General features: G+C 38.5%; 1 protein-coding gene across 1 annotated transcript; it reads left to right on the top strand.

Annotated features, from left to right (window-relative positions):
- Positions 1 to 26394: 26394 nt before the first annotated feature.
- CLDN16 (claudin 16) lies at positions 26395 to 52087 on the top strand. Its single transcript, XM_019958163.2, has 5 exons — positions 26395 to 29336; positions 42840 to 42942; positions 46274 to 46438; positions 48718 to 48909; positions 49569 to 52087. The coding sequence occupies exons 1-5, from the start codon at positions 29166 to 29168 to the stop codon at positions 49700 to 49702; spliced, it is 765 nt and encodes a 254-aa protein (XP_019813722.2). The 5' UTR covers positions 26395 to 29165; the 3' UTR covers positions 49703 to 52087.
- Positions 52088 to 72089: the final 20002 nt, after the last annotated feature.

The raw sequence follows: 72089 nt of genomic DNA, 5'->3' as shown, positions 1-72089 counted from the left end.
TTCTTCGTCCTTGATTTGTTTGATTGTATAAATAAAGCAGCACTGTTTTGACTACCCAACTATCTTGCTCCTAAGAACACTATGGTCTGTTAATCATCTTTGTAGGTGTGCACATCTCTCATTTCCTCTGGCTGCCACTTTGACCTTTGCAACAATAATCACTTTGCCTCAGATGGTCAATTGCCACCACTGGCCTGTGTTCTTTGGGGAATCCTCACTATCCTGTAACTTCCTCTCCTGTCATCAGTTTTGATCTACTAATGACATCCGTGACTGATCTTTTCAACCATGCTGATGCCTTACTCATTCCTTATTATATTGGTAAATGGAGCATCTTTTGGGCTTTTCCATAGAAAATAGTTGGGTGGTGGGCCTCCAGCCTGAGGTAGGATAACTATTCTGGCATGCTCATGTCTTTGAACCATTTGATATCTCCTGCCACCATCCTTCGTGAGAGTTCTCATATTTTCACTTCACCTAATAATGAGCCATTTCTTTCCTCAAGCTTCCTAGAGCCATCCTATAAGCTTATTAGTATTGTTTTCTAGAAAATCTGACAAAGAATTAAATCTTGTATCAAAGAACAGTGATCCCATATCAATCAAGCATTGAGTTCTGCCCACACTCTTTCATTTTGCACCCTTAGGGCTTTGTCCTCTACCTACTGTTTCATCTCCAGCTCCCATCACTACCTTGGATAAATCTAACAATTTTTTTCAGCATTGTGTCTCATTCCTCCCTTTTGAGACCCAGTTCTTCCCAGTCAAATTATGTTGGCACTACTGGTCTAGAGGAGAAACCTTGATAATACTCAAAGGTAGAGAAGGTATGTGTTGCTTTGCAAGTCAAAAATCTCTACATAGTTCTTAAACAGGGGGTAAACTAGGCTTAAACTTGGAGGAATGGCTACTCTTACAGGTCCAGAGGACTCAGGTTGGGGAATTTAGTTTTTCAAGTACACCAACTTAGTTATTTCCATTTAAAGTCTAAGGCTCATACTCCATCCCAATGAGGGCCCTGATCTTGGCATAGAACACTCACTAGTCAGCAGTTCAGTCTTTGGAGCTCTTGAGTACTGGATTGCTCTTACTGTATCAGTCTTCCAGCTATAAGAGATAAGATTCTCTGTATATATTGCAGCTGCTTTATACTTGAAGTTGATCATTTAAATAAATAATGACCCTTGGCTTTTAGTTGTCTTTCTCCAAATGTATGGTAAATTGTACCATCAGGGTATTCCATTCCAGTGTTATGCCATCCAAGTTAATCACCAGTGAAAGTTTTAACCATTTCACTAATGTAGTATACCAAAGACTGTAGTTACTCTATTAGTAGGCAATCTGGCTTCTAAAGTCCCATTGTCAAAATCTGTCTTAGTCTCATTCTGAATACTAACAGTCTTAAGTTCCCCATGAACAATGGTTCCAAGATGGAGACTAGAAATCAGTTTACTAAGAAATACTCACTGGAACATATCTGTAAGCGGTGAGGAGAGAAGACTGGACAGAGGGAGAAGTTGAACTGCGATGTAGTTGCAGCAAGGATTTGGCTAATCCCGTACGGAACTCTTGATTTTGGATGCCTGGATTGTCCCAAACTAGGGAAAGGGCCCATTAATTTGTTTTCCTACATCCCAAGATGTGAGCTGCTTCCCTGGAAGGAGTATGTGTTTGGTTAGGAGCTCCCTATAACTGAGAGAAATACTGAAAGAGGGGATTAGTTAGCTATGATTCACCAGTGTCCAGCACTCCCAGAATCTTAAGGGAGTGAATGCTTTATTTTTCAAGAAGGTTTGGGCAACATACCACAGCTTCCATTATATTTGATATGACATGAGCTGGGGCCTCTAAAAATAAGAATGTTTGAGGATTGCAAAAACCTTAAAATTGCTCTAGGGCAGGATGTGGGAGTGTTCAAGGAACAAGATAAATGAAAACATACAAAATGTTCAACACAAGGTTTGAAATCCTGAGTTATTTTTTAATCTTATTTAAGTGAAGACTATCTTTCATATCCTGCTTCCTTTTGAGTAGGAAGATGAATTTTTCATTCTGAAAGAAAAGTTCTTTTTCTTCTTTGTTTTATGATGGGGTAATACATTCTGTCCTGATAACTACAAATGTTTGTATTTGACAATGGATATAAAAGTGCACAGTGAAACTTAGAGTGTGATAGAAAGCAAGATAATATATATCATTATTACTTCCATGCAACAATCTTTCCATCCTGTGACCTTTTGGAAAATTGATGATGCCTAGGATTTTAAATTATAGGCATAAATTATCTTCCTTCAAGAATTTACTCACACATCAGCTGAAACCTATTAAATAGTGAAACTTGGCATGTGAACTAGAGACTCAAAACTACTATTCTGGTGTGAATTTCTCCACTGAGAACATTCAAGTCACACTTGTTGACTAATCAAGGAGTATATAATATAATAGGATTAAAGGGGAAATCAAAGTGAAAATGTTCTCCAAATGTCCAATTAAATTTTGCCAAAGAGAATTTCGTAGAAAACATGGCCTACAGAATGTTTTGTTTAAAAAGAATTTTATTATCCCCAAAGAAACACGCTAATTTTGTTGCTTGAACCCTTCTGTTCACAGACTCCACTTTATTTTGGAACTTACAATCCATTAGAATTAGAGTTTCATAGGAACACAGTGAGATTTAATTATCTTAGATTCCTGCATGGTGTTATAGAAGCTGATGCTGCTCCTGGCTGCAGAGTGCTAATTATGATTGTGGTAGCCAGACTCCAATAAGCCCACAATGTTCTCCCTGCTCCTGGTATTTATATCCTGTGTAGTTCCCTCTTACTTTTTACAGGTCTGTGTGACTGGTAAAATTTGCAGAATTGATGGTATTTTTGAAATTAGATTATAAAAATGATTGCAGCTTCTTTCTTGAAAGCATACTCTTTTTCTCTCCCTGATCACTCATCTGTAGGCAGTCAGCTGCCATGTCTTGAAGACACTAGGAAGCCAATGGATAGGCTCATATCATGAAGACCCGAAGTGATCAGAACTAGGGCCTGCCAAAAATAGTGGAGTGGAAGCAGATCTCTAAACTTTGTAACTATTTCATGATGTATGAAAGTCAGATCATTATGCTATACACTTAAAATTTATAGAGAGCTGTATGTCATTTGTATATCAATAAAACTGGAAATATATATATGTGTGTGTGTGTGTGTGTGGGCCAGTGAAAAGATATACTGGACCTGGAAATTTAGTGGCAATCACCACAGAGAAAAGAAAAGGGATTGTCAGGGTGAATGGACCTGTACAATAGACCTGACTTCAGACTTGGCCCCTCAAAGGAAGTTATGATCTAGACATGCTGTCTGAATTAGAGAGTGGAATATTAAAGCAAGATTTTCTACTCAGGACACAACTTAAATGGGGATGAACAACAGTGTTTCATTGAAAGGAATTCTTCTGTCAAGAAGCAATCCTCAAGACAGTCTAATCCAGAGGAAGGGAAAGGTGAGCTAATCAGGTTGTCAAACCCTCTGATCAGATGTTTGAGATCCAGAGACTCAGGATGTTTTACAAGACTACTCTTTGTGCTGTAATAAGTTATAAGCTAAGATGCTTGTTAAGGTTTAGAGACATGGTCTTGTCTTTGCCTGTGTATACACTGAGATTTTTTCTTTCTTTCTTTTTTTTTTTGTTATCAATTTGACAGAAATCCCAAACCAAATCAGTTTAAACAACAAAAGGGTTTGGTTGGCTTGCATAAATGAAAAGATATAGAGCTAAATGCAAGCTTTTTTTTTCTTTTAATTATGGTTCTGTGTACTTCTCCATGATTCTTTCTGTTCTACCTTCTTAAGAATGACAGCTTTGTCCTCCAGGTGGATTTCTCATCCTGACAGAATTGCTCCAACATTTACACCTGCATATTTTACCATCTAGGACATAGGAGACTCTCCATGTACTGGAATCCCCACTAGGAGTTCTGAAAATCACCTTGAATGCACCAACTTAAGTCAGTGCCCACTTCTAATTCTATCACTATGTCAGAAGAATGAACTTCACAGATTAGATTATTTTAAAATATTGCATTAGGTATCTAATGTTTTGTAATAAATTATCTTCAAGTTAAGCAGCTTAAAACTCAACATTAAAAAAACTAAGATCATGGCATCAGGTCCCATTACTTCATGGCAAATAGATGGGGAAACAATGGAAACAGTGAGAGACTTTATTTTCTTGGGCTCAAAAATCACTGCAGATGGTGACTGCAGCCATGAAATTAAAAGACACTTGCTTCTTGGAAGAAAAGCTATGACCAATAAAGACAGCATATTAAAAAGCAGCAACATTACTCTGCCTACAAAAGTCCATCTAGTCAAAGCTATAGTTTTTCCAGTAATCATGTGTGGATGTGAGAGTTGGACCACAAAGAAAGCTGAATGTCAAAGAACTTGATGCTTTCAAACTGTGGTGTTGGAGAAGACTCTTGAGAGTCCCCTGGACTGAAAGGAAATCAAACAAATTAATCCTAAAAGAAATCAGTCCTGAATATTCATTGGCAGGACTGATGCTGAAGCTGAAGCTCCAAAACTGGCCACCTGATGCAAAGAGCTGACTCATTAGAAAAGACCCTGATGCTGGGAAAGATTGAAGGCAGGAAGAGAAGGGGGCAACAGAGGATGAAATGATTGGATGGCATCACTGACTCTATGGACCTGAGTTTGAGCAAGCTCCAGGAGTTGGTGATGGACAGGGAGGCCTCGCATGCTGGAGTCCATGGGGGTCGCAAAGTCAGATATGAGTGAGCAACTGAACTTAAGCAGCTTGCAACAGTAAACTTTTGTGTCCATGGATCAGGAACACTGAGTCAGCTTAGTTGGATGGTTCTGATTCAGGAATGGTCAGGGGTGCAGTCTCATCTGGAGGCACAATTGTATTTATATGTATGTGTGTGTATGTGTGTGTGTGTGTGTGTGTGTGTGTGTGTGTTTTGAATATTTGCTGTTCGATAGCCAGGTCACGTCCAACTCATTGCGAGCCCAAGGACTGCAGCATACCAGACTCCTCTGTCCTTCACTATCTCCCAGTATCAGTTCAGTACAGTCACTCAGTTATGTCCAACTCTTTTGACCCTATGGACTGCAGCACACCAGACTTCCCTGTCCATCACCAACTCCTGGAGCTTACTCAAACTCATGTCCATCGAGCTGGTGATTCCATCCAATCATGTCATCCTCTGTCGTCCCCTAATTCTCTTGCCTTCAGTCTTTCCCAGGATCTGGATCTTTTCCAATGAGTCAACTCTTCGCATCAGGTCGCCAAAGTATAGGAGTTTCAACTTCAGCATCAGTCCTTCCAATGAAAATTCAGGACTGATTTCCTTTAGGATGGACTGGTTGGATCTCCTTGCAGTCCAAGGGACTCTCAAGAGACTTCTACAACACCACAGTTCAAAAGTATCAATTCGTTGGTGCTCAACTTTCTCTCTAGTCTAACTCCCATATCCATACATGACTACTGCATAAACCATAGCTTTGACTAGATGGCAAAGTTTAGATTTGAAAAACCATAGCTTTGACTTTGTTGGCAAAGTAATGTCTCCACTTTTAATATGCTGTCTAGGTTGGTCATAGCTTTTCTTCCTAGGAGCAAGCATCTTTTAATTTCATGGCTGTGGTCACCATCTGCAATGATTTTGAAGCCCAAGAAAATAAAGTCTTTCATTGTTTCCATTGTTTCTTCATCTATTTTCCATGAAGTTGTGGGACCGGATGTCATGATCTTAGTTTTTTTAATTTTGAGTTTTAAACTAACTTTTTCACTCTCCTCTTTTACTTTCATCAAGAGGCTCTTTAGTTCTTTGCTTTCTGCCATAAGAGTGGTATCATCTGCGTATCTGAAGTTATTGATATTTCTCCCAGTGATCTTGATTCCAGCTTGTGCTTCATCCAGCTCAGTATTTTGCATGATGTACTCTGCATATAAGTTAAATAAGCAGGGTGACAATACACAGCCTTGATGTACTCCTTTCCTGATTTGCAACCAGTCTGTTGTTCCATGTCCAGTTCTAACTGTTGCTCCTTGACCTGCATACAGATTTCTCAGGAGGTAGGTAAAATGGTCTGATATTCCCATCTCTTTAAGTATTTTCCACAGTTTGTTGTGGTCCACAGAGTCAAAGGCTTTGATGTAGTCAATGAAGCAGAAGTAGATGTTTTCCTGGAACTCCTTTGCTTTCTCTATGATCCAGAAAATGTTGGGAGTTTGATCTCAGGTTTCTCTGTCTTTTCAAAACCCAGCTCAGCCATAAAAAGAATGAAATTTTACCATTGGTATCAAGAGTCATGGACCTAGATAGTTTTATACTAAAAGGGTACTCTTGGCTGTTTCAATTTTGGAGTAAATTATCCTAGCCTTTTTTTTTTTTAACAAGACTGTGTATTTACTTTATAAAAATGAGCCTTTACTATTTATGAATTGGCTTTTTGTCATTTAAAATATATCTTGAATATATTTCCATGTCAAAAGAATATAAATATGTTAATTTGTTTACTGAGTTCAATGTAATAAAAATCATTCTGTTATTTATTCCTTCTATCTTTAGGAAAAACAGTGACTCACCCTCCTTATGATAAACAAAATCTTATGAAAGAATGGATGGAAAAATGACTAAACCAGCTTTGGCTTTGTCAAGACTTGCTAGAGGGAAGTACTAATACTATTTTTCCTTGCTCAAATAAAAGTAGGTGTGGGTAAGTGAAACCTGTGAAGCTTCTGTGAACTGAGTCAGAATTAGCACAAAGTTTCAAGACAACTTTTATACTCTGAGAAAACCTGAAGCACAGAGATGGCGTGCTGAATCTTTCACCCTAAATGGTGACATTCTCTGTACGAAGGTCATGGTAACACAGTGGACAGAGGAGCAAACAGGCCTTCAGAAACCTGGTTTCTGAATCTGGGGCTGTCACTTGCGCTTCTATAACATTGGAAGAGTCTCTCTTCATTTCCCATGTCTGTTAGAGGTGTTCTAGCTCTGCTGGTTTATGAATCTTTGAGGTTAGTTTAAAGATGTGGATTTTTTTCTTTTAAAAACATGTGGAAAGTCAAATTTTGCTTCTTTGAGTATTTTTATTTAATTTGAAAGTTCCTCCTTTCACTTGCAAAAAGACAGAAGAAATATGAAATTTCCTCAATTTACGCTTTATTTTTAGCAGACTACTTTTCGATTTTTGGTTTTTATTATATCTTATTATAAGATATTAAGATATTATAAGATATATTTTATTATATCTTATTATAAGATATTAGGTATAATTCCCTATGCTATAAAGTAGGACCTTCTTTTTTTCTGTTTTACATGTCATAGTTTGTATCTGCTAATCCAAAATTCCCAATTTACCCCTCCTCATCTTTTCCCTTTGGTAACCTTGTTTTCTACATCTATGAATCTTATTCTGTTTTATAAATATGTTCAGACTGAGAAAGACGAATAACAAATGATACCATTTATATGTGGAATCTAAAAAAAGTATACAAATGAACTTAATTATCCCTTAGAAAAGTTTAAGACTGCTGTATATGGCCGTTCAAGCTGTGAGCTGCATATCTGTAAGGATGTAATTCACATAGACTATGATCTGAATGATGAAGTAGACTTGTGTAATGTGCAACCTGCCTAAATTTCTAGTGTGTCTATGGATGTTTTCATGATCATTAAACTTCTAATATAGGCAACCAGGTAGATATGAATAAGTCATATGTATGTGAGGGTTACATTTATTCACAATGTTGTTTGTTGTTGTTGATCAGTCACTAAATTGTGTCCGGCTCTTTGCAACCCCATGGACTGTAGCACTCCAGGCTCCCCTGTCCTTTACTGTCTCCTGCGGTTTGCTCAAACTAACGTGCATTGAGTTGGTGATGCTATCTAACCATCTCATCTTCTGCCACCCTTCTCTTTTTGCCTTCAATCTTTCCAACATCTAGGTCATTTCCAGTGAGTCAGTTCTTTGCATCAGTTGGCTAAAGTATTGGAGCTTCAGCTTCAGCATCAGTCCTTCCAATGAATATCCAGGTATGATTTTTAGGATTGGTTGGCTTGACCTCCTTGCAGTCCAGGGGATTCTCAAGAGTCTTCTCCAGTACCACTATTCAAAAGCATCGATTCTTTGGTGCTTAGCTTCTTTATGGTTCAACTCTCACATGTGTACTTGACAACTGGAAAAATTATAGCTTTGACTATACAGACCTTTGTTGGCAAAGCGATGTCTCTGCTCTTTAATATGCTGTCTAGGTTATTCATAATAATTTTTAAAATATATACTCTGACACCAGTAGTGACTTTCCTGCTGTTCTACTCCTCCAAACTCTACACTTTACCCGTTCAATATCATTCTAGGATTTAAGAACAAGTATGGCTTCCCTGGTAGCCCAGCTGGTAAAGAATCCATCTGCAATGCAGAAGACCCCTGTTCAATTCCTGGGTCGGAAAGATCCCCTGGAGAAGGGATAGGCTACCCACTCCAGTATTCTTTGGCTTCCTTGGTGACTTGCCTGGTAAAGAATCTGCCTGCAATGCTGCAGGCCTGGGTTCGATCCCTGGGTTGGGAAAATCCCCTGGAGGAGGGCATGGCAACCCACTCCAGTATTCTTGCCTGGAGAATCCCAGGGACAGAGGAGCTTGGTGGGCTACAGTCCATAGGGTCGCAAAGAGTCATACATGACTGAGTGACTAGGCACAGTGCAGGACATGTTCCTATTAGAAAGAAACTTTTTAAGTCTTAGGACAATATTTCAGCCTAAGAGAACAGACTCAGGCTCTCTGATGTTCTCAATTTGCCCAATAATGCCTGCTCTTCTAATTACATTCTTGCTTTGTTCCTTGGGACCTGAATTACTTGCTACTTTCTTTCTTCCAGTGGAAGGTAATTCTATGAAGGTGGGCATTTTTGTCTGCTTTGTTCACTCAGATTATCGCAGGCTAGAACAAGAGTTTGAAGTCAGTACGTACAAAATAAATTATTGATTTTAATTACTGGATGCATGCATGTGTGCTTAGTCCTGTCTGATTCTTTGTGACCTCGTGGACCGTAGCCCACCAGGCTCCTCTGTTCATGGGATTTTTCAAGAATACTGGAATGGGTTGCCATTTCCTACTACAAGGGATCTTCCTGACCCAGAGACCAAACCCATACATCCTGCATCTCCTGCATGGCAGGCAGATTGTTTACTGCTGAGCCATCAGGGAAGCCCCTAATTAATGGGTAGAACCCTGGATTATCCTGTCCAGGTCAACTGGCAGCAGGGATTTTGCCCACTCCTAAATCTGAGTTCTAAGTCAGGCACCCAGACATCTGCCCTCACATCCTCTGCGATTCTTTTTGGTTCTGTATGTTTCTAGACCCCAGACTCTGACAGTGGAGCCTACATGCATGCTGCCCCAGGGAGTCAAACATCTGTCTGACTAAACTGCTCCCTGTCCATTGCCAACATGATTTTTTTTTCTGTCTTATGCCTTTCGAGCTGTTTACCTTGTTATCTCTGCGGGCTTAGTCTGGCCCTGAGCACCTACTGTAACGTGAAGCATGTCTCATCTCTGGGTCCTAGGCCTCCTCAATTCCTCCCAGCCTTCCTCATTTCCTACTTAGCTCACACCTTGGCAGGACTGACTATACATGAAGTCTGATATTGTTAGATTTTAATTTTGACAGCTTTTGAAGTTGTTTCCATGCCCTCCCCCCAACCTAAAGAATTGAGTAAAGTCAGTCAGTCATGTCCAATTCTTTGAGGCTCCATGGACTATAACCTACCAGGCTCCTCTGTCCATGGGATTTTCCAGGCAAGAGTACTGGAGTGGGTTTCCATTTCCTTCTCCAGGGGATCTTCCCAACCCAGGGATCGAACCCAGGTCTCCCGCATTGCAGTCAGATGCTTTATGGTCGGAGCCACCAGGGAAGCATTGCAAAAAGAAACAGGATTTACTTTCAGCCAAAGATCTGAAAGCAAGATCTTTTCAGAATGGACATCCAGCTCTTTCATGTTCCTGAACCTTGGGCCAGTTGGTAACATTCTCTGAACCTCAGTTTCCTCAAAAGCAAGTGGAATTAAAGAGCTCGCATTTGTGAAAGGACATAATATGACCTTTGACACCTAACAATTACATGCAAATTATTCTCTATTCCTTTTTTTTTCTTTTTTTAAACTTTTTTTTTTAAGATTTTTTGTTGTTGTTGTTGTGGACCATTTTTAAAGTTTCTATTGAATTTATTACTATACTTCCTCTGTTGTTTATGTTTTGGTTTTTTGGCCAGGAAGCATGTGGGATCTTAGCTTCCCAACCAGGAATCGTACCCTCACCCTCTTCATTGGAAGGTTAAGTCTTAACTCTGGACCACCAGGGAAGTCTCTCTATTCCTTTTCTTAATGAGAAACATGATGAAGGCTTGGGATTTGGCAAAGGCCAGCCTTAGGTATTAAGGTCTTCCAAATGTAGCTGACTTGTTTCTGGTCTGTGGCTATGGTCTGCTTGCCAGAGCCTGCTTCTCAGGATTCTATTCCCTAACTATTGGCATTAGCCTTTGACTGCTCACCTCTGGTATTTCTGTCTGCCTCTCATTCCTTATTGTATATGCTGAATATCTGTCCATTTCTCAAAATGCAGCCCTTTTGTTTTGTCTGCCTCCATTCCCTGACATCACCAGCCTGACTCTGTCTCTGTTCCTTTGTCTGGTTTAGGAAATTAAATTTAAAATAAGACTTTTTTATAGCTGAGAACTCCCTTTCTTTTCTCCCCTTGCTTTGAAAATGAGGCTGAAGGTAATGAAATAATTTAAAATAATGAATATACATCTGAATTGGGACTGAAACTTGAGTCCCCCAGAGCCTTGTCCATTGAGTGATTCGCTTTGCTCCCTGTTCCTCATTCATAACTTAGCTCCATCTCAAGGGTGTCACTGAGACTATTAGCTAGCAAATTCTTACTTCATACCTATGACAGCAGAAACACTATTAATGATTCCATAAACCATACAGGCAAAGAACATATTGTATTTTTAGGAGTGACTCATCTATGAAAAAGAAATATGTTCCGTGATTCCTGGTCTGCTTGGCAAACTTAAGTAGAGAAACTTTGACTTTTAGCTATGTTTTTAATGGAAGTCTTAAGAGACTCTTCTGTTTTGAAACTTCATATAAGTATCAAATATAGCTATAACTAATGGTATTTAATGTACATTGCCCCAAGTAATGCTATTATGTTCAAAGTAGATTCTGAGCTCCTAGAAAACATTCTCTTAGTCATCTGTTTCATATTTAATAACTCACACAACGCTCAGGCAACATTTTTTTCTTTATGAATAAATTTCTCAGAACAGGTCAATGACGTAGAAAATCTGTGACTAGTTCTTCAGAACCAGTCAGTGACAAAGAAAATATATGACAGTTCAGAATACACCCATACTTTTATAAATATTAGGCAATCAGAGTATTGTTTTCATACTTTGGTTAGGGATCCAAGAAATCCATATACATAGTTACCCTGCAATTAAAAAATCTTATCTTACTTATTAAGGAACTCCTGACTCCCCTCTTCTTCCACTTTTGTTAAGGAGAAACTTCCCAAGGGTCATCTTGGATATTTCTTCTCTCTTATGGGTGATGGCACTAAGAGAAGGGATTTTAGGCAGGAGAGTTTGAGCTTGTTAGTTTGTATCTTTTGTAATCATAGAACTCAGACACAGAAAAGTTGTATAGAGTTAAAAATGCAGGTAAAAACCTCCAGATACCAAGAATTTATATTGATCTACCATGTGATAGGTGGGACCATCCATCCCTGGAAGCAACAATGAGTTTCTCCATTTTCTTTCTAACACTGAAAATAACGTGTGTGTGTGTGTGTGTGTGTGTGTGAGTGTGTGTGTGTGTGTAGTAGTTTCCCCTGGGGCAGAATCAGATCCTTAGTGCCTATAGGGCCAAACTTGTAAGTTCTCGGCAAGTTCCATGAATTGCTTTAGAGCTGAAAAAGTTCACAGCTCTGAAGGAGGCCATTGAAAGGCCTTTGAAAGGCCTTTCTTCTTCTCCTGGTCTTTCTAATATCATGAAGCACTCTATTCCCTATCTCTCTGCAGGACTGGACTCGCTGTTGGCCATCTATTTGAAAAACAATCCTCTCGTGAGCATAATACGTGCAGCCCATGGAGGTCAGCATGTAAGATTCTTGAGTTCTCACCCATATCTAGACACCAACTTACCTACCTACATCCAGGTACATCACTTGTTAGACTTCATTTTTCAGTTGACTCTATTTTTTAAAAATTCAGCAATACCAGAAAAGACTTAGAAAAGAGTTTTTTGTTGTTGTCTTTTTTAAAAGACTGAAGGCTACAATACCTAAAAGAAGATTTTAAAAAGTTTATACACACTCAATGCTGCATTTTAATACTAGATTTGCTATAATTTAAGCATTTTTAAATAAGAATATAACCAAAGATTAATTAGAGTTAACATTGTATATGGTATATTCAGATTAAAAGTAGCAGAATAGGGAACAGTTAAATAAGTTTAAGTGGCATTACAGATTTATATCTGAGCCATGTTTCTTTATTAAAAGGGGTGTATGTTTACAAAACTTTCAAATATCTCTTGTGTGTTATTGTGAATTACTCTAGTTCTGTTTTTCTCCTTTCTGTGCCTCCCCCTATCATTCTTATATATTCAGAATGAGTGTTAAAACCTCAGTTCAGTGAAACACACTTTAAGGTAAATGGTAAGTAGTCCTACCTTTTCCTTTCACATATAATTCTCTAAGGTCAAATAAATGGTGTTTGCTTGAAAACTTAACTGACAGCATTTTTGCAAATGTTAACTGACCAAGGGGATTTAGGCTGTTTTATTCTGTTTTGAAGACTTAGCATTTAATTTTGTTTCAACCCCCGCATTCTTTGGAATGTCAGGGTTATGAGTACAGCCTCATTAGATATCTGAGTTAGGTCATACTGGAGAAAACCCTTGGCCATGCAGGAGCTCAGGGAAGGGAGACCCACATGAAGCAAGGAAGAGAAAATGCTTCAGATATGAATGTGACTCATAAAGGAAGAATCCAGTTTGTTTTGTGTTGTGGCCTGGTTACATTTGAGAGATTTGGACTTTTCTGTTTAAAGAGGATGACAGAAAAGAACAGAGTGTAATGGTACTACTTAAAATTATGGACATTAATTGAGCCAGATGATCTTTCACGCATTTATTAATTAATTATTTATCTATTTATTCAACATTTAGTTGATTCCCTTCAAGCATCTACTCTCTACTTAACAAGGTATTTGTGAGTTAATCCAAAAATAAGTGCCTCATATGTTTTCTATTTTTAGTCGATTCACCTTTTTCAACTTAAATGTTACCTTTTTCTGGTTATGTTTGTTCTCTAAACCTTGTCCATTATTCACTCTTGCTTGAGATTAGCTCTTCCTTTTACAAAATCCCTGATTGGTTACCTAGTTACAAATTTATATCTCTGTTGTCTCAGTATTTTGTTTCAGATTTTCACATCTGCAGCAGTAAATCCAGTAACCACTTCCTTCACTTTATCGAGTCTCACAGCTATTCTCACTCACTGTTTTTACTGACAGGTCCTGCTTGACATAGTTTGGAACTGAGGAGACATTAAGTTTGGCTGATTGAGGCACAGTTTGCAAACTAATCCATATCCCTGCCTTCAGAATAAATTTTACTGAAATCATCTATTACAGATTTACTTATTACTAAGAATTTGTCTCCCTGTTCTATTGCACTGATTACATTCTACTCCAAAGGTCTGAAACCTCATCTCTCTTCCTGTTGGAGATGTGTGTGTGTGTGTGTATATGTGTGTGTGTGTATCTTACATATTGATATGAGTGTGGTCCTCATAAAGTTTGGGAATCAAAGGTCTGCATGTGAGATCAACTTAAGATTATTGGATATATTTCTGCATGTTTTATGTTATGTAGTCATAAGGCTTTTATTTATTTTAGGAATGTGAAAGATTAGAAAATTAAATAAAATTTTGGTTTAATTCAAAAAGTATAGGTAGGGTAAACTGATCCCAAAATTGAAAAATACGTAGTCTCTAACATTGAGGGCTCAGAACTCAGTGGGAGAGATACACAAATACATAAATATAAGTCAGGCTAAAAAGTGTTACAGGGCTTCCCTCATAGCTCAGTCAGTAAAGAATCTGCCTGCAATGCAGGAGACCCAGGTTCGATTCCTGGGTCGGGAAGATTCCCTGGAGAAGGAAATGGCAATCCACTCCAGTATTCTTGCCTGGAAACTTCCATGGACAGAGGAGCCTGGTGGGCTACAGTCCATGGGGTCACAAGAGTTGGACACAACTTATCAACTAAACCACATAAAGTGTTACAAGAGAAAAAGAAAAATATCTGCCATAGTATTGTACAGCAGGAAAAGATTAACCAAGAGGATCTCAAAAGATTATCAGAAAATAAAGGCATAGATATGCTCATGTGTAGGCAGAGAAAACAATTTAAGCAAAGAAATAGAAAATTTGCCAACTTCTTTTATTCATTTATTCTTCCAGTGCTTATTACTGGTCTAATGCTAGCTGGCATCAGAGAAGTGGAAGGAATGTCTTTGCTGATAAGGAGCTCTTGACCTGGTATGGAGGAGAGATTAAAAGGCAAGTTATTTCTGACAGTGATTTCCCAGAATCTCCATGAGATATTTTAAGAAATTATGATTCCTGTAAATCACAATCTCTCTGCGTGTCTGATTTTTGGTAACAACTATGCAGGTGATTCAGACAAGCAAAGTTTTGGAGTCAACCAGCTACGAAATAATGAAACCTGAGTCTAGAAGGAGGCAGAGGGAATTAGTTAAGTTGTGAGGAGAGGGGAAGCACAAGGATCTTCCAGGTAGAGGGAAGAGCATTTTCCAGATCCTAGAGAGATAGTTATTGGTTCAAAAGAACATGCCTGCATGTAAGAAGTCATAACAGGTGAACCTAGAGCAGCAGAGAAGTGTCAAATTGAGAGAGCTCTTGCATGCCATTCTAAACACTTTGTATTTTATCCACAGAGTGATGAGAATCTTTAAAAGGGTAGTAGAGAGCAATGTGGTAGAGGAGGCACAAGGAATTACTGCTAATGTACGTGATTCTGAAAGCTTTCTTTTTTTTTTTTCACTAATGTCTGAATTTTGTAGTTGAAACATTTCACTAAAATGGAGGAATCACATGATTGATCTTCTGTCATAAGAATTTCCATTCTTGGGCTCCACTTTGGGCTTTGTCACTTTTAGTTAGTTTCATCTCTGTGTGTCAGTTTAGCTAAGCAGACTTCAGTTGGTCCATGGTTAAGTAAATAAAATCACACCTACTACCAATGTTTTGCTATTCTGTTTAAAGCCTCCTTAGATATGCAAGTAAATTATGGTTATTAGTTTATATCTACATATGTAATTAATAATCACGATATGGTAAGTGAAAGTGAAGTCGCTCAGTCATGTCCGACTCTTTGCGACCCTATGGACTGTAACCTGCCAGGCTCCTCCGTCCATGGGATTTTCCAAGAATACTGGAGTGGGTTGCCATTTTCTTCTCCAGGGGATCTTCCCAACCCAGGAGTCAAACTCATTGTGGGCAGACTTTTTACCCTCTGAGCCACAAGGGAATCCCAATATGCTAAAATATGTGTATTCTAATTAGTGATCTCTGATCACAAAACCATCCAGAAAAATTAAATTCTTAAGCACTTTCTATAAGCAAGATGTCTGTGCAATACTGCAGGTGATAAGAGGATGAGGTTCTTATCCTAATTATGTGTTTCTTTATCCATAAGTGTATAATAGAACTACCTCTTGCACTTGTTGGGAAAATGTAAAAACGTAACACTCAAAAATCAACCAGCTTAGTCCATAGCATATAATAAGCCCCCAATAAGTGTTTTACAAGCTAAGGGTTAATTAATATTGATTCAAAGAGACATTACATACAAATGGGAGCCTCACAATACACTCAAATGATAAGAACATTTGAGAAGATCCTGGAAGATGGAAGAAGATCTCAGTCAATAAGTTTGGGAAACAAGAGAGAGAAGAGACAAGAGTGGGAGGAGAAGATTTTTCTGAAGGAGGGTAGAACTTCACAGCATTTATACATGTGCATAAAACAGAACATAAAGTACAACAGAACTGCCCATCCTTCATGAGTGATGTCACTGCCTCCCTGAGGGCAGATTGGTTGAAACTATGTCACTGATAAATTCAAATGAGTAAAATGACTTGCTTCATGGTTTCAGTAGAGAGCTTTCATTGTACCAGTATGATGATACAAATACCATGACTGCCAGGTCCTGATTCTTGCCTATTCAGCGGTGGTTATGATGGATCTTACATCTGACTGCTGCTTGAGGATTAAGGAGTCAGGATATTGGACAGGTAACAGAAGAGTGGGACTGTCCCTGAACACTTGCCAGGTTTGAGTAGGCCTGTTCTCCTCGGGAGGACTTCCGTTTCCCTGACTCATCTCCATTGACTCTTATAGTTTCCACTGGATGCTTGCCTGTGCTCCACTTCGATGCTCTTGGATCCTAACTCTGATTCTTCCACTTCCTAGCTCTATCAAGTTGGATAAGTCACTAATCAATTAGGCCTATGTTCCTCATCTGCAAATGGTGATATGATGCCTCTCCAGTTGTGTGTTTAATACAAAATGAAATAATATAAATGAAAATATCTATAAGCTGCAATTAAATATGACTAAAATTAGGAATGTTGATACAGTTTTTTCATTAATTCTTTAAGCACTGGTATATGAACCTTTTTGCTCATTTGAGGCATAGGTAAAGAAATATACTTGAAATTTTGTCTTAAAACTAACATGATGTCTGACACATGGAACTAATTCATTTTTTCATTCAACATGTATTTATTGAAACCTAGCATTTAATAAAGCTAGTCAACACAGTTCCTATTTCCACGGGGCATAAATTCTTAAATAAACAGATAAATGTCCCCAGCAAGTGTGCTTCTACAGTGATGCCATCATTGTACTGGATATCATGGAACATTTAAAACACAGGCAAAAACAAACAACAAAAAAGCAAGGATTCCTGCTTGCTTATTGGTGTTTGCCTCAAACTCATTTCTCAATAATGTGATGCACATTCACCCTCCCTCTTTTTCTGTCAAGATGTTTAATTTGTCTGCTCCCTTCTTTTATGTTTAATGAATTATCATCATTTTAGAACCATATCAGCCATCTTCTCTTTCATGAAGCATTTTGTAATTGCCTAGAGATATCAATCACTCCATCATTGATACTCCTAAAACATTTTTCAAAAACAGATATTTCAACAAAAGATTGGTCTTCCTTTCTATATTTATGTATGTATCTATCTCTTCTCCCAAACAATTGCAAACTTCATGAATGGTGCTTTATTAATGTTTGGATATAAAGTACTTAATGTGTGCCTAACACTTTCTACTTGGTAAATTTTTTTGTGTGTTTGTTAAACATCATCTGGAGACATCAAACTAATGTATAGAAACCTTGAAATAATGGCATGCTAAACTATGTGGTTACTGATTACATGTCAAACAGAGGAGAGAGAGCTAAAAATATCATATCAGGCTTTGTAAAGTCAATATTCATCCCTTGATTGATTATTCAGTTCAGTTCAGTTCAGACACTCAGTTGTGTCCGACTCTTTGCGACCCCATGAACGACAGCATGCCAGGCCTCCCTGTCCATCACCAACTCCCAGAGTTTACTCAAACTTATGTCCATCGAGTCAGTGATGCCGTCCAGCCATCTCATCCTCTGTCATCCCCTTCTCCTCCTGCCCCCAATCCCTCCCAGCCTCAGGGTCTTTTCCAATGAGTCAACTCTTCGCATTAAGTGGCCAAAGTGTTGGAGTTTCAGCTTTAGCATCAGTCCTTCCAATGAACACCCAGGACTGATTTCCTTTAGGATTGACTGGTTTGATCTCCTTGAAGTCCAAGGGATTTGCAAGAGTCTTCTCCAACACCACAGTTCAAAAGCATCAGTTCTTCAATGCTCAGCTTTCTTCACAGTCCAACTCTCACATTCATACATGACCACTGGAAAAACCATAGCCTTGACTAGACAGACCTTTGTTGGCAAAGTAGTGTCTCTGCTTTTCAATATGCTATCTAGTTTGGTCATAACTTTCCTTCCAAGGAGTAAGCGCCTTTTAATTTCATGGCTGCAATTACCATCTGCAGTGATTTTGGAGCCCAAAAAATAGTTTGACACTGTTTCCATTGTTTCCCCATCTATTTCCCATGAAGTGATGGGACCAGATGCCATGATCTTCGTTTTCTGAATGTTGAGCTTTAAGCCAACTTTTCCACTCTCCTCTTTCACTTTCATCAAGAGGCGCTTTAGTTCTTCACTTTCTGCCATAAGGGTGGTGTCATCTGCATATCTGAGGTTATTGATATTTCTCCTGGCAATCTTGATTCCAGCTTGTGCTTCTTCTAGCCCAGCGTTTCTCATGATGTACTCTGCATATAAGTTAAATAATCAGGGTGACAATATACAGCCTTGATGTATTCCTTTTCCTATTTGGAACCAGTCTGTTGTTCCATGTCCAGTTCTAACTGTTGTTTCCTGACCTGCATACAAGTTTCTCAAGAGAAAGGTCAGGTGGTCTGGTATTCCCATCTCTTTCAGAATTTTCCACAGTTTACTGTGATCCACACAGTCAAAGGCTTTGGCATAGTCAATAAAGCAGAAATAGATGTTTTTCTGGAACTCTCTTGCTTTTTCCATGATCCAGCGGATGTTGGCAATTTGATCTCTGGTTCCTTTGCCTTTTCTAAAACCAGCTTGAACATCTGGAAGTTCACAGTTCACATATTGCTGAAGCCTGGCTTGGAAAATTTTAAGCATTACTTTACTAGCTTGTGAGATGAGTGCAATTGTGGGGTAGTTTGAACATTCTTTGGCATTGCCTTTCTTTGGGATTGGAATGAAAACTGACCTTTTCCAGTCCTGTGGCCACTGCTGAGCTTTCCAAATTTCCTGGCATGTTGAGTGAAGCACTTTCACAGCATCATCTTCCAGGGTTTGAAATAGCTCAACTGGAATTCCATCACCTCCACTAGCTTTGTTCATAGTGATGCTTTCTAAGGCTCACTTGACTTCACATTAGGAGATATATATTAGGGTTCTCCAGAGAAACACACACACACACACACACACACACACACACATATACTGGATTTTGAAGGTGAGCAAGTCAAATTCCAAGATCTGCTTGATGAATAGGGAAGCTGGAGACCCTGGAGAATCCTAGGTCCAATGTCCAAAGCTCTGAAATCCAGGAAATCCACTGGTATATTTTTCTTTTTAATGTTGGAAGTCTCTAGACCCAAGTTTAGCTTCAGTTCAAGTCTAACAGATGAGGAAAGCCAACATTCCAATTCTAAGGCAGTCTGGCAGGTAGAATTCTTTTTGGGGGGATGGCCAGCCTTTTTCGTTCTACTCCAGCCTTCAGTGGGTTGAACAAGGCCCACTCATGTTAGGCCCATGTCTAACATAAATCTGCTTGATTAATGCACTGATTTAAATGTTTATCTCACCCCAAACACCCTCACATTTGGATATTTTGACCAAATATCTGGTCACTCTATGGCCCAATCATTTTGATACAGAAAGTTAACTATCAAAAGATGCATAGAGAAAATAATAGAAAGATAATTTCATCCAGCATTATTGATAAGAGGTTTTATGAAAACGATATCTTGAAGGATTATGTAAATTTGGGATAAGTAGATTTTGGATTTTAGTAGGGGTCATTCCTGATGACAAAGCAGCATGACCAAAGGTATAATTCAGGAAAGGAGAGGATATTTGTGGTTCTGGCAATAGTCACCTACATGGAACATCACTTAGGATACAGGGAGGGAGTGGCAGAGTGACCCAGCCTTACCTCCTCTCCCCTGAACAATCAAGACCTTTGAGTCTCTGTTTTCTTCTCACTCTCTCTTGCTTCTCCTGATCAAATTTGACCATGAAAATACTGTTGGAAAAATTATGAAGATTAAAAAAAGTAAGACTGTAGATTTGTTTTTTAATTAGTAGAATTTTAGCTCGCCTGCCAAGGAATCAGAGAAACCAAGGCCTGGAGGTACCTTCCCTCTGTGGACAGAAGGAAATAAGTCTGCAGATTAACTGATACAAGGTAGGGTCCCTGGGGCCAGGGCTAAGTAGAATACAATGGAGGTTATTCAGATTGGCAAGGGGGGTGGGCATGAGCTGTGCCCTAGGGAGCACCAAAAGCTAGGGAATACAGTCAGTTTCTAAGTCTGAGAGGTCATGGGTGGGATTCAATGACAGATAAACTCCCAAAGACTTTGAATCCAAGAAGACAGGGCAGCGGTATAGGACAATGTGGGGCAAAGTGCTAGGGACGGAATGAAGAGGGAGGACCCAAAATAGTTTTCTAAAATGTAATTAATTGACTATAACTTGTTTTTATTAGTTTCTTCACACCTGGTAGCAGATCACTCTGGTTTAAAGCATAAAGATTAGGGCATATAGGAATTAATTTTGTAGATAGTAGTAAAAAGAGATGCTACCTGACCTGCCTACTACTTGACCACTCTTGCCCCCTTGTCTAAAACCTTCAGTGGCTGTCAACAAATTGTATGTTGATCCATACTCTTTAACCTAGGATTGAGGATCTTCTGTGATGCTGCCACTCCAGCTCTCTTTTCCTCTACTTTCCTCAACATACACGAAACTCTGGGCATAGCAGAGCACTCAGTGCTTCTTCATCTTATACTTTGTCCTTCTGCCTCTAGACCCTTGATAATGTTATTCTTATCACTGATATCATCTCTCACCAGTATATTGAATGAAACCCCAAATTTGCCCTCTACTGTCTTAGATAAGGGCTTTGTGCAATTTTCATTCCAAATGAGCTAAGAATACATCAATTAAGACAACTCTGTGGGAGAGGGAGAGGGTGGGAGGATTTGGGAGAATGGCAATGAAACATGTAAAATATCATGTAGGAAACGAGTTGCCAGTCCAGGTTCGATGCACGATGCTGGATGCTTGGGGCTGGTGCACTGGGATGGCCCAGAGGGATGGTATGGGGAGGGAGGAGGGAGGAGGGTTCGGGATGGGGAACACATGTATACCTGTGGCGGATTCATTTTGATATTTGGCAAAACTAATACAATTATGTAAAGTTTAAAAATAAAATAAAATTAGAAAAAAAATAAAAAAGAAAAGAAAAAAAAAAAAGACAACTGGATTATAAAGCTGAGTACAAGAACAATGATAAGGATACAACTCAACAGTATATAAGGGCAACTCCTACAGTTTCCTGACGATTTCAGTGTTTTCCTACTCAATGTAGACTAAGTATACAGTGAACATTCACTGTAAATATATTCATCATTAATATAGCCTTTGTAATTTAAAAAAATAGGTGAAACTAACTCATAAGTGAATGCTTGAATATGTGGAAAGAAAATAAGAAGGAAGTACAAAATGACGAGAAAAAAACTGTAATAGCTGAATGTACTTGAGTCAATTAAAAGATGTTCAAATTGTAAGATAACTGATTTTAATATATTTATTTAAAACCACTTTAATAATGAAAATAAGGATATATGTGGAAGGATACAAACCATTCAAGAGAAAAGTTTCATGTTAGGATGGCTTCCTGAGTTACCAGTTAACTCACAGGTAAATAGTAAATTGTTAACTACCATTTGACACTGGGTTTATTACGTTGTGGTCCACCCAAAGCACAATTGATATCTTAATCGTACTGTACCATAATGAAAATTTTGGTTTTCAAGGGGAAATAAGTTACAGAATGAATAATGATACATGCATGGCTGCTGAATTTGAGGTGTCGTTATTGATGAATGATTCACTGAGTCATCTCTGAGGTTTGGCTTAAGAAGGTCTCGTATTCTATGTAAGATAAGAGATAAATCAGGAATACAAATTTTCTAGGACCCCATGCTCTCCAGATCAGATCAGATCAGATCAGTCGCTCAGTCGTGTCCAACTCTTTGCGACCCCATGAATCGCAGCACGCCAGGCCTCCCTGTCTATCACCAACTTCCGGAGTTTACCCAAACTCATGTGCATCGAGTCAGTGATGCCATCCAGCCATCTCATCCTCTGTCATCCCCTTCTCCTCCTGCCCCCAATCCCTCCCAGCATCAGAGTCTTTTCCAATGAGTCAACTCTTAGCGTGAGGTGGCCAAAGTACTGGAGTTTCAGCTTTAGCATCATTCCTTCTAAAGAAATCCCAGGGCTGATCTCCTTCAGAATGGACTGGTTGGATCTCCTTGCAGTCCAAGGGACTTTCCAAGCATTCTTCAAATCAGAGTTCAATTATCCCACCATGAACTGACACAGGAACCTTTGCCAATGGTAATCCTTTCTTTTTGAACATCTTCAGTATTAAGGAGCTCATCAGACCAGACCACTTTCTTTTCAGTCAGTTCTGATTGTTGGCAATTCTTCCTGAATTGAACATAGCTCTTCCTTTCTGTGCATTTACAATATTTTGTTCTCTGAACAATATTATGTTCTCTGAAGCCTCCTGGAAAGATTATCATTCATTTCCCATTTGACAACTCTTCTACTATTTAAAACCCACCATCATGTTTACTCTCCCCTTTATTAAGATTTTAAATATCCTCTTCTTCCCAACTTCCTTCAGTTATACTTAATATAAGATGGTTGTCAATCTCCTCACTTACTTCACTAACTGGAACCTTCTCCGCTAGGTGGGCTTAGGTCCATCTTAAATGATGAGACTCATGAGCAGACTCATGAGCAAACACAGGAATCCAGATGGGGTCTAGCTAAGATGAACACCGGAGTTTCAGTTTAACACAAAGAAAGCCTGTGTACTAGGTTTTTCAATTGGAATTGTTTTAGTCCCAGTTTCGACTAGACAGTAAATACCACATTCCAAAATGAGATGAGGGACCCCATGCAGGAGTTGCAAAAGAGTTGTCTTTGAACTAGTTTTGCAGCTCTTAGTGGGCTAGCTATCTCCACCCTTCTTACCCTTCTCAATCTCGCCACACACATACAAAAAAAGACAGTTATCTCCAAGAAGAGAAATGGATATTAGGAGAGATTTTCAGAAAATTCTTGATATGTATTGAGTCCCACTTCCCTGCCTCCAAGGAGGAGAATTCTCACACCTTAGTTTAAGCCCAGAGAAAGGAATTTCAACTTGTCTACACTAAGAACCTGGTATTTGTTCCCTGAACCTGGAGAGACATAGTGGACTGCTGTCCATCTTTGGGTCCAAGAAATTTAAAGGGTGGAGACTGTGGTAGGCACATTGCTATGAGGCCTGCACGAAGGAGGATTGGCTGCAAAAGGTTTAACCGTTGTGGAGAGTACAGATGTTTATATAACTGGAATGATGCTGTGTCTTTGTTCCTTGAAATGACTGCTAGAATTTATATTACCCCATAATGACAGCAATATCATGGGGCTTACCCTAGATTTCATCCAACAGGCAGGCGAAGAATTGGCCCAAAATGAATGTATTTGAAAGGATTGTAGGAGAGAAAAATGAGATTGCTTCATGATTACACCTTTTGTTTCTTCTGTGTTCAGTTGACTAAGTTGCTTTACCTATCTATATATCTATGTATGTATCAATCTATGTGTATGTACATAGATACATATGTACATACGCATAGGCATACACAGATACATACCTGTACACACATGTATATACATATATATGGCACATCTGAAGAAGAGCAAGATTGTAATGTAAAAAAATAGTAGCTATAGTTTATTGATTATTATGTTTCAGGCCCTGTCTGAAGACCTTTACAAATACTATTTGTTTTTCATAGTCATCTTAGACAGAATTTGTCATTTTCATTTTATTGAGCCATTTATTAATTAAGTAACAAATAGTGTGCCCATGAGCTCACGTATGTTAAGTGGCTTAGCCTGAACTTGGGTCTCAGGACCAAGCTTTTTTACCACGGATTTATTTTGCTGTTAGATGTAGGCAGTATGGTGTCTGACAGCAGCAACTGATTTTATTATGTACATTTTTCCAGTGAGCATTGGGCAATTAAAAAGTAGTGAAAAGATTATTCATAAGATGTGGTATAAATCAGCTTATTTTTCCTAAGAACATATAATGAACACAGAAGGAACAGTGTGTGACACTAACAGAAACAAGAGCACAAAAACAACTTGCTGTTTTTCCAGCTGAAAATGCAGAGCTGCTTCCACCTACAGGCCAGAGGAACAATTGCAGTATTTCCATCTGAGCTGAGATGCGGAGTCAGGTTGCTAGGCTGAGGGCACCGATCACTTCATCACCAGGTGGCTCTAAATCTTCAACCAGGAGTCATTCACATGCTGGGCCAGTGGGAACATGGTGCTTGTGAATCAACCCCAATGTCTTAGGGATCCTGAGGAATGAACAGCTATGTAGCTGCAAGTGTAATGGAGCCAGCCTTGTTGGCCCAGTATTTACCCTGGGGAATGCTGGTTGATTCTGAAGGACCAAGTGCACTATTCCTATCTCTTCTGTCAAATGTGAGAGCTGTGAGAAGTAAACAAAATCATCATCTAGTTGCTGAGAGCTTGCTATAGGGCAGGCAGACTTTTAAGCACTTGAGGGTAGATTGGTCAACAAAACAAAACTGTCTGTCTTCATGGAGCTTAGATGAGATCATAGGTTTGAAAATATTTTGTAAACACTACTGGTCCCTTGCAGAGTGTCCGTGTTTATAGCATACTGGGAAACCCTGCATGTTTCTAACCAATGTGCCTCTGTATTACACTTGGACGCGGTACTGTCACTCAGTTGGCTGAACGGAACTCTTCACTTCCTCTTGCATGCCAGGTTTTGGGCCACTCACTGCACCTTCTCAAGGATAGGAACGAGAGCTTCCGTACTCTATTTTCTCTGTCTCCAGGATCTAGCATAGTACTGCTCAGAGTAGGCTGTATGTGTGCTGAATGGAATGGACCTAAACTAGGATTGAGTTGATAAAGCTAAGTATTAGAATCTAGAGCATGGGGAGAATGAAGAATAGATTTAATTACACAGACTCATGAATGGTTTTTTGCTTTTGTTTTTGTCTTATTGAAGTATAAGTAATTTACAATGTTGTGTTAGTTTCAAGGTAAAGAAACTCCCGGCATTGCAGGAGACCTGGGTTTGATCCCTGGGTTGGGAAGTGAGTAGTAACCCACTCCAGTATTCTTGCCCTTGTCCCTGTCCTTGAGAAGCTGCAGTGAGTGGCCCGGTGAGTGGCCCAAACCTGGAACACAAGAGGAAGTTAAGTGTTCCATTCAGCCAACTCTGAGTACAACCTGGAGAATTCCATAGACAGAGAAGCCTGGCAAGCTACAGTCCACAGGGTTGCAAAGAGTCGGACATGACTGAGTGACTAACACTTTCACACTTCACACACACACACACACACACACACACACACACACAGGGCTTCCCAGGTAGTACTAGTAGTAGAGAACTTGCCTGCCAATGCAGGAAACATAAGAGATGCAGGTTTGATCCCTAGGTCGGGAAGATCTCCTGAAGAAGGTCATGGCAATCCACTCCAGTATTTTTGCCTGGAGAATCCCATGGACTGAGGAGCCCAGTGGGCTACAGTCCATGGGGTCGCAAAGAGTTGGACATGACTGAAGCAACTTAGCATGTATTTTGTATATCCTTTTTTCAGATTCTTTTCCATCATACCTGTTATAAGGTACTGTATATAGTTCCCTGTGCTATATAGTAGGTCCTTGCTATTTACTTATTTTATATATAGGAGTGTGTATATGTTAATCCCAAGCTCCTATTTAACCCCTTCCCCTCTGCTATGCTCTTTGGTAACCATCAGTGTGTTTTCTGTACTCATGAATGGTTTATTCTGCACCTGCACTTCCATCCTCATGGCTCCCAGCACATCTGTCTGCTCCTTTGAGGTACACTCAGACCATACCTGTGATATCCTTCTTACTCATTGGTTAGTCCGCATGGCTCTCCTTTCTTGGATCTCCTGTCATATGATGGACTCACCCATAGAAATAAACCTTTAGACATGCTTGTCCTATGTTACGCTCCAAAAGTACTATACTTTGATTCAGAAATAATTCTATGGTACTATTAGTAGTCGCCCAATCTGTAACCACATACAACATCCAGTACAACTTGGGGAAGGAAATAAATTAAGGTACAGCCTACATTTTTCTTGTGAAATAATCTCTGATTTCCAGATATATATATATATATGTGTGTGTGTGTGTGTGTGTGTGTGTGTGTGTGTGTGTGTGTGTACATGTATATGTTTGCATACATAGTGCATGCATGGTGCTCAGTTTTGTTTTTTTTTTTTTTCACTTCATCTTCTCTATTCAGTTCTGATATTTGAATTTGGGATCTAATATAATGGGACGTGAGTCTGAGTGAACTCTTGGAATTGGTGATGGACAGGGAGACCTGGCGTGCTGCGATTCATGGGGTCACGAAGAGTCAGACACGGCTGAGCGACTGAACTGAACTGAACTGACTGAAGGAAGAGTTTGTACCAAAGATGTGATTCTGGGATCCCCGTTTCCACAGCTTTGTCTGTGAGCTATAATCTAATGTGAAAGTGTTAGTCACTGAGTCCTGCAACCCCGAGGACTGTGGCCTTCCAAGCTCTGTCCATGGAACTATAGTATATGACTCTGTAAAGTACCATGTTGGTTTTAATGCTGACTTTTCTTCTCTTCTTAATCCTTCTAAGCATGGTTGCTTGGCTCAGAATCAGAATTTTGTAAAAAACATTTACAAAATGTGAACTCTTGGCTTTCATTCCAAATTTCCCAAGTCCAAATCTCTGAGGCTGGAGCTCCCAGGTCTGCATTTATAACAAGTGGCTTTGGAGATTCCAGTGTGTACTCAAGTTTAAGAACCATCGCCCTGGGTGCATTGTTAGCGGGAAAAGTACATTGTGAAAGGTCCCTGGGTGGCAAGCTAGCAGCCAAGTCCAGAGCTTTTCCTGTAATGGGCATGTGCTTCTGGAATTGGTTTCCTTGCCCAGATCAACAGAGCATGAGCATTTTAGATTTTAGGCCACAGGGACAGACTCACTTATGACACACGAAGCAGCATGTGTGTGTTGTAGCTGCCTTACACTATAGGAAATTCCATTCTTTGAGTGAGCACTTTAAAAATAAGTATTCTTTTCTCCAATTATTAATTAAAATAAGACAAATAAAGTAAATAAAATTAAAAGAATTTGTAATGCACCAACTTATGACAACTACTGACATATATGTATGTATATATATATACACATAGCCTTGTTTATGGCAATAAATAGACTTATATTCCACATATGAGTTTACAAAAGCTCTCACATTTATATTTACATTCTCTACTTTTGAACACAAATCAATTAAAGTTAGAAAACAAGAAACTTTAGTCACAAACGTATATTATTTTAATGTATACTTTAAAGATATTTTAGGAACACATGTATACCTGTGGCAGATTCATTTTGATGTTTGGCAAAACCAATACAATATTGCAAAGTTTAAAAATAAAATAAAATTTTAAAAAAATAAAAAATACTGATTTTAGCCTTTTACCCTAAATATTATAACTGAATCATTAAGTGGAAAAAAGTAATCCCTTCCTCAGCTGTAACTAAAATAACTATCTTGGTAGCTGATTCTTCCTAGAGTAATGACCTGTTTCTAATCCTTTTCTCTTGTTCCTCTTTTTGTCTCTCAGTCTCTCTCTCCCTGTCTTTCTCCTTCCTTCCCTTGCATTAAGAACCACATAAATTGTTTTAAATTTTCATTTACAAATCTGTATTTTAGTGTAGAAAGATCTGTCTGATGATGATTGAATGTTCTTTTAAGTATTTTTAAAATACCACTGGTTATGGCATATTTATCAGCTTTTCTAGGACTCAGATGGTAAAGAATCTGCCTACAATTCTGTGGGAGACCCAGTTTCAATCCCTGGGTGTCTGGAAGATCCACTGGAGAAGGGACTGGGTACCCACTCCTGTATTCTTGCCTGGAAAATTCCCATGGATAGACGAACCTGGCAGGTTACAGTCCATGACATCACAAAGAGTCAGACATACTGAACTCATGCACTTTGCTTCTTCGAGCATTTATACTCAATAAGGCTACCCATTTGGGTGCAGGTGAAATTCAAGTTGCCCATGCTATATTGCACACTTAAAAAAAATTCTTTTATTCTAGCACATGCAGTTTCTTTTTCAGGCATCTTTTCAAACATTGGTTCATGGGGAAAAAGTAATCATATAGGGAATTCTTGGTCATGTTAATATTTACCATTTAGCTATTTGTAGCTATTGCCTGACACTATTCTAAATGATTTACAGACACAATATTGTTTTATTTTCCCAAGCACGTCATGATGTCTGCTTGTATTGATATCCTCATTTTACAGAAACTGGAGCCCAAGCGCCTTCAGCCTATAAACTTCAGAACAAGGATTTATACCCTGAGCTGTCTGGATTAAAATGCGTACTCTTTCCCACTGAATGATGTCAAAAGGTTAGGAGCCATGGCTCTACCTGGGGCCCAGGTGCTTGGGAACCCTTTATGGGCTGTTCTGCCCAGCACTTTGGAATGCAAACTCCCTTGAGCAAGCCCTTGTTGGCATAGTTTCACCAATAGCCTGTCTTAGGTAGTTAGCGAATATTAAAATAGGCCTAATAATAAAATAGCGCTTGGTCAACCGTGTAGCCCCCTTACTGAGGGGAGGAGGAGAATAGCTCACTTTCCCTGGAGGGCCTGAGAAAGATCAGTTTACAGGCGTCAGCATGGGGTGTAACCCTTCTTCCTTCTCTCCATCTTGGCACTGGCACGTGCTTCTTGTGACCATCATCTCCCATTAGCCCACGGTCTGGGCAGAAACCATGAACAGGGCTCTTTTTCTCCCCCACCCCAAACACGCTCAGTCCTTTCACTGACCTCAGTCCTTTCACAGCTTCTGATTGGAGGCTGGTTGCTGCAGATAATGACCTCCAAGACCCCTCTGTGGGTTACAGCCTGTTTGTTAAGACACCTGCAGCGGGGAGCAAGGAAAAGGAAAAGAGCAGTATTTTCAACATCCCCAGGAACCAGAAGCACTGAAGACTGGCAGCATTCCAGCCACCTGCATGGGCCCAGGGCTGGCAGCTTCCCATGTGTCCTTTCCAGACAGTCTGCTCGCTAAGATGAGGGATCTTCTTCAGTATGTTGCCTGCTTCTTTGCGTTTTTCTCCGCTGGGTTCTTGGTTGTGGCCACCTGGACAGACTGTTGGATGGTGAATGCAGATGACTCCCTGGAGGTAAGAAGTCAGTAGATTCTTTTACTGACCCAAGTCCATCAGACTTTTCCCTAAGCCCCCTGTTGCATTGCATTCTAGGACCAGTGATCGTAGTACTAGCCAAAGTGGATAGATTTATTCCTTACTTGCTACTTACTGAGTCTTTACATTATTAACTTATTTAATACACACAGCTCATCTATGGGGTAGGTATTGTTATCCCATTTTACAGATGAGGTAACTGGATAACCTCCCTTTCTTCATAAAGGTAAACTCATACAAGCATAATTGTATATGCTTTCCAGAAACACCTCTTCCACTGCTGTGTATACCCAATTGAATAACATTCCAGTAACATCCTTCCTCTCAAACAGAAATTTGCTAATCTTGAATATAGCATTAAGGATAATATGATAGACTTTCTTAAGAAACAAACATCTAAAAGTTGATCAAATGATTAAACTCAAGTCATACCCGATTACTGTGTAATGGAAAAATCTCCTTTTAAGGAGTTTCCAAATAGGATAAAAAATTCCATGTGAAACCAAATCTTTCCAGTGTGTCCCAAAGTGCAGGGGACAGATATGGAGTCAAGAAACCCTCTTTTAAAAATGAGTTGCTCTTGGGAACCTAATGTTCGTCCAAGAGATGAGTGAGCGGTTCATATCTAAAAATTTTATTGTTGTCACTAGAGAAGTTCTGAATGAAGTAATTTTGAAATTTAAATTTTTTTTCAGTGGCTATAAGAATCTGAAAGAGGTAAAAATCAATTCTTCAGAATCAGCAACTATTCATTAGCAAGGCCTCAAAAAGTGTAGGTAAGAAAAAGAAGCTATATCAGGAACTCAAATAAAGAATATATAGCAACCCACTATGTTCTCCTGTGTACATCCTGAAGAGAACAATTTACTCTAACAAATGCTATAACTTTATGAAGTTTAAGAAAGATACCCGAGGGCAAGTTTTTATATTTTTTTACTAATTTTATTTGTTAAACACTCAAGTTGGAGTTTCAGATGGAAAGTAATAATCTTTCTGTTTTTCTGTATATTATTATGTTTCTGTTTTATTTTTTTCTTTCTTTTAAATTGCCTCTGACTCCTACATGGCACTTCAAAGCCAATAGAGTTTTAAGTATTTCTTTAGCTAGAACTTGAAAATTATATTTCTGAAAATTGTAATAGAATTGAAATATTATAAAGGATGTCTGTTATATGTTAGTCCATGGTGCATTATCTGACCATGCACATAACTGATGAATGAAATAAAAAACTGTCCTTTTAACAGTACTCAGAAAGTGCAGATAGAAACATTCTGCTACCATTAGCTTGCTAGAATATGGACTGGCAGTACTAGGTGATGAATACAAAAATATGCTGGACTTGAGCACACTTAAAATTACTTTTTTAAAAATATGCAAAATCACATCTAAAAACATTCTTAAAATATTTTCTAAATCAATTTGAAAATATTTCCCCTTAAGCTGATGGAACTGATAACTTCACTTGATAAGAAATAAAAATTTTAAAAGAGTCAGACCTTGCTGAGATAGATTGGAAGTACTAGCACTTAAAGTGTCTCCTTGATTTCATTCTCAGTACATACAAACAATTTGCCATCTGTTCTGTGCAAGAACACTTCTAGTGAAAATGGATGGAATGAGAAGTCCAGTTTTCTCACCTCCAGTAAATCCTTGCGAACTTTGGACTATAGTTAGTAGTTCCTAGCTTTTTTCATATATCCTGTACCTGAAATGTATCATAATAAACACTCCCCAAGAAGACTTCCCATTATAAGAACCTTTAAAATTCTCTCCAGCAGTCTCTTTATTTGTCAATATTTTGTGGATCTCTCATAATAATTGCTACTTCATTTTGCAACATGTAAAGTCATAATATTATCCATAAACGTCAAGATATGATACTCACTGACACAATTATACTGTTCTCCCTCTTTGCTTTCTTCTCATGGATATATATACATATATAATTGGTCCATATTAACAACTCACTTTAAACAACTATTGGAAAAAAAAAAAGTTGACACAATAAAAGTGCTTTAAAAAAGAAAAAGCATAGCCATATAAAATTTGAACAAAAATGGATATAATTAATTTTTAACTTTGTTAATCTTTTATTGTGATGAAGACATCAAAGTCGAAAAATGGATTCTATAGTTCAGGATAACATAACAAACATGAAATATATGTCATGTAAAAGGTGCTCTGCTAATCCTACTAGGGGAGGCAAAGATAAAACAAGAGCAGGTCCTGCTTTTCATGAGTATACACTTAGACAGGAACAGAGATACCATGAAACTATAATAAAGGGCAGAGGCCAATTCGTATTGAGAAAGAAATGAAGTACCAAGGGAACAAAGAAGATAGGCGACTATTTCCTGTCAGGGACATTGAAGCAAGCCTCAGGGAGTAAAAGCCTCAGGGACATTGAACAAAGCCTCAAAAAGATGCAAAGGATTTCAAAAAGTAGAAATGGCAGCAGAGGTCTTCCGAGAGAGGACAAATAGCAAAAATACAGAACAAATGTGAGTAACAGGGAGCAGATAAAGCTCAAATACCCCTTTGCCTTACTAGAGAATACTCAAAATACAACAAAATAGTATTTTTGTCTTATTTACACCTGCCCTGAAGAGAAAAGTTCTTTGAGTTAAGAAAAAGAATAGATGCATGTGTATGTATAACTGATACATCAGTTATACATACTGATGCATACTGATGATCAGAATCACTGTGCTATATTCCTGAAACCAGCATAACACTGTTAATCAACGGTATTCCAATATAAAAAATAAATAAATAAAAACATTAGGGAAAAAACGCATGGGACTGTGTTGTGCACAGCCCCAAGTCAGGCAGCAGGGGTCCTGAGCCATAATGCTGCTCCTCCTTCATTCTTGGGTCACATGTGTCCTGGAAACACTGCTGTGTGACGAGAACTTGGGTTTTGAGATTATTGTAGCCTGTGTTTGCATCTTAACTGTCTTCTACTGAGGATGTCACAGCTCGTGTTTTTGGCCCAGTTTCCTCAATTATAAACATGAAGTCAAATTCAGTTGTTTTAAGGTCCTTTTCAGTCTTATATTCTTCAACATCAGAACTCCTTGGTTATGACTCTGTCTAGAGACATGACTATGTCTTCCAGAGAGATGGCCAGCCTACACAGGAGGACCAATGGCATCTAGAGCCTCCCCAGAAATTTCCACTAGGAAATCTAATGTTAATAGTCTTCATTTTTCTGTAGTTTCATATATTCTTTCTTCTTGTTTCCCACTCTCCTTCCATCCTTATTTTTTCCTTTCTATTCTTCCTCCCTCCCTCCTTTCTTTCTCTTTCTTCTGCCTCTCATTTCATTCTCCCCTTCTTTTTTCCCCTCTTTTAAAAAATCTTTTATGCTCTACTTCCCTTTTCTTCTTTTTTTTCTCCCCTACTCTTCTCCTTTGTCTCTTTATCCCTCTATTTGTGCTTCTCGTTTTTCTTTTCTATCATCTATCATTCCACAAATGCTCTTTGATACCTATTGTCTTCCTGATACTGTAGTGGGTACTGATTATGAAAGAGGATGAGTCTTGGATCTTCCTTATGTTTCTCCCAGCATATTGGGAGAGACAGAAAGGTGAGCTGATAGACACAGTATGCTATGGCCAGTGAGTGCTGTGATTACAGGTACCTCTGAGTGGCCAGCTCACTCAATCATGAATAATAAGTGAAGGCTACCCAAAAGTATCCAATACAGACTGGAGGAACAGGTGAAAGGGCCAGAAAAATAAGAGAGTATTGCAAGCACAGGATATGATATAGGCAGAAATCTAGGTATGAGAATGCTATATGTTAATGGCTTCAGACATATTTCAGCATGGAAAGAGTGTCCAATGTAAGGAAAGACGATAGGTGCTGGATCATCAAGGGATTTGTGTTCAAGTAAAATATAATTCTTATATGAGGCTTTCCTTTATCTCAGTTGGTAAAGAATCCACCTGCAATGCAGGAAACCCAGGTTTGATTTCTGGGTTGGGAAGATCCCCTAGAGAAGGAAATGGCAACCCTTTCCAGTATTCTTGCTTGGGAAATCCCATGGAAAGAGGAGGCTGGCAGGCTACTGTCCACGGGGTTGCAAGAGTCAAACATGACTGATCTAAACCACTACCATAGATCTTATATCATAGACAAAAGTGGTTCACTCTAAGCAAACATATGTATGTGTTTTAGAAAAATCCATCATTCTGGCTAATGTGGGCATTAGAAAGGGTAAAATGAATTACACAGAGACCAATTAGGAGGCTTTTGCCGTAGAACAGGAGGAAAACATTGATAATCTAAACTAGTGTGGCACCAAGCATTAAAAGTTGTGAAGCTATGGGAAGCTAATGAACTTGAATTGGTGGGATTGATAATTGACTGTAAGACTGATGCACAAGGAGAAGTAAAATTTGAAATCTGCTTTCCTGTTTTGGGGCAATGGAAGGAAGGATGGAATCATTCACCTAGAGCTTAAATGGAGGAAAATTAATCTTTATGCAAAAGTTATCAAGCAGAAATGTTCCTACACCATGCCATTTCTTTTTCATTTAGGTTGTTGCACAGCACCCTGTGAGGGCCAGAGAGGTAATCCTTTGTAGTGTGGGTGTTTACAGGTTGAACCTGATGTTAGAAGGACCTAAGATGAAATCTCAACCTGCCAGGCAATAACTGTGTGAATTTAGACAAACGTTTAAGGTTTTGTAAAACCACATTTCCTCTCCTATAAAGGAAGAATAATGATATGCACATTGTAATTGTCTTGTGAGGGTTAAATGAGCCTATGTATCTAAGGTATTTACCACAGTACCAGGCAAATATAAATCAGTCAATAACTGTTAGATATATTATCATCTATTTGCAGTTTATTGCTTTGTTTTTGTTCTGGAGGAGGAGATGACATTTTGTAGAATGTTCACTGAAGGGAAAAATATGAGATTTAAGTTCTGTTCCTATTTTCTCTATTGATTCTCTTGGACAAATTGTGTTCATTTCTCTGAGCTGTTGGTTTTTCCATTTTAGTTCCTATGATTGTTCCCTTTTTGTGTAACTAGGAGAATAAGGCAGAGAATAAAGACAAAATAGCATAAGTATTATATTAAATGCATTTAAAAATTGTGAATTAATAACATTATTAATATGTTATTATATTATGTGTAATTCTTCGTTATCCATAGTGAAATTGAAAAGTAGCTTCTCTACAAAGTTACTGGTCTCTCAATTATCAAAAAAAATTTTTTTTCACAAGTTTTTTTTTTCACTTTTCAGTTCAACTTTTGTTAGTTATTTACTGAGAAAATCTGCCATATACCAAGCAATGCTATGATTAAAATTTTATTAACACAAATGAAAGGTAATCCACATTTGGATTCATTTTATCTTCATAACCAGATTTTCCCCTGGGATTTCCATTTGCATTAATGATGCTACAAGTCTTTCAGACATAAGACAATTTTCAGACATGAGACAAGCATTAATGATGCTACAATTCTTTCAGATATAAAGTAAATATTTAAATTATTATAGCTAGCATATACTCTGATTATTTCTATACTAGTTGTACTTTCTAACTGATTTCCAATTCCTTCAGCAGACATTCGAGGCTACAGATACTCTTTAATTTGCTTCATTGTCTCCTACAATTCTTAGCACCTCCTTCTAAATAATGGGACTTAAGAGGTATTTGTTAATATAAACCGAACGGGTACCTATTATGATACTTGACAAACTTACTAAAAGAATGAATAAATAAATGAAATAAAATATGAAGTACTATTTGGAAATCTCACATTGAACAAGAAGTATTTCTGTAGAAAGATCATTATTTTTTCTTAGGCAAGACTTTTCATCTTGTTGCAATTTAAATTTTTCCAATATGTGGATCTGGTTCCTCTTTTTAATCAGATAACAATAAAGATCCAGTCCCCTGAGATGCATAATAAAATTAGTGAAGAGAGTATTCTCATCTAGAAAATATAACTTTTCTTCCTGGTGCTTCAAAGGGGGAAAGAAATGAAGAAAAGGAGAGATATAAAAGGAAATTAATATTTTATAATAATTCACTCAACATAAATTGTGATCTCTGTCACTGGATAGTAAACATTGCAAAATTAAGATACCATACTTTCAAAAGGAAAACATTCTAAAATGATTAAATATATGGGTTAAATTAAATAATAAATATTACAATGAAAATACTTATATAGTCCATATATGTAAATTAGATGATATTATCATGAAGACCACAGACATTATATTTTACCTAGTAAGTTTGCATTGTCCCATTCTTGCCATTTAAACCTTTAGCCAGTGCTTCACAGCTAAGTAAGCAGAGTTAACCAAACGTATTTTAGCAAATAAATTCATGGTATGTAAATGGACTAGAAGGGAAAGATGACATTTATTAAGTTTATTTTAATCTTGCTTCCTCATCCTTATAAATACCTGTCTTGTGTTCTTTTAGGCCCTAGAATAGTAAGAAAAAGAAAATAAAATATAAAAATTAAAAGTTCAGAACTCTAGTATAAAAAAATTCAAAAGCCATTTTTGTTCAAAGTGAAAATGTTTCATGTTTTAGAAAACATTGTTTACTCTAGTATTATTAAAACTTTTGCATTTTAATAAGTATATTCAAGTTAGTGCTGGAAGCCAGTAAGTTGCATCTTCAATGTTGCAGTACACTAGTGTGAGGTTGGCAAAATGGTGTGAAACTATAAGTTTCTATTTTATGGTGGTTTTTAGAAAAATATATCTTCATGACTTATCCCAGTTTTCTTTTGGCTAGTGCATTATTCTTCCTATATTTTATATTTACACATAAATCCCAATGCATATGCAATTATAACATAATGCATAGTGAAAAAGAAAAATCTTGTTTGATAGTGGTCAGCCAAGAATAAGTATTTACTAACTTGCTATGTATAGTTACTACATATGAAAAATGTGAATTACAGTATTTTAAGTTTCTCTCTTCTCAAAAGATGTATAAAATATATAGAGGCAAGACACATGCAAAATTGTAGTAAAAAGACAATGTAGGCAAAATTGTGTGTTGTTGCTTGTAACACAGAGTGATGAGAAAAGAGAAAATGGCAAAGACTAGATAGAGACTGATGGGCTGCCGTCTATGGGGTCGCACAGAGTCGGACACGACTGAAGCGACTTAGCAGCAGCAGCAGCAGGATAGAGACGCCTTAATGGGAAACTGCTAAAGAGTTTAGAATAAGAAATCCCAGGATTAAGGAATTAATTTTTGCCATTATATACTCAACTTCCTTGGTGGCTCAGATGGTAAAGCGTCTGTCTACAATGCAGGAGACCCGGGTTCCATCCCTGGGTCGGGAAGATCCCCTGGAAAAGGAAGTGGCAATCCACTCCAGTACTATTGCCTGGAAAATCCCATGGACAGAGGACCCTGGTGGTCGCAAAGAGTCGGACACGACTGAGCGACTTCACTTTCACTTTCATACTCAACTGGAAGCGAGATTATCAGTCTGGTTTCCTTAAGCCTTGTCTATGTGGTATCCTGTTCATCCTTGCTGCTGCTGCTGCTAAGTCGATTCAGTGGTGTCCGACTCTGTGTGACCCCATAGACGGCAGCCCACCAGGCTCCCCGGTCCCTGGGATTCTCCAGGCAAGAACACTGGAGTGGGTTGCCACTTCCTTCTCCAGTGCATGAAAGTGCCACCATGGTAAATACTTTCCAGAGTCAACTGAGTAGATAGGGTCTAGGCTGACATCCAATCAGCATAAATTCCTAGTCTCAGTAATAGTTCTTAGACTCCTGGATTTGACTATTCTACTCTATCCAGTCAAGCTGAAAGGACATATAAAGATCAATTGTACATCTAGTGTATCAGTAACCATTTTCCATGGCAAATTTGAAATGAGAGTTAATGTGTATGGATTAGAAAAAAACCGACAAATATTTTCTCTCAGTAAACATCTATTGAGCATCTATTATACACTGAGAAGCAGGGGTTGTAAGCTCCTTGAAACAAGGTGCCATTCCTATCTTGGTCATTGCTGTATCCTCAGCATTAGCTGGTTGACTGACATGGGACGGACACTGAATGAATGAACATAGTCTGAAAGACAGACTTGGGAGACTGATGCACATAAATGCATATGAAAAGATAATGCAACATTATAAATGCTATAGAAATATGGACAGGTTGCTGTAGGATCCTACAGGTTGCTGTAGGATCTCTAGCTGGAGAGACTGGGAGAATCTCATGGAAGAAGACAGACTTTTGAGGCAAGGTTTTAATGATAGGCAGAAATTTGAAGACCCACTCAGTTCTTGCTAATTGTTGCTACATGGAACTAGGAATTCCAGGTGGCCAGATTGGCCAGAAGTCTGTACTCTTATAAAATCTTTATGTTTTACTCTTGGCAAGTAATAAATATTAAGAAATTTATGCTGGCTTCATATTTGTGTCTTGTACTTTTACTGTCACACCTTGGGTAAACTGACTTCTCCTCACTTCAGGATCAATAAATATTCATTGAAATGATATAAAAATTCATCATAATCAGGACTTCCCTAGTGGTCCCATGGATAAGGCTCTGCGCTTCTAAAACAGAGATCATGGATTCGATCCTTGACCAAGGACCTAGACCCCACATGCCGTAACAAGGATCGAAGATGTGTCACAGCCAAATAAATAAATAATAAAAATAAAAACCCTTTAAAGATAAAATTAAAAAGTGAAAAACAAAACAGGGAAAACATTATTTACAGAAAAGTAAATGCTTTCTTTTTGCAATCGCCCTCTATGTTGTTTATCAGCCTAACTTTATGGAAGCTTTCAATGGCTAAGTCAAAGATCTCTCTTGGTAAATGTCACATTGCACTTGAAAATATATGGGTTATTTTCAAATATCTTTGACATTGATTTCTATCATAATTCCACAGTAATAAGAGAACAGGCTCTGTTATGATTTCAATACCTTTAGACCATGAAATTTTTGCACCTTGTTTTACATCCTCAGATACGTTCCAGTGTCTCCTAGCTTGCAGTCTATGGGAACTTGAATAGAGTTTGTATCCTACTGTTGTGTGAAAATTGTATAAATCTTAATTATGTTGAATTGGTTTACAGTGCTTTTCAGGTCTACTGTATCCTTCTACCTCTCTGTACATTCATTCTGTTAATTTTTGAATTTGATATTGAAACTCCAACTAAAAATCTTAATTTATCTACTTAAAAGATAATGGTAGTATATAGTGGAACTACATGTAACCTTGTTCTGTATTTTCCAAGTCTTCTGTAAATGTGTTATACTTTTATAATTAAAAAAAATTGAAATAAATAAAAAATAAAAATTATTGAAGTTTTATTTTATATGTTATCTATTAATATATGGATCACATGTTAAGAGGACAAAGCTTAAATTTGGAATTGTCCATTTTGGATAACACTGTGAGATAAAATTATAGTTAATGTTGTTTTTGTCCTTTCAGTTCAGTTCAGTTCAGTTCATTTCAGTTGCTCAGTTGTGTCCGACTCTTTGCGACCCCATGAATTGCAGCATGCCAGGCCTCCCTGTCCATCACCAACTCCCGGAGTTCACTCAAACTCATGTCCATCAAGTCAGTGATGCCATCCAGCCATCTCATCCTCTGTCGTCCCCTTCTCTTCCTGCCCCCAATCCCTCCCAGCATCAGAGTCTCTTCCAATGAGTCAGCTCTTCGCATGAGGTGGCCAAAGTACTGGAGTTTCAGCTTTAGCATCATTGCTTCCAAAGAACATCCAGGGCTGATCTCCTTCAGAATGGACTGGTTGGATCTCCTTGCAGTCCAAGGGACTCTCAAGAGTCTTCTCCAACACCACAGTTTTGCCCTTTAAGAAATATTAACCATAATATTTTAAGCATCAGTCTGCTTTGCAAAAACCTTTTCTTAAAACTTTAAGGATTATAGAGTTGCTTGCTTCCCTCAGAGGGTAAAGAATCTGCCTGCAATGCAGGAGACCCAGGGTCAATCCCTGGGTTGGTAAGAGCCCCTGAAGAATGGAACAGCAACCCACTCCAATAGTCTTGCTTGGAGAATTCTATGGACAGAGGAGCCATGGGGTCGCAAAGAGTCAGACACAACTGAGCGACTAACATTTTCACTTACCTTTGTGCCGTTTAGAGAGTTCTTAATAAGCCATTATACAACAGAAGGATAAGTGAAGACTCTAAATTTTAGGCAAGGAGGGCTTTCCTAAATGTGATAAATAACCTACAATCTTTTAACCTTGTTTTTTGTGCACAAAGGCACCTTTAAGGGTGTCTCCAGTAAGTGCTATATTAACACAGAAGTTTAGTTAATTACAGCCACTATTCTCACGTACCTTGACTGAGTGTGAATACCAATCTAATATTGTGCCCTAGAGCATTAATACCTAATGAAATTGGATTCCTTGTTTCCCCTAATGAGCTCATTGCTTTTCTAAATACGGTTATTGCAGGTAAATGATCAATAGCCTTGAAAAATGACACCACTACTGGATTATTTTGGCAAGAAAAAAATACTTTTTAGCTTAAAATAAGTATCCTGAAATGTATATCTCATCTCATTTTCTAAATAACCTCACCTAGAATGACTAAATTAGATTTCATTAATTCATTTTAGTAGCTGAGTTAGCAGGAAATTGGAGATTATTAGTCAATCTCTGATTATTAGAATAGTGACTTCAGGTCCACATAACCTACTTCAAGTTGGAATGAACTAGATCCAGTGTGTTTCTGTTCATTGAGACTCCAACGAGTAAAAGGCTATGAGAAGGCTTTTTTTTTTTTTCTGTTGTATTATAATAGTTTAGTACAAATCATCTCTACTATATCCATTTCCCCAGGCCGCCATAGCACATTACCACAATTTGTTGACTTAACACAAGAGAAATATACTCTTGCAGTTCCAGAGGCCAGAAGTTTGAAGTCAAAGTGTTGGGAGGGCTGCACTGCCTCTGAAGGTTCTTAGAAGAGAATAAATGCATTCCTCGCCTCTTTCAGCTTCTGATGACCTTTCAGCTTCAGTGACGTGAGGCTGCGTCACTCTGAAGTCTGCCTCAGTGGTCACATGACCTCCTTCTCTTCTTTCTGTCTCTCCTCTGCATTTCTCTTTTTTTCAAAATTTAAACTTTTTATTTTGTATTGGAATATAGCCAATTAACAATATTTGATAGTTTGAGGTGAAAAGGGAAGGTACTTAGCCACACATATACATGTATCCTTTTTCCTCCAAACCCTCCTCCCACCCAGGCTGGCACATAACATTGAGTAGAGTTCCATATGCTATAAAATAGGTCCTTGTTGGTTACTCATTTTGAACATAGCAGCATGTACATATGTGTGTCTCTTATAAGGACACTTGTCACTAGATTTAAGGCCACCCTGGTAATTGAGGATGATTTCCTTATCTCAAAACTCTTAATTTAACTACATATACAAAGTTCCTTTTTCCAAATAAGGTCCCATTCACAGGTTTGGGGATTAGAACATGGTCACATTTGGGGGCAGGGGCTGCCATTCAACCAATTACATCTACTTTTCTCAACTTTCATATGGTTCATTAGTAATGCTGAACTTAGTCACTACTCAGGTTATTATGATGTTTAAGTACTTTACAAATTTTATCATTTATTGAGCAAATCACTTGTATTATGTATGTTTTGTAATTTTTAATTCTTAGAGTCACTCTAGCATTAGTTCCTATATAAAGACAAGGAGTTTGAGGCTCAAAAAGGTAAGATCTTGCTCAAAGAAACAACACAAGTAATGGGTGTCAATTTAAAGTCTGTTTTATCAGTTATAGTTTAAATTTTATGTGTATACAACTTTGGGCTTCCCTGGTGGCTCAAACAGTAAAGAATCCACCTGCAACGCAGAAGACCCAGGTTTGATCCCTGGGTCGGGAAGATGCCCTGGAGAAGGGAATGGCAAGTCACTTCAGTATTCTTGCCTGGAGAATTCCATGGACAGAGGAGCCTGGCGGGCTACAGTCCAGGGAGTCACAGAGTCAAGACAACTTAGCAACTAACACTTTCATTTTTCGTATAACTTTGTATGTTCAAATCCTTCTTCAGAAACTGATATATTAGATTTCATAAGATGAATTTTCTGTATTAAATTTTTAGTCTCTGTGGTGTCTCAGATGAGATGTGTGTACTAAATCACTTCAGTAAAGAGCCTGCCTGCAGTGTGGGAGATCCGGGTTCCATCCCTGTGTCAGGAAGATCCCCTGGAGAAGGAAATGGCAACCCACTCCAGTATTCTTGCCTGAAGAATCGCGTAGATGGAGGAGCCTAGAGGTTACAGTCCATGGGGTTGCAAAGAGTCGGACACGACTGAGGGACTTCACTTTCAGCCGGCAGTAAAGTCTTATTTGCTGCGCAAAACAACTTCAAAGCAGAACATGGGGCAGGGAGTTTCATAGTACAGTTATCCTCTGATATAATTTTCTTTTGCAAATAAAAATGTGCTATATTCCTTTCTTCCCACATCAGTTATAATCTCCCTGCCTTTCATTTCTGTTCCCACTCTGCTCTGTTATTTATTCTTTCTTTAAGAAAAACTTTAAGCTTTCATTTTCCAAGATAATTTGTGTTTAAATCTTACTAAACTATTCCCAGATTGCCAAAATAATGTGAATCTGTAATTAAATCAGAATAAGCAATCATATTAGCTCTGTTCCATATGCAATAGTTCTGTCAAGAATACTTGAAAACATTTCCTGTTGGCATGTTTATAATTCTAGGAAATCTATTTTGACTTACAGCTTATAAAGTATGAGAAGTTTCAGGACACTGCTACCTTTTAGCTTTAAAGTGGATCTTTAGAATCATCTGTACAACATTTCTAAGTAGTAGTGGTTTACAACTGTCAGGTTTATGAAATTAATGTTCAGTTTGTTTATATCCACATCATAGCTTAAGCGTTTGTAGTCTGTCAGTGGAGCAAGGGTGAAGTCGTGTGGTCTTTATATTTCATTCATTGTTGTCTTCATGTAAAACTTTCTTTGACCATTATTTTAAATTTATGAATTTCATGTATAATAACATGTTTCTTCAAGGGATTCATCTTCATGATGAAGAAAAATTAATGTACTTTCCTAATAGAATCAAGATGCCAACAGTGATCATCTATTGTTATATTGATTTTTTTTTTTTGATAAGTAAATGTCAGCATAGCAAAATGAAATGACTTGATGATGGAACCAACCATAGGCATCTGAATGTGTTTAATTCTGATTTTATCCATCTTCAGCATGACTGATTCCCCCTCCACTCCCAAATCAGGAAATAAGCTTACTTTCTGTTGAGAAAAGTCTTTATTGTTAGTACTTAAGAGAAAATACTCTAGAATATATGGTTTTGTTGTCAATGAAATGCAGATCACCCTTGTAAGCACTGGTCTCATAACAGCTAAGTTCTTCCTTTGATGAAGGTAAACTGAAGTGTGTCTGCCTGGCTGTTTCACATGTTGTCTTCTCTGACATCTAGGTGAGCACAAAATGCCGAGGCCTCTGGTGGGAGTGTGTCACAAATGCTTTTGATGGAATTCGCACCTGTGATGAGTATGATTCTATACTTGCTGAGCACTCCTGTACGTATGCCTTACACATCCCTCCTTGTCAGGGCAGGAAGACCAAAGGAAATTGAACTCAGGTTTCCATGATGTGTTTTTGTCTTCTACTATACTATAGTAAGGTTCTGTTCAGTTCTAAATGTTTTGATTAAAATTTTAGTTTATTATTTCTGAAATGTGAATTGAAGCATTTTTAGCATATTTAGTCTTTCCCCATATATTTATAAATTCCCTTAGGGTAAAATTGTTACCTTATTCAGCTCTGCTCTCCCACAAACAGTCTGTTGTAGTGCCTTATACACAGTAGGCTCATACTTAAAAAAATGAAATTAATTCTTTAAGGGCAGTGATTTTTATGATTAGAATTGATAGGTTGGATGAAAAGACTTCAGAGAAGTCTTTTAGCAATGACTTAGGTCAGATAGAAAGTTTACAATATTTCAGTGAATGATTTGCTAAGAAAGAGAGAAGGTCGAGGCAGAGGGGCAGAGACAGAGACAGAAGAACAGATAAGGAGACAAAGAGATAAGCAAAGAGACACAGACTGTGGGATCAGGGAATGAAAAAAATTCAGATATGTGACACATTATTAGCAGATATAAAAAGCCAGTTCCTTCATCTTCTCTACCTTTAGCTTTAAATTATAATTAGGTGTTAACAAGGCCCTTGTTTCTATGAATAGAGACTTCACAGATTGAAAAGCCTTATTACTGATTTCTCTCCACTCTTCTCCATACTATTTATTTAGTTAGAACATCAAATTGTGCTAAGTACTAGTGCAGTCATTAAAGCAAATTTGTTTTAGTCTCTTTCAAATAAAATGATGGGTGGTGGTACAACATGGCAACTTCTTTTCTCAAGATAAATGAAAAGTAAACCCTTAGAATGTGACTTTTCCCCTGGACAGCTATTTTAGTCCAGGGAAAAGCACTTAAAAGGAGTTGTGCTCTAAAAACAGCATTCTCTGCCATTTAGGATTTGAGTGCCTGGAATACTTTTTAACATAATTCATAAGGCTTTTATTTCATTTTTTTGGCTAAAAAAAAAACCTTTTATGTTTTTTCTTTTTCCTTGCACTTAACCTAGTTTTACATAGAACGAAGCACAATTTGGTCAATAGGAATGAACATTTGTGTTCGTGTGAACACTAGGTTATTCTAGAAATTCAGGGCTAGGTTTAGAGCTGAGAAGAACATAAAGATACAATATTTCCAACTTTCAAAATATTGTTATGTACATTTATGCAAGAAGACAATAAAATCATTCATAGGATTTGAATGATCTCATACTACACAGAGAAAGCCACTGTACTTTAAAATGGTCTTGTATCTTTTGCCTATACTATTTCACATTTTCCTCTTGATATATTTTTATCTATTACTTTTAAACAATATCCTAAACAATCTCTTAATATTCTTTAAAAATTCTACCATATGCTTAAAGACAAAAGAGATAAAAATGTGTTCTAAGAAACTAATGAACTGTGAAGATGTTACCTATAAGAGCGTAGGATTTTATTTTTAGTCTTTGATATGTTTTATACAATCACAATTAGATCACCTTTCTCATTGCTCCTGTCTACTTAGGGTATTTAGACTCAGATGCATTTTTTAGGACTCTGTTGATACTGTTAGTCTGAGTCCACCTCATCCCTTCAAATCAGAGTATTTAATATTCTGGTAGCCAAATCCAAGACAATCTCCAAAAGGAGATTCCTGACTGGCCAGCATTAGCAACCTACTTAGAGAGCTGCCTTCTTGAAAGTGGACTAGCTATATGGTCCTTGGATGGCACCATAGGAGTGAGTCCTCAAGTTCCACGGAGCATCTGAATCACACTTGGTACGGGAGTCTAGGTCAGACAGGGGAAGACCAGGGCCCACAGTGATTCCAGGGCACTCTATCCAGATGACAATCCTGGCCCTGTTGCCCTAAGTTTCAAAGGGGACTTACAAAACTTCAAGGGAAATACTCCAGAGTGTGGGACCACTTGTTTTGGGGTGCTGAACAGGAGGCTTACTTGTGTATACCCATTTGAGGATCAAGGAGATCTGTCAAAATATAAAAACTATCAACCTAACAAGTTACATATTTTTCTCTTTCTTCAATTTTGAAAAAAAAATGAACTTCAGATTTGGCCTAAATTTGAGTCAAATTTTTAAAAATATCGTCACTTTTTGATATCTTAAATATTCACCTATTAAGGTACAGATTGATTTTATGCATTGATTTCCTTTCTTAGAAGGATTATGAAAATATTTTATATTTGAAATGAGGAAGATTGGCCACATTTTTACAGGCAGTCTATTACTAAGTAGGTCCTAAAGTGGTCTCATCATTGGGGAAAAAATTATTTCAGTAAAATGAAACCCCAAATCACTATGAAAATAAAACATAATTACTATAACATCAAAGCAATAAATTTTATTACTCCTTTCCACTAGCCAGCTAAAGTACCAATAGTTCTGACTTCAGATAATTAATCCTCCATTAGTGGTAACATTATCCTAGTTTTAATTTAGTATCACTGGGACTCACAATTGAGGAAACTTTCACAGTTGACGTTCCCATTACAGATGACTGCTACTATTCCACTTCTATTTCCCTGATCTTCTCTTTCCTAGACTTTCTGCCAAATATTCTCATTGGTGATGGCTTTAAAATATGTGCAGTTGACAATGCAAGGTGGATAGACTAATGCACAGTGTTGGCCAAGAGGGGTCACAACATAAAGGAATTAAAAGAAAATACGATTCTGGCTTCCAGAAATAATCTACTTAGTAACAGAAGTTCCTTCTTCTTCTAAAGATCTGCTGATGGCTCCCACCTGAATTGGCGTGAGACATCTTGAAGTATTTTATTCTTCTCGTCTATATCAAATTTTAACCAATTATTTACATTTTTCCAATAGAAATTCAAACAAATGTAGTGATTAATTATTTACTGAATATTTATTGGGTATCTTTGGAAGAAGACATACTCTACTTTCAACATAGCTTTCAGCTAATACTTGTGAACAAGACTCATTCCAAAACAGGAGGCAAAAAGAGAAATAGTTATTTAGTCTCTGCCATATGCCAGGCATTTTGCTAAGAGGATCATAATAAGCAGTGCTTAAACAAATAATGTTTGTTTAAACAATTAATGTCAGTAGTCTTATAATACTTTGGATTTTATAAAAAAATTAAATAAAAGTATTTATTTTCAAGTTCATGCACATTTACAGTGTGATTGTATTCACTGGGCATGTGTTGATGTATGCAGTTGCCTTTTTTCCTTTGGTGCACCTCTATGTATTAACATGTCTCTTTCCTCTGATTATGCTGAAACCACATGCTCTGATCTTCTAGTGAAGCTGGTGGTAACTCGGGCGCTGATGATTACTGCAGATATTCTAGCTGGATTTGGATTTATTACTCTGCTCCTTGGACTTGACTGCGTGAAATTCCTCCCTGACGAGCCATACATCAAAGTCCGCATCAGCTTTGTTGCTGGAACCACGTTACTAATAGCAGGTACTGGTCTGGACTAGTGATGGGGATAAAGATACTCAACTAAGGTTTTGGGATGAAGAAGGGTGTTGTTCTGAAAGAGTTCATTTTAGGATCATATGTGACTTACTTTTCTAGAATGAAGGAATAAGGAGCACATCTACCAACTCTGCTTTCCTTAGTTTTGTAATCAGATATTAATCTTTGGCTAATATCCCCAATCAAGGTTTTTGATGTCCTCAAACAATTTTTAACCACTTAAAAAGTATATAAAGCTTTAAATTTTTAAAAACTTTTTTAGTGATTATTCTTGAAGTTAAATCCTAAAGTAAGCCCCAAGCTGCCATCACCTTGCCTGTACATATCCTCACCAATTCTTTGCAATGACCTGAGTTGTATCAGTTGGAGAAGTTGTATAAGTTGGAGAAGGAAATGGCAACCCACTCCAGTGTTCTTGCCTGGAGAATCCCAGGAATGGGGAAGCCTGGTGGGTAGCCGTCTATGGGGTCGCACAGAGTCGGACACGACTGAAGCCACTTAGCAGCAAGTTGTATCAAGTATTTATTAGACTTTTCTCATGTGCCAACTCATATGATCATATCTGTAACAATAAACAAGTATGATCTTATCTTCACTTAAGCAGAGAGTAAGTGGATGTCTGAAGACATAAATCAAGCAAGACTAAAAAACAATAAATCAAGACGCACTTTATATGGGGTTTATTAGTGAAACAGCAAAATTGATATTTTCCTGAGGTCAGCCATTAATTTCAATTTAGTCATCCTAAATAAAACACAGTGTCTTTCTTGGATCACAATGCAAATTGGGAGGAAGTGCACTATGAAAAAACCAAAATGTACGAAGATTGAAAACTGATGAGTTTACCCTCCAGAGTGAAAACCGTCTTCTTTTTTGGTAGCAGGAAACAGTCACCAAAGCAAATTTAAGTGGGAACCTGACTGGGATGTGAAGGGTAAATTGATGAGAATTTCAAAACTAAAAATACTTGGAGATATGTATATATGTGTAATGTGGGACTTTATGCCAGTTAACTTAATCTGTCTCCTTTTCTTGGTCTGCAAATTAGGATAAAGACCCAGCAATAGTATCCATTCTTAATTGTTACTGTAAAGATCCCAAAGTGGGCAGAGTAAGCTCATAGCAGAAAGTCTCACCCATCACATGGTCAAAAATGGGACCTCCCTGATATTTTCACACAAGGCCCTAAGGATCCTTAGATTACACTAAAAAGCCACAATAATTTATTGGTTTTTTTTTCTTTTCAAAATATCCATTCCCATATCCAGCTTAGTGAAAACATAAACCTTTTGTATATAACAATATACTTTGTTTAGCAAATTTAAACATGATTTAATGCTATGCAATTTTGTTCTAGAATTCAAGACATCACTAGATAATCTACTCTATTTTTCATAAAATATCAAAACTAAATTTAAAGAAAAATAAGTCAATGAAGAAAATTCCTGCAGGAATGGCTAAAAAGATGACTGAAGTAAATCACCCAAGATGACCAAAGCCTTGGAATTATCATTTGAAATTAGTATGCTATATATATATATATATAAAATCTGTTTTAAGTCTTAAAAAAAAAAAAGAATTTTCATGCTAAACCTATAGGTCGCAGTATTACAGAAAAGATGTAGTTATTTATGTCCTGTATTCTAAAGGTTATTATGTGTTCACGATCAGGTCCTTCTTAAACTTGTTGCATTAAATAATTGTGAAAAGAATGCAATGAAATTGTGACTTAAATGGAAATCACAGACTTACTAGGAAAAAAGGTGAGAGTTTCTTGGGGGCTTACAGATTTCAGAAACACTATTTTCATATAAGTTTTTGTTCTACAACTGCCCATGATATTTTCTTCCAATCTGAGCCCTGACATGCAATTTATACCTGTAATTTGTACATTTGAAAGGACTCTAGTTGCATCATTTCAAACCAGTCAATTTTCAGAAAGACAAATCTGTGAGGATTATATTTTATTTGAAATAAACAAAATTCTTAGTCTATTCTTACATGGTGGGTGTGGTAGATAAATTTTCAATTTCTACTTCAGTTATTTGTTTTTAACCCCAAAGCACTAAAATTACAGGTGCTGATTTTGTAGTTGACATAACTTCAATCATGGGTCTGGGTGGTGGGTCAGGGGAGTCGTAGACTACTCTTAAATACAGCATGATAGAATACTCTTAAATACAATACAATAGAATAACTTAATCTTCTTGGATTTATATTTGGAAAAGACATGAGTTATTTTTAGCAATTTCTATTTCTTTCAGGTGCCCCAGGAATAATTGGCTCTGTTTGGTATGCTGTTGATGTTTATGTAGAACGTTCTTCTCTGGTTTTGCACAATATATTTCTTGGCATCCAATATAAATTTGGTTGGTCCTGTTGGCTTGGAATGGCTGGTTCTTTGGGTTGTTTTTTGGCTGGTGCTATCCTCACATGCTGCTTATACCTGTTCAAAGGTAAGGACAAAATAAAATAGCACACTTCCTTGCCTCCAGTGTTATTTTTCCCAACCTAATGGAAACACATCTCACCAGCCCAAAGTAATATTGATAGCTTGATACTTATCTATTACCATTAGAAATTTCTATTGTTCAAGGACAACTGATTTGTAATACTAGAACCTTACTATCCAGTTAGTGATATATTTGTTGAAAAAGGCCAGGGGGGGGGGTGGGGCAGATACAATTGTGTCCAATACCCAAATAGATATTGATTATTTCAATGTGTCATTATCTTATACATCTCATTTCACACAACTGACTAAATTTAGCTCTAGAGTTAAACAGAGAAGTAGATGCAGAGTCAAATCAAATGTATCCTTGTTGTTAAAGAATGTAATGTGTTACTATTAGGTTACTAAAATGTCACTGAAATAAAACTAGGAAATTTCTCTTCTCATAAAAAAAAATAAAAGGAAATTACTTGGCTGAATTTTAAATCTAAAAACAACTTTCAGGTTAAAACTCTTAGATTTTCTTCTAGGGTTCTTAGATGATTCCTTCTTAAAATATTTATATTCTTGCCTCTTTGAGAGAAGAATATATAATTACACTTTCCCGAAAGTTTACTGAGCCATAATTATTTTTATATCGCTACATTTATCTCTTCTGAACAGATGTTGGACCTGAGAGGAGCTATCCTTATTCCACAAGGAAAGCCTATTCAACAACAGCTGTTTCCATGCCCCGGTCACATGCGATCCCTCGAACACAGACTGCCAAAATGTATGCTGTCGACACCAGGGTGTGAGGTGACATGTATCAGTCTGTATATATATGTTGTTCAACTAATCAGTGAGTTCAAATTAACCAAATAGCAGGCCTATCCAGGAACAGACATCTAGGCCTCAAGTCCGACTAAATTAATTGCTCAGCTTACTCAAAAAATTAGTCTCCTATTGCTTCTCCTTCTCAATTATTACTTTCTTCCGCATTCTTTTACCATCTCTCTCTCTCTCTCTCTCTCTCTCTCTCTCACACACACACACACACACACACACACTTCCCCTGTATTTGATGATAAGGTTGCTGGGATACAAAAACATTTGCTGTGATTTCTATATTGCTACTAGAGATGGTGACATGGTGGTATTAAAATGAAATGACTCTTTTTAAGAATGGACAGAAACTTTCAAAGGAGGCCAGAGATTCTAATCTTTGAAGGGACTGACAAGCTTTTAGCTCTTTCCTTGGCTTTTGGCTCACTTTTTGTATTCTCCACTGAGTGAGTTATTTGATAACTCTGAAGAAGATGATTTTTCCAAATTCAAACCAGTATATCAAAGCTTACCATTGCTCTGATTCTGTTAAAATAGAAAAAGAAAAGAACAGCTCTATGTACCAGCCACTGGTGGGAGTTAAAGATAAAAAGTGCCCTCGCTATGCTCTAAATGTCAAAAGCAAATGCTGAATTAATACCAAATTAATATCAGAGTCAGTGCTGACTTTCTTCCTCATTAGCAACATAAGAGATCTGTGTATTATTTTATCACTACTCCAAGTTTGCTTGTATATTGTCAAACATTAAACCACAGCAGTTAATAGCTAAACCAGGGAGTTCACTTAGTATTGATTGATTGGGCATCTCAATGCCTTTCAGGAATGAGCCATATTAGAATTCACTGATTCGGGTGTCCTCTCACCCCTGGATTCTCAGTACCCAGCAAAAGAGCCAACATATGATAAAATGTAATAATTTTTTTTTTTGCTTGAAAGCAATAAAGGCTCACAATTCTCTACTGAAAAAAAGTCAATTTTCCTCACAAAATATGTGCTTTTTGAAAAAACAGAGTTATATACACATTTAAAGAAATCAATGAAAGATTGCTAATGGATTTTATTCACATACATAATATAACCATTCTTCAGTTTTTAAACTAAAGAGTTTTTTTAAAGCTATAAAATTTTACCTTAGTTTTTCTGTTTCCTTGAAAGTCACATGATTAGCAGTAATAGTCATGCAGTACCTTAACAGATTATAAAACCAAACCGAAAATTAGTTCTCTGGAAAATGGAAATACAGTTGTGAATTTCTGAAGCCCTCAAAAGAAGTGTTTCCAATTTTAAAAGCTAAATAATGTAAAAATGAGATAATAGCATCTTGTTCATATATCCTTGAAAATGATGTTCATACTTCACAAGCATCTCTTTACCAATATCTCAGGAGAATACTAGTCTAATCTTAGAATTAAGAGTGATTTATTGATTCACTTTTACTTCATGGATGTTACTAACTGTTTAATTGACATTTAGCAAAATTAATTATTATGTTTATTAATTATATGGGTTTTATTCTAAGCATTTTAAAATTTATTTTGTGTTTTTTACTCAACATTGGCATTTAAATTTTTTATTCCCACATTTATTTTATGATTTATTGTCTGTCATATTTTGTATATTCTATTAAGTATCTTGAAGTATTTCTGTGAAAAGGCAGGGTAAATTAATTAAATGATTAATTAAATTTTAGAGATACAAAATTTTCCCTCCTGAAAGTTTTCATTTCTATGAGGAAATATTTCAGAAGATTATGGAAATAATTGAAATCGTTGACTGCTTTGAATTTTTTTTTCAATAAAACCATTTGCATATCCTGAAAAGCATTAGTAATGTTTTGAAAATTCCCTTGGGAATCTTTATTCCTAATCTATAGTAATTCAATGAAGCATCCCCAAATAAAGCAGCTGCTACTGCTGCTGCTGCTGCTAAGTCGCTTCAGTCGTGTCCGACCCTGAGCCACCCCGTAAATGGCAGCCCACCAGGCTCCCCCGTCCCTGGGATTCTCCAGGCAAGAACACTGGAGTGGGTTGCCATTTCCTTCTCCAATGCATAAAAGTGAAAAGTGAAAGTGAAGTTGCTCAGTTGTGTCCGACTCTTAGCGACCCCATGGACTGCGGCTCACCAGGCTCCTCCATCCATGGGATTTTCTGGGCAAGAGTACTGGAGTGGGGTGCCATAAAGCAGCTAGTGAACAGCAAAGCAAATGTCAAATTGTGAAGAAGCGGTAATTCACACAGTGATAGATCAACATGCTTGGAAAGAAAAAATAATATAAGCCCAGAATATATACACATCTGGTTATTAGATTGAAATATTAAAATAGCCCACTCAATCTGAGTACTATAATTTAATCATGTCCTGTCAATTGTGATAAGAAAAAATAAAAAATTATAAAATGGAAAAATAAAAAATTTATAAACAAAAAAGATTTAATAAAAATTTATAAATTTATAAAATCTTTAATATCACATTTTAAACTGAAATTAGCCTTTTGTTATTAACAAAGTTATATGTGTGCATTGTATAATAGAAAGTTGGAAAGCACAAACAACCAAACTTTATCTTACTAAAATATAGTGGGACCATATGCTCTCTGCCTATATCACTACTCCTAAAATCCTATTGAACATCTGCACATTCTTCCAGATATTCTGTTTATGCATATATGTACAAAGACAATGTATTTCTTTTTTAAGAGTGCATTCCATATGTGTGGCTTTTTAATCAAATTGTCCTCCATTAATTATCATTGTCTTTTCATAGCAATAACTTTTCATCTTATCTAACACCCACCCAATCCATGTTTAAATTTACCCAAGTTTCTCAACTGTATTACTGATTTCTGCAAATCAGTATTTGCATTTCCTCTGGTTGTTATGCCACTTAAGGCTCTTTTAATCAAGCTACATTTTCTTTCACCATTCCCTAATTTACTTAAAAGAAAAAAAAGCTGAACATTTTTTCCTAGTTTTTTCTCTCTTCTGGATTGTCTCTGGTGGTTATTTAGCTTGTTTTTCTATACCTTGTATCTCCAGCAAATTGAAATTTAAATCAAAATGCTTTGATAAAATCAAGTTAAATAGTTTCTAAAACATACTGTAGGTGATGTGAAGTGTATTTGGAGACCTAATATCTGGTTGATTTAGACATAATTATGCTAAAGTTGTCCACTGGATCAGGGTGATGCTTATCTGGTTCCTCCACTCTTCAGTTGTATGTGTTTTTCCTTTAGTGACAAATACAAGTGATTATTGTGGTGTTATTTCAGAAATTACAGAAATATTCTATTCTTGATCAACAATAATAATAAGTTTAAAATAATAGTTTTTAAACTGATAATCTTTATTGGAGTCAATACATTGCTTACAGTTTGTAGAAAGATGGTTTTCTAATTCTATTCTATCTTCATCTGTAGTAAAAATTCTTTTGTAAAATAAGCCTTAGTTTCTTTGAGTTACTCTGAAAAGGCAGGATAAATGGTTAAAATTCCTCCCCTTCATTTGCCAATTCATGAATACAAAATAAAGTTAGTTTATTAGTGAGATAATATGTAATCTATCATCCAAACAGGGACAATTTGAAAGTAAAAGTGGGGGGCATTAATAATTAAGTCAGGTCTTTGCTGGAAAGGTAAGAAGATATGACCCTTCTTTTAATAGTTCAAAAAGTGATGAATATTGTTTTTCAATATTTGTTTATATTCAAGTGTCATTATCAACCTACAAATTACCATTAATTCTATGGTAATCCATAGAATTTAATCCATAATAGTGATTATTATTATGATACTTAAATGCTTAAGGTCTGTAAATGATACAGGCCTTTGGTCTGTGTGGGCTCTTGTAAACTAGCTGTTGTGTTTTCTTGATACAGTAAAGATGATTTCCACACAGGGGGATTGGACAATACAACTATACAGAGGTCTCATTATGTCCTTCACCATATAATTTCCTTGTTTATAGTACTGTAAACTTTAAACGTTTCAGATATGCTGATATTATAATGATCAATATGTAGTTCATTATCTTTTCTCTCTTTGATGATTGTGTCAGCTTCCTCTTTCCCTTCCTCCTGTCAATGCTTTAGACTATAGTCAGATGGAGCTTTTGAAAAATACATATTCAATAATGTTACTTACAGGTCTTCCTATTGTTTCTAGGATAAAATAACAAACATTTTAGCATGATTTTAAAAGGCTGGCCATAACTTGGTCCTTGGATACCTCTCCTAATTCTTTGAACACTCTCTCCCTTTCTTCAGTTCGGTTGCTCAGTCGTGTCCCACTCTTTGTGACCCCATGGACTGCAGCATGCCAAGCTTCCCTGTCTTTCACCATCTCCCAGGGTTTGCTCACACTCATGTTCATTGAGTCGGTGATGCCATCCAACCATCTCATCCTCAGTCATCCCCTTCTCCTCCTGCCTTCAATCTTTCCCAGCATCAGAATCTTTTCAAATGAGTCAGTTCTTCACATCAGGTGGCCAAAGGATTGGAGTTTCAGCCTCAGCATCAGTCCTTCCAATGAATATTCAGGACTGATTTCCTTTAGGATGAACTGATTGGATCTCCTTGCAGTCCAAGGGACTCTCAAGAGTCTTCTCCAACACCACAGTTCAAAAACATCAATTCTTCAGTGTTCAGCTTTCTTTATAGTCCAACTCTCACATCCACACATGGCTACTGGAAAAACCATAGCTTTGACTAAATGGACCTTTGTTGGCAAAGTAATGTCTCCACTTTTAATATGCTGTCTAGGTTGGTCATAACTTTTCTTCCAGGGAGCAAGCAATTAAAAATCTTTTAATTTCATGGCTGCAGTGACCATCTGCCGTGATTTTGGAACCCAAATAATACAGTCTCTCACTGTTTCCATTGTTTCCCCATCTATTTGCCAGATGGGACCAGATGCCATGATATCTTAGATGCCATGATATCTTACCACCATCCAATCAAACTGCACTTCAGCCTTTGCCTCAAAAGCCACATGCTTGTCTTGCCTCAGCTCTAGAACCACTTTTCCCTTTCCAGTTCTTATCCCTGTCATCCTTCCTGTCTCCAGGAACACATCACTTTTTCAGGGAGGCCTCCCTGACTTCCAATAGACTAGGTTCCCCAACACCCAAGGGCTCTGTTTTCATTACCCGCATTGCCCTTCACTTTGAGTGCAGTTTCCTGATATGTATCTCAGTCTTGCAAGTTTGCAAATTCTGAAAAAGCACAACACTTCCTACTTTGTGTACTGCTGTATTCCCGGCACTGTGCCTGATGCATTGTAGGTCATTAATGCATATTTTTGAGTAAATGAGTGAATGAATGATGATAATACCCTAGTCTGGAGAAACTATTTAATTTGTATCCAATGTATGCAATTATTTGTTCATTGAATTGTTCCTTCCATTAGTCATGCACACATTTGTGCAGTTTTATTGAAAGACCATCTCTATGTTTTAAAGCTGCCTAAGGCATAGAGGGGACACGGGCATAAAAAAAATGAAACTTTAGAGTACAATAAAATAATTGCATAATGTCGCTGTGACTGAAATGTCATGGGAAAAGTGACCCCTGCTTCTACTTTTGGAGTCAGGGAAAACTTCAGAGAAGAGGGAAATTTCAGTTGCATAAAGGAAGATGACAGGCATTTTCAAAGAAAAGAAATAGCAGGGAAATAATTTCTTGTAAAGAGAAAAATGTGTACAAAGAAACAGAATCAAGAGAGGGGAGCTATTGTGCTAAACATTGTAATTCCATGACCTCAGAACATAATTGGGATAAGGTGGTTTTGAAATTCACAAATTACTTTAAAATGAAAACCCTAGGAAAATAGTATTTTTCCCCCTTTCAAGAAAGAAAATGAAGATGAAGATATTTGCTAAAAAGCACTCGTTAGAAACACAATCCAAGGTCATAAGGTGCTAGTGTTACTCTGCCAGTAACTATCCTGGCTTCCCTTCTACAGTCAGCCTCTTTGAAGCATCATCTATGGAGCAAAGTCTTTTTTTTTTTTATTATTTTTAAACTTTACATAATTGTATTAGTTTTGCCAAATATCAAAATGAATCCGCCACAGGTATACATGTGTTCCCCATCCTGAACCCTCCTCCCTCCTCTCTCCCCATACCATCCCTCTGGGTCGTCCCAGTGCACTAGCCCCAAGCATCCAGTATCGTGCATCGAACCTGGACTGGCATCTCGTTTCATACATGATATTTTACATGTTTCAATGCCATTCTCCCAAATCTTCCCATCCTCTCCCTCTCCCACAGAGTCCATAAGACTGTTCTATACGTCAGTGTCTCTTTTGCTGTCTCGTACACCGGGTTATTGTTACCATCTTTCTAAATTCCATATATATGTGTTAGTATACTGTATTGGTGTTTTTCCTTCTGGCTTACTTCACTCTGTATAATAGGCTCCAGTTTCATCCACCTCATTAGGACTGATTCAAATGTATTCTTTTTAATGGCTGAGTAATACTCCATTGTGTATATGTACCATAGCTTTCTTATTTTTATTTTTTTTTAATTTTATTTTATTTTTAAACTTTACATAATTGTATTAGTTTTGCCAAATATCAAAATGAATCCATCACAGGTATACATGGAGCAAAGTCTTATTAAGGCAGACTTCACCATCACAGAGATAAGTTTGATTCCCAAATTAATCTTCTTACCATATGTTCTCCATTACACGTCAATCTTTTTTTTTTTAATAAATTTTATTAAAATTTTATTTTCAATTACTTTACCTTTTTGGTTTTGTTTCTTTATCTCCACATCTTCATGCTGGAAAGAATAGTTCCAATTTCATTTTAAGGAGATAAACTGGGAATTATTTGTAAAAAAATATGTTCTTAGAACAGTTTCTGCAACTTTCAGCTACTAAATACTTCCAAGTGAATAATTTTGGCCCCTGATAATCAGTGATATATTTGGAAAACAATATAATACATAATCCAACATTGGTTACCCTATGTTTCCATTAAAAAAAAACTGGTGATTTTTTACTTAAAATTTTTATTGAAATAATCTTTATTTGTTTAAAACAGAAAAGAATAAAGAATAAAACATCAGACAAATAAAAACACCAATTATCCTCACACCCAAAGAGTGTCTGTTAACATAGAGAAAAATTATACATGGGTAAGATTTTTCAAAACTTAACAATACAGAATATTAATATTAAACAATGTCTCTTTTACCCACATTTATGGTTTTCCCCCACCATCTCTCTCCCAAGACATATAACTATCATGTATTTCTTCTATCCTTACAAAGAAAAGATTTGAAATTTATGGCATATATAAATCCTTTGAAAATGTATACACTATACTGCTATTCTTTATCTTCTGTTTAAAAATAAAATTAATAGTTAACTATACTTATTGACGAGCTTTCTGGTATCTCAGCTGGTAAAGAATCCGCCTGCAATTCAGAAGACCCTGGTTCGATTCCTGGTTCAGAAAGAAGGGGTAAGATACCCACTCTAGAATTCTTGGGCTTCCCTAGTGGCTCAAATGGTAAATAATCTTGCAATCTCCCTGCAATGCAGGAGATCTGGGTTCAATCCCTGGGTTGGGAAGATTCCCTGGAGAAGGGAACGGCTACCCAGTCCAGTACTGTGGCTTGGAGAATTCCATGGACTGTATATACATGGGATCACAGTCAGACATGACTGAGCGATTTTCACTTTCACTTTTCATCCTTAATAGCATTTTCCATATCACCTCATTCTTTTTAATGGCTGCATAGTTCTTTGTTCATACGTACCATTATTTGTTCCCTTAATCATCTCCATTGTTGCTGCCATTTTTCCTATTATTAAGCACAGTGACAATGAATATGCTTTTGAAAACATCGTTGCCTTCTTGTAGGATTATAACTATAAAATTGCCTTGTGTGTAGAAGTACCAAATCCATGAAAATATGTATTATCATTTTTGATACACATAGCCAAATTGGCCTCCAAGAAATGTTATGCTAATTCATACTTCCCCCAGGGGTATATAAAAATGTTTATTTCCCCACAGCCTTGACAACACATGATATTTGCAATGTTTAATACTGTTACCACTTTTATGGTTAAAAATGATACATTGTTTTGATATTCATTTACTTAACTAAGTTGAGTACAGTTGATAAAGTTTTTAAAATAATCACTAATTGTTTGAATATTTATTTCTGCAGATGGAAATTATGAGTTTTGTTTTGTTTTGGGGTCCCTGCTATGGTCTATTTCCAATTTCACAACATGTATTTATTTTCTCAAAATATTTTATATTGTACTTAATAGCAATAGTATTTGAAATATTTTTAGGTGGTACATTAAATATTTTTATTTTACAGCAACCTACTCATTTTTATGTGGATTTGAAAAAGCATGTTTCCACTTATGCAATTTAAAGTTTTTATTTAAATACATTTAAGTTTGAAACTGAGTTGATTTTAAAATAAAATAAAAATAAGTAAAAATGTTTTTGTGTATATCAAAAATAGGTAAATCCAAATTTGAGTAGCTGAATTTTGGCATGCAATTGTCTAATCAATGTAATATTTTTAAAATAAAATATACTCTAAGCAAAAGTTGTAATAATAAGTGAAAAATGGACATATGCTCAAATTCAGAGAGACTGTCTCCAGAGCTAAATAAGAAAATAAGAATATTTATTTGATTGTTTAAAATAGATCTTAGAAATCACATAATTTCACTCATAAAGACCACAACACCAGCAAACAAAATCAACAATTAACAACTCAGTAATATCTGTTTCCCAATGTCTATTTTGTTCTAATTGTCTGAAAAATGTCCTTTTAAACTGGCTCTAAATGCAAGATCCACACTCTGCATTTGCTATGGTTCAAATACAATACTGTAACTTTAATTTCTATAATCTGTATTTGAATCAGGGTTTAGGTGACCTTTGAAAAATTCAAAGTGCTATAAGGTTTCCTTCACAAAAACTCCACTGCTTCCACAAAACTTGTGGATTAAATGTGTTAACAATGCTTGAGTAGGGAGGGACTGCAATTGAAATTGGATGTTAAGGGGATGGTTTTGTGATACATCCTTTGCATAAATAAAGGAAAATGAAGCCAAATAGATGTGTCCCGTTAGGGTCTTCCTGAGTTTGCTGGGGGAAATTTTGGATATTGGCAGAAAATTGAGGAGGGTTGTAGGAATCCTTAAACATTTCTGCTACTTTCTAAATTAAGTTTTTGTATGCAAAGCTAAGCCTATATAGGCTAGAGAGTTAGGGGAAGGAGAGGAAAGACTCTAGCTACAAGTGTTTGTTTTCCTTTTACTAAAGTGAAACAACATTATACCATGCCTTTGTTTTCTAAAACTATGTAGCAAGAAGTATTGATTAGAGGAGGAAATCAGAAGGGGGCTTTATTTTACTGGCAAAGGGAAAAGCTTCAAGTTAGTAAATAAAAAAACAAAATCTAATTGGTTAATACAGAAAAAACTGAAGGACTCAGCAAACCTTGTCTAAAACATAGAAAACAAAAATGAAGGAAACTAAGAAAAAAGTGTGTCTTTGGAAAACCAAAATCAGGCTAAAAACAGTGGAGGCTTAATCACATGGAGTATTCCAGTATTGGCTGTTCTGAGCATATACCAATTCTCAATGGAATCCTCTCCTTACGATAACAGAATTATAGTAAAAAAGTAGACAATCTCTTGCCTTACGTAGTTCAGTTTTAGTCCCAAACACTTAAGCCTCAAACAACAAAATGGAAGTCATGTAGTTACAGACTTACCCTTTTTAGTGACCATCTATTCTTATCTGAGTGTTCCTTGACTGGTTGCTCCTTACACAGCTTACCAAAATATTCCTTTCAACTGCAAACTCTCCTTTAAAAGCCCTTATCTCCAGAAAGAAGAACCACAGTAATGTTTTGGTATCCTTAAGACACTGGTATTCCCATCCCTTCATCTAACTCTCCTAATGTAACATCAGTCTATATTGTTGGCCATGTCACAAGTGACAAGCATTTCATATGGTATCAGGTAAGCATGCAATGGCCCACTGATTGTTTAAAATAAATCCTTGTGTGTATTTAAAGTTAATTTAAATAAATCCTTGAGTCATGTCCAAATCTTTGCAACTCTATAGACTGTAGCTCATCACATTCCTCCATCCATTGGATTTTCCAGGCAAAGAATACTGGAGTGGGTTGCCATTTCCTACTCCAAAGGATCTTCCCAACCCAGAGATCGAACCCATGTCTCTTACGTCTCCTGCATTGGCAATGTTAGGTAATCAGAATAGAAAAAAGGAGTCCAGAATGGCAGAAGGGAAGGGATGGGAAGGGAAAAGCCCACAAAAATAGAACAAAGGAAGACCGAGGAACAGAGTGAGGACCTCAGGTAAAACAAACAGCACTCCTGGCTAGCCCAATTTACATAGGGCAGGCCCAGGGGGAGGAGAAAAAACATAAAAAGAGGAGGCAAAATTCAGCTGGGGAACCTCTTATCTTCGTGTCTTTTGGGTCGGCATGCCCTCACACCCTGAGGATGTATTTTCCTTTACTTTCTAAATAAAACTGAGCTGTAACACAGAGCTGTGACATTGGTCCGTCCGAGGGCTGTAACACTGGTCCATCTGTCACTTCAAATTTTTGTTGCAATGAGACAGAACCAAGGAAATTAGACACTCCCCCGACATCTATAGTGCCATTTCTCAGATTTAACCTGGCTGAAACAACCTCAGCACGGCCCCCACAAGGAGGAGGCCAAGCACAGCAGGAGCCCACCTTAGCAAAAGCTCCCACAGTGGAAGCTGAACATGAACAAAACCCAGGGCAGGGGAAGAGACAAGAAGCCCAGCGTGCTGGAAACTGGGACAGCGAAAAATGAACTCAGCAGGAAGTTCACGTGGCTCAGTCTCAGATTCCAGAAGACCTGTTAAAGTCGGAGGTCCTCGCTCCTACGGCTGGAAGGACATATGCCTAACAAAATCTTAATTCCTTTATAATCTCTCGTTTCTTGTTTTCTCGAACCCCCCACAAACAGGTGGGCGGCAGTGGGGGCAATTGAGGGACTCTGGAGAGGCTATCCTCAGTATGTCCTGACGGCTCCACTATCCTCTGCACTCTAATAGCTGTTAACCAAGCCGGTGGGGGTTCTTCTGTCCTTAATCTTTTTTGTGCCATGGATCAGGTCAATGAAAACTGTGAGCACAGGTCAGGTATTTAGCAGATTTTCTGGCTGGTTGTGAAGGGGATTCCTCGGCACGTTTTTCCCACTGCTTTTTCCTCCTGTCCTTCAGCTCCTCTCTCCCGGGACTTGAGCCTGCCAAAACCCATGGTGCCTGGCTTCAGGACCTAATGAAGCTCAGGCTCTGATGTCTCATTGCAAAAATTCAGTTAGAGGCATAGCAATAGCTAAGAGGTGGATTTGTTCTGATATAGAAAGAAGCACACTCCACAGGGTGTGGGCCATTGCAGAGGGCAAGTGCTTTGGCTGTGGAATGTGGTGTGGCTAGTTTTTGCCAGCTAGGTGAATTCATATGCTGAGTGGGAGGATCACCCCAACCATTGGGGAACCACCCACTCCTCTGTATTTTGACAGTGCCTTGGAACTGTCCTGCCACCTCTGGGTGTGTACCATTTAGCTTACAGATTTGGGATCAAGGTTTAGTTGAATTTGACTTGTCATTTTGGACCCATTTGACTTTAATTGATTTATGTTATGCTCTTGCGCTATGTCATTGTTTCAAAAGTTGTGCCCTGCCCCCTTCCCTCCTGTTTCATCCTCTTTTCCTGAGCCCCATCCAGGCCCACGATGTTGCCTCTACAATCTTCTGGATGGACAACCAGAAAATGGTTGGCCCTTGGGAGGGAAATACTGTATAATATCCAATCCCTCTAGATATCCAGGCCTTCATCTTCCATGTTTCCTACAACATGTGCAACAACAGCATCTCTCAGTGGATGGGCTAGGGCTGGTGACAAGCACACAATGCCTGCTAGAGGTCCATCTGTTGGCATCCCATCAAAGGCAATTGGGCTTCCAGGGATAATGTTTGCCACTTTGGGAGTTAGCCCTGCAGGCCATTTGGGCCCAAATCCTTACCACCCTTCTCCTAAAGTTCCAAACATACCCCCGGATCAAATCTCCACTCCACTTTTATGAAACATCTGGTCTGTTGCCTCTTATCAATTTGTTCTTAAGCCTCTTACTAACTACTACAACCAGGACCCTGCTCCCTTGTGGGCAACATTGTTCCACCCCGCTTATTATTAAAATACTCTTAATGCCCCTAACAGGACCAGATAACCCACTCCTTTGTCATTACTTCTGTTATTGCCTAAAATGTGTCTATAACAATGAAATGTTTACCATTGGAGACATTCTAACCTGCTTTTATGGAAGACTATGGGAGGAAATCAGTGACTTACATTCCCTTAGAGCAGTAAAAGGATAAGGCTATGGCTGCTTCAGCAGGTTCCCAGCATAAGGGCAGAGGCTTGGATTGCTTTACATTGTGATATCTATTCCCATCTGCAGTGAACAAACTGGCAATGAGTTAAAATTACAACCCCTTAATCCTACCCAGCCGGAGAAGTCAATGGCACCCCACTCCAGTACTCTTGCCTGGAAAATCCCATGGACGGAGGAGCCTGGTGGGCTGCAGTCCGTGGGGTCGCTGAGAGTTGGACATGACTGAGCGACTTCACTTTCACTTTTCACTTTCATGCGTTGGAGAAAGAAATGGCAACCCACTCCAGTATTCTTGCCTGGAGAATCCCAGGGATGGGGGAGCCTGGTGGGCTGCTGTCTTAAGGGGTCACACAGAGTCGGACACGACTAAAGCGACTTAGCAGCAGCAGCAGCAGCAATCCTACCCAGCATGGGTCATGCTGGAGACCAGTCCAGGACCCCAGGAGGTCAACCTGTCTCGACCTGCCTAGGGATATGGTCCTCAAAAAGTTGTCACACCTCAGTCTTCTTAGGGATCCACCAGTCCAGGGATCCCAGGAGATCGACACACCTCGACCTGCCCAGGGACCCAATTCTTGGTAGATCGACCTGCCTCAACCTGCCTGGGGATTCAATCTCCAAAAGGCTGTCATGCTTCAACCTGCCTGGGGATCTGCACCCTGACCCGGGAATGCCTGGCTCTCAGGTTGCAACAGTACTGGGTAGGATAAGCTTTGAAAAGACTCACCCCTAAGGAAGTCCACTCATGGAAATTGAAGGAAGTCTATTAGTTTTTTCTTTTTTTTTTTTTCCTCCTTGTCATCACTGTCTTTCAGATGGGAAATAACCAATACACTTTCTGACAGATGCCCTTGAGATGCATTCTTGATAACTGGAAGCTGTTCAGTCCTCTAACTCTAAGGAGAATTTGCTTAAAATTCTTTTGTGCCACTGTGTGGCCATGGTATCCTCTGGGGAACAAGGAACACTGGCCTGAGGATGGGAGTTTAAATTACAATACCATCCTGCAGCTAGACTTATTCTGAAAAAGACAAGGCAAATATACAGAGATGCCCTATGTCCAAATTTTCTTCCAACTAAGAGATATGAAGGAATTCTGGCTTAAGTATGGGATTGTTGTATGCCCTAAAAATGAGCCTACTAGGCAAATAGTGTTAGGCACAGACAACCAAAAGAAGGAACCCCCCCACCCCCAATAAAAGCTCACCCTCGACAGCTCCCAAGTTGCCTGGTGCTCCTTCCTTATATCCAAACATGCCCCCATATCCGGAAGCACTCCCTCCACAAAAGCCAACTTGAGTACATCCCTAGTCAAAACTGGAGGAAAATTTGGACCAACCAGAGTCCATAAGCCCTTCTCCTTCTTAGAACTAAGACAGATCAAACAAGACTTGGGAAGCTATACGGACGACCCAGGCAAACATAGATACATTCCAACACATTACCTTGGCCTTTGACTTGACATGGAAAGACATCATGGTCATATTTAGTCAAACTTTATCTGACCCTGAGCATGCTAGGGTCTTAAAGGAAGCCCAAAGGTATGCTATGGGGCTTCACATGTCAAGTGATAAATAACCCAATAGGGGAAAATGCTGTCCCCTCCTCAGATCTTAATTGGAATTATAATGACCCTGAGCACGTCTGGGAAAGGGATCATTTTCTGATCTGTGTGAAGGCAGGACTGAAAGCAGCCCAGCAAAAAGTAATCAGTTATGCCCACATCTCAGCAATAACTGAGGAAGCCAATGAGAACCCCATTGCCTTTCTGAAAAGGCTGAAAAAGGCCCTCCAAAAGTTTACCAATCTGGACCTAGACTCTTAGGAGGGACAGGTGATTTTAAAGGACAAATTCCTGTCCCAATGTGCATCAGACATTAGGATAAGGTTACAACAGCTACAGCAGCAGGACCCTGCTGCCTGCTAGGATGAGATGGTCCACACAGCCACCAATACCTTTTATAATGGAGAACAGGAAAGGGAAGCCAAGGCCCAGGAAACGGAGAAAAGGAAAGAGACAAGGCATGCCCAGATGCTGGCCACCCTCCAGGGAAGCCCTTTGGCAAACTCCGAGTCCTTGAGGACAAGGCACCAGACAAATGCTTAATCTGTAGACAGGCGGTGCTTTGGGCCAAAGAGTGTCCAAACCATGACAAGTCTCCTAAAGTGGCTTGCTACAAATGCCGTCAATTGGGACATTGGATGGCACTCTGCCCTTGGGACCCAAGAGCTTCAATGGTCAAGCACTAAGCCGTCCCTCATGATGGTTTAACAGGACTGAAGTGGCCCACTCCAGCCAGCCTGCCTGTCACTGATAACCATCATGGAGCGGGAACCAAGGGTGCAATAGGATGTATCTGGTAGGTCCGAGAATTTCTTGGTTGACACAGGGGCTGCCTACTCTGTCCTGACCTATTGCAGAGACTTCTCCTCCCAAACCTGTACCATTTTGGGTGCAACAGGAAAAACAATTACTAAAAGATTCACCCAAGCACTTTGTTGTTGCTGCTGCTAAGTCACTTCTGCCGCTGCTGCTACTGCTAAGTCGCTTCAGTCGTGTCTGACTCTGTGCAACCCCACAGACGGCAGCCCACCAGGCTCCCCTGTCCCTGGGATTCTCCAGGCAAGAACACTGGAGTGGGTTGCCATTTCCTTCTCCAGTGCATGAAAGTGAAAAGTGAAAGTCAAGATGCTAAGTCGTATCTGACTCTTAGCGACCCCATGGACTGCAGCCTACTAGGCTCCTCTGTCCATGGGATTTTCCAGGCAAGAACACTGGAGTTGTTTGCCATTTCCTTCTCCAATGCATGAAAGTGAAAAGTGAAAGTGAAGTCGCTCAGTCGTGTCCAACTCTTAGCGACCCCATGGATTGCAGCCCACCAGGCTCCTTCGTCCATGGGATTTTCCAAGCAAGAGTACTGGAGTGGGTCTTTGATGCTAGGATGGACAAATATTTTCTCACCAGTTTCTGGTGGTCCTTAAGTGTCCTACTCCCTTATTGGGAAGAGATATACTCATTAAACTGGGGACTACCCTTGTGATGGAAAGCTTTTCAGCCCCTAGAGCCCTACAGCTTCTGGTTACTACTGAGGAACCCATTACACTCTCTCTAACAGAGAGGGACCAAAAACTATGGGAGAACAACATTAACACCCAAGTGTGGGACCAGGGGACTCCGGGACGAACCCACGAAGCTGAACCAGTCATCACTGTCCTCCGAGATCCCACTAGGTTTCCTAACAGGAAAAAATATCCCCTCAGAAGAGAAGCTCGGGAAGGACTACAGCCTCTAATAAATAAATTCCTTGCCTGTGGGATGTTGGTCCCCACCAATTCATTGTGTAACACCCTGATCCTCCCTATAAAGAAAAAGGACGAAACCTGGTGAATGGTTCAAGAGCTCCAGATCATAAATGAACCTGTAATCCCGCCACATCACACAGTACCCAACCTCTATGAAATCTTGGGAGAAATCCCACCCAGTGCCAAGTGGTTTACAGTCTTGGATCTCAAAGATGCATTCTTTTGCATCAGTTCAGTTCAGTTCAGTTCAGTCGCTCAGTAGTGTCCGACTCTTTGTGACCCCAGGAATCGCAGCACACCAGGCCTCCCTGTCCATCATCAACTCCCGGAGTTCATTCAGACTCACATCCATCGAGTCGGTGATGCCATCCAGCCATCTCATCCTCTGTCATCCCCTCCTCCTCCTGCCCCCAATCCCTCCCAGCATCAGTCTTTTCCAATGGGTCGACTCTTCGCATGAGGTGGCCAAAGTACTGGAGTTTCAGCTTTAGCATCATTCCTTCCAAAGAAATCCCAGGGCTGATCTCCTTCAGAATGGACTGGTTGGATCTCCTTGCAGTCCAAGAAACTCTCAAGAGTCTTCTCCAACACCACAGTTCAAAAGCATCAGTTCTTCGGCGCTCAGCTTTCTTCACAGTCTAGCTCTCACATCCATACATGACCACAGGAAAAACCATAGCCTTGACTAGACGGACCTTTGTTGGCAAAGTAATGTCTCTGCTTTTCAATATGCTATCTAGGTTGGTCATAACTTTTCTTCCAAGGAGTAAGCATCTTTTAATTTCATGGCTGCAGTCACCATCTGCAGTGATTTTGGAGCCCAGAAAAATAAAGTCTGACACTGTTTCCACTGTTTCCCCATCTATTTGCCATGAAGTGATGGGACCAGATCCCATGATCTTCGTTTTCTGAATGTTGAGCTTAAGCCAAATTTTTCACTCTCCTCTTTTGCTTTCATCAAGAGGCTTTTTAGTTCCTCTTCACTTTCTGCCATAAGAATGGTGTCATCTGCATATCTGAGGTTATTGATATTTCTCCCAGCAATCTTGATTCCAGCTTGTGCTTCTTCCAGCCCAGCTTTCTCATGATGTACTCTGCATATAAGTTAAATAAGCAGGGTGACAATGTACAGCCTTGATGTACTCCTTTTCCTATTTGTAACCAGTCTGTTGTTCCATGTCCAGTTCTAACTGTTGCTTCCTGACCTGCAGATAGGTTTCTCAAGAGGCAGGTCGGGTGGTCTGGTATTCCCATCTCTTTCAGAATTTCCCACAGTTTCTTGTGATCCACACAGTCAAAGGCTTTGGCATAGTCAATAAAGCAGAAATAGATGTTTTTCTGGAACTCTCTTGCTTTTTTGATGATCCAGCGGATGTTGGCAATTTGGTCTCTGGTTTTTCTGCCTTTTCTAAAACTAGCTTGAACATCTGGAAGTTCACAGTTCCCATATTGTTGAAGCCTGGCTTGGAGAATTTTGAGCATTACTTTACTAGTGTGTGAGATGAGTGCAATTGTGCGGTAGTTTGAGCATTCTTTGGCATTGCCTTTCTTTGAGATTGGGATGAAAACTGACCTTTTCCAGTCCTGTGGCCACTGCTGAATTTTCCAAATTTGCTGGCATATTGAATGCAGCACTTTCACAGCATCATCTTTCAGGATTTGAAATAGCTCAACTGGAATTCCATCACCTCCACTAGCTTTGTTCATAGTGATGCTTTCTAAGGCCCATTTGACTTCACATTCCAGGATATCTTGCTCTAGGTGAGTGATCACACCATCGTGATTATCTTGATCTTGAAGTTCGTTTTTGTACAGTTCTCTGTGTATCCCTGCCACCTCTTCTTAATATCTTCTGCTTCCGTTAAGTCCATACCATTTCTGTCCTTTATGGAGCCCATCTTTCCATGAAATGTTCCCTTGGTATCTCTAATTTTCTTGAAGAGATCTCTAGTCTTTCCCATTCTGTTGTTTTCCTCTATGTCTTTGCATCAATCACTGAGGAAGGCTTTCTTATCTCTTCTTGCTATTCTTTGAAACTCTGCATTCAGATGCTTATATCTTTCCTTTTCTCCTTTGCTTTTCACTTCTCTTCTTTTTCACAGCTATTTGTAAGGCCTCCCCAGACAGCCATTTTGCTTTTTTGCATTTCTTTTCCATGGGGATGGTCTTGATCCCTGTCTCCTGTACAATGTCACGAACCTCCGTCCATAGTTCATCAGGCACTCTATCTATCAGATCTAGTGCCTTAAATCTATTTCTCACTTCCACTGTATAATCATAAGGGATTTGATTTAGGTCATACCTGAATGGTCTAGTGGTTTTCCCTACTTTCTTCAATTTAAGTCTGAATCTGGCAATAAGGAGTTCATGATCTGAGCCACATTCAGCTCCTGGTCTTGTTTTTGCTGACTGTATAGAGCTTGTCCATCTTTAAGAATCCCAATATCTTTTTGCCTTCAAGTTGGAGGCTCCAGGAGAAAAATGTCAACAGATGACTTGGACAGTATTACCTCCGGGGTTCAGAGATAGCTCCCAACTTTTGGCCAGACTCTTAGCCAGGATAGGATCTCCTAGATCTGGACCTGGAAATTAATGGGAAAATATTACAATATGTTGATGACCTACTAATCTGCTCTCCAGATGAGAAAAATGCCCAAAAACATGCAATTCAGGTTCTAAACTTTTTGGCAGAGAGGGGATATAAAGTCTCCCATGCTAAGGCACAGATGGTCGAGACAAAGATCACTTACCTGGGAGTTCAGATTACACATGGGTCCAGTAGGCTGTCCTCTGATCAGGTACAAGGAATCCTCGAGTTGCCCTTCCCCACGACTCAAAAACAACTGCGAGGTTTCCTAGGGCTAACTGGTTATTGCAAAATCTGGATACCCAACTATGGTCTAATTGCCCAGGCCTTATATGAAAGCTTGAAGGGACAGGATGATTCAATCCCACTGATGTGGGGAACTCCTCAAAAGAAGGCAGAGGCCACACTAAAACAAGCCTTAACTCAAGCACCTGCCTTGAGGTTGCCAGACCCAGAAAAAGCATTCCAACTTTATGCCCACAAAAAAGAAGGAATAGCTTTGGGGGTGTTAACTCAAAGGTTGAGACCTGAGCCCCAGCCTGCAGCTTACCTATCCAAGAGGCTCGGCCCAATCACCCGAGGCTGGCTTCCCTGCCTTCGAAGTCTTGCAGCTATTGAAATCCTGATAGAAGATGCTTTAAAACTCTCTTTTGGAGGCAAACTAACTATTTTTACCAGCCAACAAATGAAACAACTCCTAAATGGGAGAGGCCATTTATGGATGTCTGATCAAAGAATCCTCAGATATCAAGTAGTGCTGATGGAAGATCCAGGCATCACTATATCTCCTTGTGAGGTTCTTAACCCAGCCACCCTTCTGCCTACACCCGGGGGCTCTCTCCCCTTTCACTCTTGCCTAGAAACCTTGGACCACTGGACAAAACCCCGAGAGGCATTGTCAGAAGATCCTCTGACCAATCCTGAGGAAATCTGGTACACTGATGGAAGAAGCTTTTTCTTGGATGGAAAAAGAAGAGCAGGTATGCAGTAGTCTCCAATTTCGAGACCATACAGGCTAAATCTTTGCTACCAGGTACTTCAGCCCAATTAGCTGAGCTCATAGCCCTGACTCGAGCTTTAGAGCTAGGAAAAGGAAAAAGAGAAGTCATTTATACTGACTCCAAGTATGCCTTTCTGGTGCTACATGCACATGCTGCTATTTGGAAAGAAAGAGGCCACTTGACCACCTGAGGGTCCTCAATCAAATATGGTGATCATATCCTTAGGCTCTTGGAGGCAGTTCATCTGCCCACTGAGGTTTCAGTCTCCCACTGTAAAGGACACCAACAAGGGAGCACGGAAGTGGCACGAGGGAGTCAAGCAGCCAATCAGGCAGCTAAGAGAGCAGCATTACAGAGCAATGACCTAATAGGGATTGCCACCTTAGTTCCACAGACTAATTTGCCAGAAACTCCTTCATATACTGAAGGTGAGACTCTTAAAGCTAAGAGTGAGGGATTTTAAGAAGACTATATGGGGTGCTTCCAAAAGGAGGGACTCCTTTTTCTTGCTGGAAACCTCTGATGGAAGTCGGTTAACTCTTACATGCCACCACTCATTTAGGGGAAAAGGCCCTCCAAAGGTTACTAGAAAGATCCTTCAGATGAACAGGCCTCCAAACAACTATAAGGCAAGTGGTCTCCTCATGTCCCACTTACCAATTAAGCAACCCCAAGCAGCTCAAAGACCCCAGCTGGCCCAGCCTGTCCAACGATGTGGGACCTACCCAGGAGAGAACTGGCAGATGGACTTCACCCAGATGCCAGTTTCTGAAGGGTATAAATACCTATTAGTCAAGATGGATACATTCACAGGATGGATTGAAGGCCTTCCCACCAGGATTGAGAAGGCTGAGGAGGTTGTAAAAAAACTGCTCCATGAAATCATTCTGAGATTTGGTCTTCCCAGGTCATTACAAAGTGGCAATGGAACATCATTTACTTCTAAGGTCACCCAAGGGGTCTCTAAAGCATTGGGGATTACTTATTATCTCCTTTGTGCCTGGAGGCCTCAGTCTTCAGGAAAAGTAGAAAGAGCAAATCTTAAAATCAGCAATAAAAAGATAACCCAGTAGACCTCCTTGGGATGGAAGGAGGCTTTACCAATAGCTCTGCTCTGCACTTGTATTGCCCCTAAGGAATAGGTTGTTCTTAGTCCTTATGAGATGCTATATGAGAGGCCATTTGTTTATGTCAATGACCTCTTCCTAGATCCAGAGGCTCAGACCCTCTGGTCTTATACCATGGCCACTGGGCAACTCCAAAATGATATACACTTGTGGGGTGTCAACCAGGACCCAAAAGATTCTAAAGAGTCACCACTGTACATTCCAGGAACTCAAGTCCTAATTAAAGTCTAAAAAGATGGGTCCCCAAAGGCTCAACTCCAGCCCACATGAAAGGGCCTCTACCCTGTAATACTTTCTACCACCACAGCAGTCAAGGTACCAGGACACAACTCCTGGATTCACTACTCACAAGTCAAGCCATGGAAGAAAACAGAAGAGGACACTCAATATACTGTGAGCCCCTGGGAGATCTCAGACGCCTATTCAGAACTACAAATGAGTGCCATTCTAATGAACACCCCCAAAATTAAGTTTCTGGGGATAAGATTTCTGAGGACAGTGCCAAAGAGCCAACACAACTTTGCAGGGGTTGTAATCCAAAACAGACAGGAGATAGATCTCCTGATCCCTGAACAAGGAGGGACTTGAGCCATCTTGAATGAGATGTGTTGTTTCTGAATAAATACCTCCAGCTAAGTTAAAGAAAGTCTCACAGTCCTCAAGGAAAACATTCAGACCCTACAGGATCTCAAAAAACCAGGTGGAGAGTTCTCGAGGTGGCTACAATCTGGAATTTGGAGTTGGCCAATCCCCCTACTAGTCCTTGTTATCACCATATTGATGCTGCTTATGATTGCTCCATGTTATTGTCTAACCCATTTTTTCTATGCCCAGGTCAACAAGCTACAACATGCAATGCCAATTCAACAAGGATATATAAAACTACAGTCGACCACAGAAAATATCACTCACCCTTAGATGGACACTGCTATAAGGACTCTGAGGCTTGAGGGGGAGGCCCAATGCCCCTCGCCATCCCACTTCAGCAGGAAGTAGCCAGAAAGGCCTCAATGCCCCTATTCCCAAATAATTGGGCCTCCCGTCTCTTGAGGGGAGGAATGTTAGGTGATTAAAATAGGAAAAAGAAATCCAGAATGGCAGTGGCTAAAAGACAAGGAAGGGAAAAGCCCACAAAAATAGAACAAAGGAAGGTCCGAGGACCAGAGTGAGGACCTCAAGTAAAACAAACAGCACTCCTGGCTAGCCCAGTTTACATAGGGCAGGCCCAGGAGGAGGAAAAAAAAAACATATAAAAAGAGGAGCCAAAATTGGGCTGGGGCCTCTCTTCTCTTCATGTCTTTTGGGTTGGCATGCCCTTATGCCTCAAGAATGTATTTTCCTTTACTTTCTAAATAAAACTGAGCTGTAACATGGAGCTGTAACAGTGGTCTGTCTGAGAGATATAACACTGGTCCGTCTGAGGGCTATAACACTGGTCTGTCCATCGCTTCAAATTTTTGTTGGGATGAGACAAAACTGAGGAAATTACAAACTCCTTAGACATCAGGAAGGTTCTTTACCACTAGCGCCACCTGGGAAGTCCTAAAATAAATACTTAGGTTTTCTTATTTGTGTCTAACAATATTTTTTAAGAAAAAAAATAATTGTTTCAGCTACTTCTAAATCTAAATAGCAACTAGTAAGTAACTAAGACTTTTTAGCATTATAAATTTATCCAGATTTAGATACATAAATTAGAGAATAGTCTGAATTGATTCATGAATTCAATTTTCATATCCATGGAAAAAGAAAACTGATGCTTTATTAAATATAAAGACATATAATTATATTATAATATAACTATATTAATTACTAGGGAAAGGAAAATTCTCATAGTTTTAATTACTGCATCCTATAAATAGATTTTCCAAAGAGGAATCCTCCCCCCAATAAACA

Source organism: Bos indicus, chromosome 1 (assembly GCF_029378745.1).
Source record: "Bos indicus isolate NIAB-ARS_2022 breed Sahiwal x Tharparkar chromosome 1, NIAB-ARS_B.indTharparkar_mat_pri_1.0, whole genome shotgun sequence".
NCBI classification, from domain to species: Eukaryota; Metazoa; Chordata; class Mammalia; order Artiodactyla; family Bovidae; genus Bos; species Bos indicus.
The sequence above is the reverse complement of the archived record's forward strand: the minus strand, read 5'-3'. Positions and strand labels throughout refer to the sequence as shown.

Coding starts and splice junctions, on each gene's coding strand:
- CLDN16 (XM_019958163.2), top strand. CDS start 29,166: ATGGGCCCAGGGCTGGCAGCTTCCCATGTGTCCTTTCCAGACAGTCTG. Junction 29,337..42,839: donor ATGCAGATGACTCCCTGGAG/GTAAGAAGTCAG, acceptor TCTGACATCTAG/GTGAGCACAAAATGCCGAGG. Junction 48,910..49,568: donor CTGCTTATACCTGTTCAAAG/GTAAGGACAAAA, acceptor TCTTCTGAACAG/ATGTTGGACCTGAGAGGAGC.